This window comes from Callospermophilus lateralis, chromosome 3 (assembly GCF_048772815.1).
Source record: "Callospermophilus lateralis isolate mCalLat2 chromosome 3, mCalLat2.hap1, whole genome shotgun sequence".
Classification (NCBI taxonomy): domain Eukaryota; kingdom Metazoa; phylum Chordata; class Mammalia; order Rodentia; family Sciuridae; genus Callospermophilus; species Callospermophilus lateralis.
Window position 1 is genome coordinate 116,606,029 of NC_135307.1, and position 55,830 is coordinate 116,661,858.

Genomic DNA, 55,830 nt, shown 5'->3' on the forward strand with positions numbered 1-55,830 from the left:
TTCCTGAGTTGATGAAAAGACAGAGCACATATATTTAAAAAGTTCCTTGTTCTCTAAACCAAATTAACAAAAATAAATGAACACAGGCCAGGTGCAGTGGCATACACTTATAATCCCAGCAGCTCAGGAGCTGAGGCAGGAGGATCACAAGATGAAGTCCAGCCTGGGCAATTTAGGAAGAACTTGTCTTGAAACAAATTTTTTTAAAAGGCTGGGTAAAATGGTGTAGGCCTGTAATCCCAGCGGCTCAAGAGGCTGAAGCAGGAGGATCACAAGTTCAAAGGCAGCCTCAGCAAGTTAGCGAGGCCCTAAGCAACTTAGTGAGACTCTGTCTCAAAATAAAAAATAAAAAGGATTGGGCATGTAGCTCGAAGTAAAACGCTCCTGGATTCAATCACCAGTGCAGCCCAAATAAAAAGGAAAATGAAAAAAGAAATTAAGACCTATAAATTCCAAGCAGAATCTTTTCAATTTTAACAGTAAAGAAAAAACTCTGCCTGGCACAGTCCCAGCTGCTCGGGAGGCTGAGGCAGGAGGATCTCAAGTTCAAAGCCATGCTCACAAATTAGCAAAGCCCTAAACAACTTAGCAAGACCCTGTCTCAAAAATAAAAAATATATAAAAATGGGCTGAGGATGTGGCTCAATTATTAAACGTTGCTAGGTTAAATCCCTGGTACTACCCTGCCCCCCAAAGAAGAAATAACTCTGTAAGTATCTATGTAGAAGGAAACATAAGGGAAATATCTTCAAGAACATTCCTACAATGTCTAATTTGAAGAGAGGTCCCAGTGAATATTAAGTACTTTGCAAGTGATGGGGGGGTGGGCTTCTGTAATCAACTAACTTGAGGAAAGCCAAATTAATCAAAACAAGACAAAACCCTACACTGAAATTTTCTCAGAGTTTTTAAAGTGTTCATGCATGTTGTTAAATTGGCAATATAAAGAAGCATCATTTTCCAAATTTACTTAACTATGAACCTCTTTTCCATAGATTATGTGAAAATACTGGTGCTCAATGGAATATACTTTGGGAACCACTCTTCTATGGAATTTTGAAAAAGCACTGTTATGACTTAAAATGTTAACAATTTGCCGGGTGTATTCATGCATGAAGACAAGTGAAAAAGACTTTCCTACATGCCAGAACTTAGGATATTTGCCAGGAATGACTCTACCTTTCATGGGGAGGGGAAATGTCATCCATATCTTCTATAGATCTACTCAGAGATATACTCATAACAAGCAAGAATCCAAATAGTAAAATCAATGCAGGAAAGTCATTGTATAAAAGATCTGGAAGTAGACATTTAAAACCTGTTATTCAGGCTGGGGATGTGGCTCAAGTGGTAGCGTGCTCGCCTGGCATGCGTGCAGCCCGGGTTCGATCCTCAGCACCATATACAAATAAGGATGTTGTGTCCGCTGAAAACAAAAAATAAACAAATAAATAAATATTAAAATTTTTTTAAAAACCTGTTATGCATATGATGTGGGGTGTATCTGTCAGGGTCCAGTGAGGATCACACCATCCAGCAATAATGGGGAGGCTTATTGTCCATAGGGCTGCTCCATCAAACCCACCAGGGACTGAGTTGGGAGGGTTTCCGATAGCCAGACTCGTGGAGGTTCTGGGAAGGTGTGGGAGGGGGTCCAAGAACCATGATCTATAGCCAGGTTGGCCAGAAGTTTCCCGGGTCCCTCACTTTCAATAGGTTTAGATATGGGGGTGGTCTCGTGGGACAGAGCTCTCAACTTGTGGGATCTGATACTACTCCAGGTACATAGTGCTTGGTGAAGTTGACTGAACTGAATTAGAGCTCCTGCAGAACTGATTGTTTGGTGTGTGTTTAGGAAAACCTCACAGGGGTGTTCGGTATTGTAGGAGTTTAGTAGAAGAAACTGAGTTGTTTGCCTCTGTGTACCCTCAGAATTGTCTTTCCAGAAAAACTAACAAAATAAACACAAAATAATAAAAGTAAAGTAGTCGTTAAAAAACAACTATAGAAAAGTTAATAGCTTTCCCACTTCCTAATAACTTGTTTAAAAACATGACTTTGAAGAGGCTGTAGCCAGGTACAGTGGAACACACCTGTAATTCCTGGGACTCAGGAGGTTGAGGCAGGAGGATCCCAAGTTTATGGTCCTAAACAACTTAGCAAGACTGTGTCTCAAAATAAAAGCATAAAAAGAGGTGGGTTTAATCCTAGTACTTCCCCCACAAAAAAAAAAAAAAAAAAAAAAGCTGTATTTGTTATCTAATGCTGAGTAACAAGTTAAAATTTATTTAGACCAGCAACATCCATTATCTCACCTATTCGTGGGTCAGGGATCCTGGTATGGCACAGCTGAGTTTTTGACTCAAAGTCTGTCACAAAGCTACAAACAACCAAGTGTCAGCCAAGGTTTAACGGGAATGATTTGCTCTCAAGTCTAGTCACTTGGGTGTTGGCTGGATTCAGTTTGTCCCCACTTGAGGACTGAGGACCTCAGCTCCTCACTGGTTATTAGCAGGAGGACACCCCCCAGTCCCTTACCACATGGCCTTCCCCTAAGGCAGCTGACATTGTGACAGCTAGTTTCATCAGAGCAGTCAAGTGACAGCACCCCAGAGAGAGACTGGCTATCCTTTATAAACTAATCTCAGAAGTAACAGCCCATCACTTTGGCTATATTCTGCCCATTACAAGTCAGTCCCCAGGTGCAGGCCACAGACAAAGGGAGGGGATCACTCAAGAGGGTGACTTCTAGTAGGCAGGGCTCAGAAGCTGCCTGTTGCAGATGCCATTGCAATTCATGAGAATGAGCACCAAACAAATATATTCATCCATGAAATAAAACATCACTGAAAAACTACAATAAAGATGGCCTAAGGCAAATACTCAGTGTTGCAAAGAAGTTGATTGGCACTAAATTTAATCCAACTGTACATCCTAGAGAAATTGTTTGCTTGCCTAAATTGGCCAAGAAAAGTCCAGAATTCATCTTAAAGATTACATAGGTAACACCACAAAGGACAATTTCTAAAAATAAATAAAGGGGACTTGTGCTGTCAATTATTAGTTATTATTCAAGAGTCATAATCATTGGAACTGGGGATGTAGCTCAATGGAAGAGCACTTAACTACCATGTGTATGGCTCTGGGTAAAATCCCCAGCACCAAAAAATAACAACAGAAAGACACAATGACTAAAATAGAGTACTCAATCCTAGCGTAAGAATGACCAGAATAGCAGGCCCAGTCAAACATATAAAAATATTTGGTTATGATAAATAGCCTTTCAGATCATTGAGAAATGATGAAGTTGTTTATGATTCATAAACAACTTATGACTGTTGCTTAATTTGCTTTAAAGTTGTGTTCTTCCCTCACCACATATGAAGACAAACAAAGAATGAAGTATAAAAAATGAAACCATGAAATCATAGACAAAAATTTTACTGAAAATACACAAATTCTTAGCAAAAGCAAAGGTTATACAACAATGAAGTCTGAGACCCTGAAGGAAAGATTAACAATGTGACAGCTTAAAAATCATGTGCTCTGGTACATAAAGAAAGCATCAAAAAGTCTGATGCAAAGACAAATTACTTGCATAATATGTGATAAAGAGTGATACACGAAAAGCTGCTAAATATTCTACATCCTACAAATCAATACAAAAATGGTCAACAGTCTCAACAGAAAATAGTCAAGGTATATGAACAGGAAACTCACTATTCATCTATTTGTTCAACAATTATTTACTGAGCACCTCTTATGTCCAGACAAAAGGTTCTAGACACTTGTTCTGGGTACTTGGGACACAGCCATAAAGAAGACAAAGGTCCCTGCCTTCAGGGAGCTCACATTCTAATGGAGAGAGAAAAACAATAAACAAGTAAAACATGAGGTCTTTTAGAAGGTGATAGGTACTATTGGTTTAAAAAAAAAAAAATCAGGAGTAGGGTGGGCAGCTCATGGGTAGGGAGGTGAGTAAAATATGGAACAAGTTGAGAGCATGGACCAGACAGTCTTAGTGTTCTGGAGGGCTGGGGAGAAACTGGTTGGTTAGAGCAACTAAAACAAGGGACCAAATGTGAAGACTCTGCAGGCCATAAAGAGGACTTTCTCTTCTATTCTTTGTGAGATGGCGTACCACTGCAGGACTTTGAGCCCAAGAGTGAAATTTTGACTTATGTTTCAAAAGGAGCATTCTCTCAAGAAACTAGGCTGAAGGGAACAAAGGAGAAGCAAGAAGGCCATTGGGGAGGTCAACAAACATAAGACACAAGGTTCACTCTCATGGGTAACCAAAAAAAAAAAAAATGCAGCTAAAAACAGTTGGTTCTCCATATCTTGGGTTCCACATCTGTAAATTCAACCAACCACAGGTTGAAAAATTTTAAAAAGTTGCATCATGTACATGTACAGACATTTTTCCTTGTCACTGTTCTCTAAATAATACAGTATAACCACTATACAATGCATTTGTATTGTATAGGTATGATAAATAATCTGGAGATGATTTAAAGAACACAGGAGGAAGCAGGGCACAGTGGTGCAGGCCTGTAATCCAAGCAGCTCAGGAGGCTGAGGCAGGAGAATTGAAAGTTCAAAGCCAGCCTCAGCAACTTAGTGAGCCCCTAAGCAACTCAGTGAGACCCTGTCTCTTAAAATAAATATATAAATAAAAGAACAGTACACTATTTTATATAAGGAACTTGAGCATCTGCAAATTTTGGTATCCATGGTGGGAGGGTGGTGCTAGAACTAGTTCCTTGTGGACACCAAGGGCTAACTATTCACTTTCTGTTTAATCTAGCCAACTTTTAATGCTATTTTTTCTACATTTTTATTGGTGTGTTATAGTTGTACATAATGATAGGATTTGTTGTTACATATTCATTCATGCACACAATATAACAATATAGTTTGGCCAATATCACTTCCTAGTACTTCCCCCCTCCTTCCTACCTCCCACCCCAGGGTCCCTTTCCTCTAGTCATGTCCCTTTGATTTTCATGCCATCTGTCCCACCTTTCTTTTTCTTTTTCCTCTCTAGCTTCCACATATGAGAGAAAACACACATTTTCTTTATCCATTCATCTGTTGATGGACACTTGGTCTGGTTCCATAGTTTGGCTATTGTGCTAATGATATTTCTTTTAAAAACAAAAGCAGTCCCCTATATCGATAAAAGTAACAGCACTCTGGACAGGAAATGGGGATCATCCTTCTGGGGGAAGCTAGTTATTTTGTGCCAAAGCCTTAGAAACATTAAAATCCTCTCATCAGAAATCCAACTTTCCATAAAATAATCTACTAGACTAGCAATGGCTGGTGTTTATTAAGTGTTTAGATGTGCCAGGCTCTGTACTAAACCCACTTCATTTAAATCCTTATCATTCCCATTTCACAGAAAGAAAAAAGGCACAAATTTCATTGCTTACACACAAGGAGGGCTAGAACCAAACCCAGGCCCCCTGATGCTGATACCTAGCAGAGGTAGACGCCAAGATTTCTGTTCAAGAGTGCTCATTAGAGCATCACCTATGATAGCTAAGACGGTACAAAGAAATCAACAGACAACTTGTTCATTCAAGTATGACTTTTCCAGACAATTCAGTCATTTAAAACCTTGTCTCAGAAAACTAGTTTTGAATGTAGCCAGGTGCCGTGACAAGGAGCCAGCTGCTTGATTGTTCCATTTCTTGATATAGGCAGCAATTCCAGCAGAGTGTTCCCTTTGGGATCATTCGTCTGGCTGTACATGGAGGATTTGTATATTTTTCTGTATGTCATATGAACATTCTTTACAAGTTCCTTCAATAAATTTTTGGGTGCTTCTTCTCCTAGGGGAACATAGAAGGTCTGTGAAGCAGATCTACTGGGTTCAGGGAGCAGGTCCTGCGGATCCTTCTCAGTTACATATACTGACAGTCATCATTTGCTCCAATGGGAGTTTGCTAACAAACTTTCCTAGTCAGAGAAAGCCTGGTTCTTCTGATACTTCAGGAAAAAAACGAGCAGGAAATGGCTGGATACTTGGGCAGACAGAAATTAAGGTACCTACCCCCTCCCCACGTCCATCTCAACCAGTAGGATAAGCTTCAGCTGCTACAGACCTCAGTTCTCAGAGCAGACCTGGGGATCTGACTGTATTTTCAGGATCCAGGTCCAGTTTTGGAAAAGACAAGGTACTAACAGGGGAAGGGCTGAGGCCTCACCTGAGCCAGCCCCTCAGCTCCCAGTAGGAGGCAGGTAGTGGGGAAAGAAAGATTTGACCTCCTCTTTGGGTAGGCCAGAGCCCCTGTGATCGAGGAGAATTGGCACTTACCCTGATCCCTGAACTGTTCCTCAGTGAACATCAAAAGGCCCTTTATAGGGCATATGCCATTATTTCTTTAAAAGAGTAGGCAAAGAACCATTCAGCTTACAGAATTTTTTTTTTTAAATTCTATATTCTCAATTTCCTAGAATTAACATATTTCTTTTTTTTTTAAGAGAGAGAGAGAGAATTTTTAATATTTATTGTTTTTAGTTTTCAGCGGACACAACATCTTTGTTGGTATGTGGTGCTGAGGATCGAACCCAGCGCCACACGCATGCCAGGCGAGCTCGCTACCGCTTGAGCCACATCCCCAGCCCAACATATTTCCTTTATAATATGAAATAAAAGGTTATACAAAAAATCAGAAGGGAGAAACTGCTGATTTCTCATCTCTTTCTTCCATCACTTCCTTTCCCAGACCCCAGCTGGGCAAAATTAGACTTCAGTGAGGACTTGTGGAGTTGGGTGTGGGTGGGGATCACATACACGAAATTATAGGAAATACCACTAGTAAAAAGCCTTACTTTGTCTAATCCTGTTAGCATGCAGTAGAGCTTAACCCATACGTATGACCATCATCTTATCTCATCCGACAACTGCCTTTAAAGAAACCCTTGAAGTAGACTCCCAAGCTAACTTATGTCCTGGGGGTACAGTCCCTCACATGGGCAGGCCCATGTCCTCACTTCTCCCAATACCCACCCCACCCTCAGCCCAGACCACCTGCCCTTCTTCGGGCTCCACTGCTTCCCTCCACCACAAGTAAACTCCAGATGTCCTGCAGCAAGCAGAAAAAGTCACCTCACAAAGATGGAACAATGGTAGAGTCACCAGTGGACAGAGATGGATGGATGGATGAACGGACAGACAGACATTGAGATGGAGAATAGCAATGCCTCTCAAAGGTCAGTCAGAGAGTCAATGCAATGTTTGGCTTCTCCTCCACACAGGAGGTCACTTGTGTCACCCTGGGAGCTATTGGGAACCTGGCAGGTCTGGTGACTCTCTGTAACTCCATTGGCCAATATAAGGCCTGGCCCTCAGCAGGCAGCCAGGGAACATGCTGTCTGAGGGTATGAATGAACTAATGGACTCCAGTAAGAGGGGGAAATATCAGCACCTAGAGAAAGCAAGTGAAGGACAGGAAAGAACAGAAACTTATGGAGACAGATGAAGACTGCAAGACACAGAAAGGGAGACCGAAACAACAAATGAATGAATGAGAAGACAGGAAAGGTGTTGAACATTTTTTTCAAAATCCAGGGAGATCCAAATAAAAGTTAGAGAAGCAAAAACTAAAGTGGAGCTGGGCAGAAAGGGCTTCCCTTAGCCCTGCCACAGTTTTATCCATCAGAAACAGTGGGCTCCTGCCTTAGTTTTCTGGTTAGTTCTGCAGGCCTCTGTGGGACTGTAGCCTAAAGGGCTGGCACCCTGCTCCATTCTATTAGTTCTCTCCCTGGGGCTGTGGATGCTATTGCCTCCTTCCCCTAATTGCTTGTTGGCTGAAGTTCATCCCCAGAACTTTGTCATAGGGAGCCTTCCCACCCAGCAGGCCCCAGCCAACAACCATGCAAAAATCCCTCCACCACCCAAGGCAGATCCTCCTCACTTGCCCCTCTTCCTGCAATAATGACCCACTTCTGCCTCCAATCACCCAGGGCCCTAAGTGGGGAGTGGAGACAGGGAATGTTACCATTCAGCAAACCTCAGAGTCCAGGGAGGTCAGAGGGGAGAAACTCTGAAGGGACTGAGGGAGCCTCCTGCCCTCCTGGGGTCTGTCCTCCATGCACAGTCTGTTTTCTCAACTCTGACTTTTCCAATTTCCCCAGAACCCTAGGGGAGGGGTTCAGGAGAGCCAGGGAGGGGGAAGCAGCCAGAGCCCCAAATTCCTTTGGGACTTGGAGAAGGTAGGTTCCTCCACCCCTATCATCTGCCCCTTGAAAAATGCTCCCCCACTTCCTGACTTCTCTAGGAGCTCCAGCCCCTAAGAGAGACACTTCCAAACCAAAATGCCCTAGCCCCTTCCTCGGGCCCCCTCCACCACTGCCTTGGCTCTGGGGACCAAAGTCCCCCCTGCCTCCCCCACCATTGCACCAGATGTGGCTGCGGGGGGAGGGGTGGGCCCAGGGCCCAGCTGGCAGTGGTCACTCGGTGGTCCTCTCCCTGTGGAGTCAGCGCTTTCTGTGCCAGCTCGCCCAGCCTCCTCGCTCAGCACTTCCTCCAGCCCACTTTCCAGAGGCAGCAGCTGGGACCACACAGTCCACTGCTGGGACTGGGGCTTCATTCCCAATTCAGCACAAATCCCATCAGTGGCCTCCCTGAGTTGGTGGTGCAGGTGCCCAGACCTGCCCTCAGAAGTTAGTGACCATGGGGAAGAGGGGGAACCCAGTCAGGCCCAGTCTGGGAGCCAGAGGGCAGAGGCGACCCAGTGCCTACCCCGATCCCTTCCCTTCAACCACAGAAAATTCTGACCCACACAGTCGGCCTCACGGCCCTTTTCTACCAAGCAAAGGGGCATCCACAGTTCCTATCCCTCTCTGTTCCCACACCCCTCTGCTGATGAGGTCCGCACTTCCTTGCTTCCCCATGGATTTTTCAGGACCATCTCAGGGTCACAGGACATTGGCTGCTCCATGGGAGCCCCAGCAACACAGTTAAGCACAAAGTAGGTGCTATAAAAAGATGCGTACTACCAACAAACTCAACTTTACATCACCAGCCCTCCAAGATCCCCTGAGACTGGTTTCTAGTGCCAGGATCTGGCCTCAACCACATATCTAGGTCTTAAAAATGTGGGTGTGAATCCCAGTCTATAGGGACAGGGCTGAAAGAGAAGCTGTCCTCCCAAAGACAGCTGTCCCAGCCCAGCCCAGTGAATCTAAGCCCTCATTTGACTCATGCTCTATACCCTCCATATTCTGCCCTGGTCTCTGTTAGACCCCCCACTCTGTAGGTTTCATCCTAAGGATGCCAGGATACCTAAACTACAGATGCAAGCTCTGCCCTGCGTGTGGAGAGGCAGAGGCAGGCAGACTCCTGGGCTCCCAGAGTTGCTGGCCATGGCCCAGCTGGGCCCAGTTAGATACTGCAGGAGGCCTAGACTGGAAACAGAAGGAGGTTGGACTCTGAGAGAAGGGAGGAGGGAAGAGGATTGCACACGCTTCATCCTGGGCAAGGAAGAATAAAGACATAAAAACAAGAAAGGGACAGAGGAAATGGCATGGGGACCCCCCGCTCCAGATATAACCCCTCCCTTCTCTCACAAGTCAAGGGGAAAAGAGGAAAATAGTGGCCACATGATCTGGCAATGTGCTGGGTACTTCTCATAATCCTCTCATTCCAATCTCCCATATCTGCCCCCAAGAAAGGTATTATTTCCCCCAGGCTCAGAGGCAAGACTGAAGCTCTGAGAGCTTAACAGCTTCTCTGGGGAGTGGTCTGGCCAGGCCAGGCCCATTGCTCAAGTCATCCTGTGGACCCAAGTTCTCCTGCCTCAGCAGGGACGGCTGGCAGGGCCACAGTACTGGCCCAAGCTCTGTTCAGAGCAGAGTTTATTCAAACAGAGCCTAACAGGAAACTTGGCTCTTCTGACTCACTCTGATTCGACCTTATTAAGAAAAAAGAAAGAGGAGCTGGAGCCAGCTCCGGGTAGGGTTTCACGCCAAGAGTTGGCTCCGAGAGCAGAGCCGGCTGAGTGGGATGGTCTGTGCCCTGATCTCCCCACACCAAAGCCCTGAGGAAGCCTCTGCCCCCATCTAGCTTATGGAGAGGGGTCCTGCCTTCTCCACTTTCTGCCAACAGGCTCCCTTACCTGGCAACCATTTTCTGTCCTCCCTCAATTCCTCCTCCCTTCCCCTCCATGCCTAGGGGTACTCTGAGGCCTGTTTCCATTCCTCCTCCTCCTCTCTGCTGCCCATCTGGCTGGCGGGAGGGCCCTACAGGACCCCAGGGATTCCAAGCAGCTGAGGCCAACACTGCAGGGGGCAGGCAGGAGGGAGGGAAGGCTTAACCCTCCAGGTCCCGGCCCTAAGTGAGCCCAGGCCTCAGGATCTTGTTTGGTATCCTGGCTCCTTTCAGGAATCCCATCTGGAGTCTGAGACCAAACCACATGCTGGGGAGCTAAGTGTTGAGTGATCTCTGGCCAGGAATGGTGTTAGAAGCTCTCCACCATCCTGGCTAGATTATGGGCATTTAATGTCCCAAGTCATCTGAATCAAGCCTCAGTCCTAAAGAATAGAGCAATGGATAAAAATAAATAAATACAATAAAATAAACAAGAACAACAAAATACTGCCTGGCAAGGATAGAGGGAAGGGGGACCTTGTCCCTGAGGAGTGTCCACTCTGTCTCCTCCCAAGGTAGGTTCAGAGTTTCCAAAATAGAGGGAGAATCTGCAGGGTCTTCCCTATATTGTATATAAACACAAAGGGGCAATTTCTTCTCTCCAGTTCCAAGGAGCAAGGCTAGAGAGGGGAGCCCAGTGGGTGGGGCCCTGAGAGCAGCATTCAGAGTGTGATTTCTTGGACACCAAAGCAAGAAGTTCAAACTTCTGGGACTCCTCCTATCACTGCAATCCCTCAGTGGAAACAGAGACTCTCCCAAAGCATGTGTGTGTGTGTGTGTGTGTGTGTGTGTGTGTGTGTGTGTGTGTAAGGAGTAGGATTTATTCAAGTATGAAAAATAGAAACAGAACTCTTGTAATGGCACCCCATAGGTGCTGCCCTCCCAAAGCACTTTTAGAGACCATGTGGGCTAATCCTCCATTGGTCAGAAGCAGCAACTAGATCAGAGGGAATGGACTTACCCAAGATCTTGCAGCCACAATTCTCCTGAATCCTCCTTCTTGCTGTTCAATGCTTATAGGCTTCTTTGCCTCATCAAGACCCCATCCCATAGTAGAGACAGCCACTGGGTACACTCAGATTATTCTCAGGCCATATAGAATCAAGAGAAGCAAGACAGAGACCACTCAGAGTGTGCAAGAGTTGGTCTCTTCCATGACTTCACAAGTCCTATTGAGCACAGGGACACACCCCATCCTACAGAGTGAAAAAATAAGGCTGGAAGGTGTGTCACGAGGGCAAAGTTGAAGCTCCATCATCTTTATACCCAGGCCCAAGGAAAAAGGTGCACCTGAGGTCCAGAATTAGAGGGTGGATCCTGTTCAGCATCTCCCCCAAGGAGATCCATCAACAAGAAGGGTGTCTCCTAGCAGTGGTTCTGGAGAATAAGGGAAAAGGGAACCCAGGAATCCTGGAGAAAGGCAAAACCAATAGGTAAGGTTGAGAACATGGATGCCATGTCCAAAGCAGAGAGGAACAGGCAGGGCGGGACTGACACCCAGTCCCTTCTTGCCTGTCAGAGACCCACTTACCAGGCCTGAGTCCCCAGAGGGCGCCTGCCCGCAATCCCACTCTCTGCCTCACTCCCTTCCTCAGAGGCAGGTCTGCGGCTTGGCTCAGTGGACCGGGGGAGTACTGCAGCTGTGGGACAGGCCACATAGCTAAAACCCGGCGGGCCATAGGGCCCCGCGGAGGAGGCCCCAGCAGGCGGACCAGGCTCCCGAAACCTCCCGTCGCTCCCAGCCTGTTGCTTATTCATTCAGAGTGGGAAAGCGCCAGCCCAGCGGCCAGCCAGTGTGGGGTTGGCCATGTAAGGCCCCCAGGCGGTCCTGCTCGCCCGTGCCCTGCGGAGAGCCTCGTGCAGCCCTGGGCACCGCCCCTGCCCTGCCCTGACCTCTTGGCCTCGAAATGGTGTCATCGGAGGAGTCGTCCCGCTCGGGACAAGGCCAGGATGGACAAAGCTAGAGCTGGGGCAGGCAAGGAACCGTCCTGTCCTCGAGGCCGTGGGAAGAGAAGTACGCACAAGGGGCCACTCCTGAGAGCCTCTCTGTCTACCCGGCCTCTGCAGAGGGGCCACCATGGCTCTGGTCCGAGCCGGCTGGCAGCTGTGGGCCCTAGTGTGGGGCGCCTGCCTGTGCGTCTTGGTGCATGGGCAGCAGGCACAGCCGGGGCAGGGTTCGGACCCTGGGCGCTGGCGGCAACTGATTCAGTGGGAGAACAACGGGCAGGTGTACAGCCTGCTCAACTCGGGTTCAGAGTACATGCCTGCCGGGCCTCAGCGCGCGGAGAGTAGCTCCCGGGTGCTGCTGGCTGGCGCACCCCAGGCCCCGCAGCGGCGCAGCCAGGGGGGCCTCCGGCGTCGGCAAGCGCCCTCTCTGCCCCTGCCTGGGCGCGTGGGCTCGGACACTGTGCGCGGCCAAGCTCGGCACCCATTCGGTTTCGGACAGGTGCCCGACAACTGGCGCGAAGTGGCCGTCGGGGACAGCACCGGCATGGCCCGGGCCCGCACCTCCGTCTCCCAGCAACGGCACGGGGGCTCCGCCTCCTCGGTCTCGGCCTCGGCCTTCGCCACCACCTACCGCCAGCCGTCCTCTTATCCGCAGCAGTTCCCCTACCCGCAAGCGCCCTTCGTCAGCCAGTACGAGAACTACGACCCCGCGTCGCGGACCTACGACCAGGGCTACGTGTACTACCGCAGTGCGGGCGGTGGCATGGGTGCAGGGGCAGCAGCTGTGGCCTCGGCGGGGGTCATTTACCCCTTCCAGCCCCGAGCGCGCTACGAGGAGTACGGAGGCGGCGGCGAGGAGCAGCCGGAGTATCCGGCCCAGGGCTTCTACCCGGCTCTGGAGAGGCCCTACGCACCGCAGCCGCAACCACAGCCGCAGCCCCCCGACGGCCTGGACCGCCGATACTCGCACAGCCTGTACAACAACGAGGGCACTGCGGGCTTCGAGCAGGCCTACCCCGACCCCAGCCCCGATGCGGCGCAGAGCCCGGGCGGCGGTGGGGCCTATGGAGGAGACCCCCGTCTCGGCTGGTATCCACCCTACTCCAATGTGCCACCCGAGGCCTATGTCCCGCCGCGTGCGGTGGAGCCGCAGCCACCCTTCCGCGTACTGGAGCCGCCCTACCTGCCAGTGCGCAGCTCCGACGCGCCCCCGCCGGGTGGGGAGCGGAACGGCGCACAGCAGGGCCGCCTCAGCGTGGGCAGCGTGTACAGACCTAACCAGAACGGTCGTGGTGAGTACAGTACCCGCGCCCGCGACCTAAGGCTCCGCTGCCCGACCTCATGACGTACTGCTCCAGGTGCCCAGACCCTTCCCCATCCCTCCCCAGAGGCCTCCCCTGCGCTGCTAAGTATGAACCCCGCACCACACCTAGCCCCAGCCTGCAACCCCGTGGTGCTTCACCTCCGGACTGCCTAACAGCCAGGCATCATCAGTCAGTGTCAGGACTTAGTTAGCCAGGCAGGCCTGGGCTCCAATCGAGGCTTTGGAGATAAGGGTGGAAGCACTAGCCAGGCTTTGGGAGGAGGCCCCTTTCAGACCTAGCTTGGATCATCTGAGGACAAAGGGAAGAAGCCTTTTTTCCTGACTCTTTCTCATTCCAGTCAGGGTACCTCCTTCCATTCCTGGAGATGCCCCTGTGCCAGCTCTTCAGGGTCAGAAAGGCGTTAGTTGTGCGGTTTCCCTATCACTGGGCATGCACGAGCTTGCCACAGCTAAGCTGATCTGAGAGGAGTTTTTGCCCCAGGCAGGAATTCAGACTAGATGACTGAGAGACCCCTGGTGGGGAGTGTGTGAGATTTATGCTGGAGAGGCCACCGAGGCACTGACCTGGGCACGAAATTTAAGGAGACACCAAAAAACTTGGTAATTGAGATAAGTAATAATTCGAGGGTTTTTTTTTTTTTGTTTTGTTTTTTAAAGAAAAAAACAATGCTCCCAAATACACCATGAACAAGTGTATCCAAATTTTAAATAGAATCAATAATGGTGCCCTAGGATGCCTCAGGCAAATTCAAAAATCAACTTGGGTCCTGTCTTTATTTGTTCACAGATTTTGTGCACTGATTTTGATTTTTTGGAAAAAAAAATATATTAAATATCACTTATCTTTATTACTGAGGTTTTTTGTTTGGGTTTTTGTTTTGGTGCCCACTTAAAATTTTGTAGCCTAGGTCAGGGCCACACTAGCCTTACCCTAGTCCCAGCCCTAGGGAAAGGTCCCAGGAGGCAACTGTAAAGAGGCCACCCTGAGGCTTTGGGGGGAGAGGGAGTGAAGATGTGGCCTATTCTTGGAAAGGCCAAGCCATTTTGCTGTACACAAGGTCACAGGGGTGGAACCAGTCTTCCTGTGTCAGATGGACAGACTCCACAGTTCTCTTAGCAGGCTGGACTAGGGCCGACTGGTGGGTCTGGATAGGGCTGGATGGCCATGAGCCCATTCTCGCTGTCCTGGTATCCCCTTGCTACTTCTCTCCCTGGGTTTCAGCTCTTTGGTCCAAGTTTTCTGCTCAGTCCTTGATGCATATTCAGTCCACTCTGCCCTGCCTCTTTCAGGCTGCTGTCAGTGCCCTCTGCCTATGATTCTTTGCTCCCCATCACAGTTGCTGAACCATACATGACCCAAGGTGCTGGTGCTAGTGCTGGCCTCAGTCTCCACTCCTCAGCCCCTATCAGCATGGGGAGTGATGCCCAGTCTCCAGTCAAGATGGCCTCAGTGAAGGGCTGCTGCCAAGGGCGCTGGTGGAGCCCAAAGCTAGGGGAGAGAAGTATCTCCCAGGTTGTGCCCTTTCTCATACATCCAAGGTGCAGCACATGAGTTGGTTGCTGAATCCCACTTTGAGAACTGCGGAAGCTCAGAATAAGATGAGGGGCCCTTATGTAATGTGTTGAAGGGTACATCCACCCCTCCTGGGTATTACCAGAAACTTGAAGCATCCTGCAGCAGGTTATATTACAGCTATGCACCAACTGCTCCAAGAGCACCTTAGAGGAGGTGCACAATCTTTGTGACAACTTTTCTTAGAATTCAAGACTTCAGTGTGAGGCTCAGCCAGAATGGTCCCACCTCTGGATAGAGGGGATAATTGAGGCCTCAAATGCCACAACACAGGCACAGCCAGGTCTGGGACTAGGCATCTGGGCTTCAAGCCAATATGTTTTCTAGGGCCCCTCCTTGGCCTATGGGTTCTTAAGGAAGTCAGTTTGTTCAAAGGAGGATGGGGCAGGACAAGGCCATGTCTGGAGTGGTGGGATGGGTACTGAGCAGGGCCTCTGGCCACTACTCCTGAGCCCCACAGTTTATTTTGGGTCAAAGACATTTCTCCCCTGAAGGCAGTGTCCTAGGGGTCAAGCTGAGCAGGCCCAGATGCTTCAAATCCAGGCCCTGTCCTGGGGGAAGCATAGCAGAGAAGTGGCTCATTGCTGTGATTAGGTGAGCACCAGGAGCAAGGGACTATGGGAATCTGGAGGAGGGGCCTCCCCAGTCAGAGGCTGGGGCTCAGGGAGGACTTCTCAGAGAATGATCCCTCCCCTAATCATGGAGAAAATGAGATGGGGGGATACAAGCTAGTCTGGGCCCCGCAAAGAAGCCAGTGTAGGAACGTTAGTCTCCCCCATCATTGGTTCTTCCCTCCCCACCCTACTAGGCTGAGACCGTGGAAAATCCCAACCCAAAGAAGTCCAAGCCTTGTACTTGAGATCAGACCCCCAGGCCTGGTGTGGGAGCCCAGGGCGGATTCTCTGAGACTGACTTCATTCCTCCTGGCCACACACCCAGGGGTCTGAGGCCCGGCGCTGGCAGACTGTGTGTGTGTGTGGGCGTGGATGTGTCCTCACAACACCAAACACATGTGAGCATCGCCCACGTCCCTCCATGGGCGGGTGGGTTTCCAAGTGGCTGTCCTGCGCCTGTTTCTGCCTTGGGCGCCTGTACCCTCTTCCTTCCCACTTGGTGCTGGGGCTACCCAGGGCTTCCTACAGGACCATCATCTCCAACTCTGAAACATGTAGCTGGAAAGAATGAAAGGAGAAAACAGAGGCTCTGAGAGGGTCACATCCATAGCCAGCTCTCAGAGCGGACTGGAGGGTGGCCGACTGCTTCCCAGGCCCGCTATGTAACGTGCACGGAGCCGACTCACACGTGGCCTCGCACTCTGCTGCTGTCAGGCCCTCCTTTCCCAACATCCTCTCCTAGCTCCTGCCTCCCCCAACCTCAGTTTCTCTGAGCTGGGGGTCTTAGTGCTGAGATGAGCTCCACAAGACTACAGCTCTCCTCAAGAGCCTCCCCTTTCTACCTGGCCTCACTCACCAGCTCCAGCAATCCTGTGAAAAGAGCACAGAGCAGGGGACCTCCTGCTGCTCCAGGGGACCTCCCAGGCCATCTGTGATGGCTGTGCTGGCCTTGCCTAGCATGTGTCCTCCACCCTGTCCTCACCTGGCCAGTCAGAGGCCACGAGGGAGTCGTAGCTGCCTCCTTCCTGCTCCCCTGGTCTCAACCTCTCTCTCCTCAGACCACCCTATATATAGGGCACATAAACCCTTGTAGTGCTGACCAGTTTACTCCCCTGCTCAAGAAGATTCTGTGGCTCCCTAGGACCCTGAGGACAAGATCTCAATACCTCAGTGTAGGCATCTCCTTCCTTTCCTTTGCTGAAGAGTCTGTGGCTCCCTAGGACCCTGAGGACAAGATCTCAATACCTCAGTGTAGGCATCTCCTTCCTTTCCTTTGCTTCTCCTTCCTCTCAGAGGTCTCTGTAACCTACATGGGGACTGTACTGCTCCTGGGCTCACATGCCACATTTCCCTACCCATACCTGAGGGTGCTTTTAGATAACCCCCTTTCTCTGGCCAGTGTTCTGTGCCCAAGAGGCCGACCTGGGACCCTCTGTCCCTGAGAGCAGCCCTGGATCTCTACCCCTACTCCCACTGCTGGACCCCCTAGCTCACTTGGGCCTGCCTGCCCCTCTGGGTCACCTACCTCCTCCTCCATAAGGCTTGGAATAGATTCAGGGAAGGACAGAACAGGCCTCCACTCAAAAAATTCCTAGAGTTAGAGCACTAAGATACAAATAGTAACTAAGATACAAATAGTTTGGCCATTTGCTGAAGAGCACCTTTAAGCTTAGTGGCTTAAATGTGTGATTTCATTCATCCCCACAAACCCCTAGTGATGTGGAGATTCTAGTGCTCCTGGTAAAGAAGACTGAGGCCTAAGGAGGTGACTCAGTGGGGTGTAGCTAAGCTGGAATTCAGAGAGCCCAGGCCTACTCTCTGCATTGCACTGAGATGACCCAGGAGGACCTCAGGCTCAGCCTGCCAGGCAAGGCAGGGTGTGAGCTGGGACCCTGTCTGCACCTCAGCTCTCTCTGCATCCAGGGAGAGAATTCCGCTTCGGTTGACTTAACTTCTTATACATATCTCCTCTAATTCCCAGGTCCACACCAGGTACTGCTATTTGGCCCATTCTCTAGCTAAGGTGATGGGCTCCCTTGCCCAATTTTTTTTTAATTTAATTTAATTTTTTTTAGTTGTACTTGGACACAATACCTTTATTTTATTTATTTATTTTTTTATGTGGTGCTGAGGATCGAACTCAGTGCCTCACACGTGCTAGGCGAGCACTGTATCGCTAAGCCACAATCCCAACCCTCATTTGCTGCTTTTTAACAGAGAAAAAAGAGTTGGAGTCTGCATGACTCTCCATCTGGCTTTCTTAACCATGCACCATTTAAATTTTGTTTCTGTGTATTATTGCTTATCTGGCACACTTCGTTTATTCCCTCATTCATTTGGTCATGTATTCCTTGTCAGTAGATATTTGGCTACTATATTCTGGGCATGGTTGTAACAGGGTGAGATGGGACAGTGGACATGAAAAACTGGGGAGGCGAACAGTCCCTCCTCAGTGTGGGTTGGAGTGAGGCCTTGGCAACCTCACTCTAGGCTCCAAAATGTGTTTAGCAAACACTTCCACGGGGCTTTCCAAGCCCTCTCACTCTTCTTGGAGCTGTACAGTTGGAGTCCTTAGAACAGCCCTAGAAGACAGGTACTGCCAGCATCCCCATTTTGCAGGTGAGAAAATTGAGGCCCTAAGAGCTTAAGTGCTTTTCCCTGGAGCCAGAGTCATAGCTCGCATCCCTCCTTCCTTCCCTGAAGTGGTCTCAGTTGCTTCTTCAGAAAGAAATGTAACCTTTGGGTTGAGAAAGTTGACAAGGGAGCGGTGGAGAGAGAGGGGGGTCTGGGGGTCTGAACAAACAACAGTGTCCTGAGCAGCCTCTTTAGGAGGCCTCTAGTCAGACTTTCTGTCTCCTCTTTCATCAACCACTTATAAGGCACCTCCCCTGGCCTCAGCCTGGCCCATTCTTATGGGAGGAGACAGCTCCTACTTTAAATAATAGAAATAACAGTAGCATCTGCCATTTATGGGACAGACACTGTGCCAAGTATTTATTCTCTTGTTCTCATCTAATCCCCTCAACCACCTTGTGAAATAGCTAGTATTGTCATCCCCACTTTACAGATGAGGAACCAGGCTCAGAGAGGCTAAGGAACTCACCCAAGGTCACAAGGCTAGGAATGGTCAAGCTTGGACCTAACGACCCCGCTCTCCCTCTGCTTTGCCCCTCAAGAAAGAGTATTTTACATCTTGAGTCACCTGACTCTGTTCATCATAGTCCCTCTTATATTCAGATTTTTCCTTCGAGTTCACACACATCTCCCTCCCAGTCATGGTGGGGAGACAGTGTGGGAAGTCATTAGTGCCTTTGCTGGCACCAGGATCCTGCTGGACTTGGCTAGGGAGTTCTGGCCTTTTGTCCCCACTCCTTCCTCTCTCCTGACCCCAGGGATCCCCATCTTACACGGTCCTCTGGTCTCAGAAGGAGCACCCTCCCCCAAAGCTCCCAGCCGGAGTCCACCCTACTTCTTTTCCAAGCCAAGAACACATGGAAATCTCCCCAGGGCGATGGCTTCAGTGGGCAGGAGAGGAAGAGAACAGAGAGGAGGCGGAGGTCGGCTTAGGCAGCCCACACCTGCTTCCAATTCCTGTGCCCGGCATTCCTGTGGAGCAGCAGGGCTGGGAGGTGGGGGCTGGAAGGAGAGGCTCAGACTTGTTCCCTCCCCTGACCCTGACCTCACCACCTCCTCACCACAGGCAGCTGGACAGAGGGGCCTTCGGGTGTGCAGTCTGGATTACGGAGTGAGGGTGGAGCCTGGGTCTTTCTCCCCATTGGTGATGGGCACCCCAGAAACTGTGCATTTCACAAACACCTGGAAATGTTGGGGGAGGGGCTCAGAATGTCAGGGCAGGAAGGGATGGAGGCCTTTGCCATCAAAACTTTGGGAGACAGCCCGCCCTTCCCCCTACTGTGGGCCAACTGGAAACATGGGTTTTCCAAACCCAGACCAAATCCTTTTTCAAAAAAAAAGGACTTTGGGAATCAATTGCAGCCTCTGTCTGAGAGTGCAGCCTAACTTACATGACACCAGACCCTTTGAGGGTGCAGGCGTGTGCTTTCTGAGGACATACAGGTACCAGTCCTTGAGGGTGGTACCTGGGTGTAGGGAACTCAGAGGTGCCCCAGGCCCATCCCTGCCCTTGCCAAGGTCTGAACCCACTAGCAAGAAGAGTTCAGGCTCCTGGGATGCGGAGTGACCCAAGCCCTTCATTGTGTCCAGCTCCCAGTTCCTGCTGTGTACCTGTGGGACCAGGCTGGCAGTTGGGTATACACAAAGGGTAGTGCCACCCACCCTTACCCCTGACCTCAGGGGCTCTTGTCTGGCTGAGAGGGCATATATCAATATCAATAATCCATATATCATGTATCAATAAGCCATTCAATAAATATTTTTTAGTTCCTCCCTGTGCTCTGGGTACTGCTTTAGAGCTGGGTATTCATTAGTGAAAAAAGACAAAATTCTTGCTCTTACGGATCTGTATTTTTATGTGTAAACATAATACATAGATGAGTGATAGAAGATGATAGATGCCATGGAGGTAGGTAAGAAGATCAGAGTAGGCGGAAGGGGCAGGTTGCCCAGGTGGTCAGAGTGACATCTGAGCAAAGACTTGAAGGAGGCATATGAGTGAGCTGTGCAGCTATCTGCAGGAAGAGTACTCCAGAGATGCGAATCTCCAGTGCAGAGGCCCTGAGGCAGAAATTCTGTGGGTTTCCAAGTGTGTTTCAGTCTGCTTAGGACAGAGTGGAATAGAATTAGGGGAATAAAAGGAGACAGGTTTAAGACCATACAGGGGTTTGGGAGATTTTTGGCTTTTACTCTCTGTGCCCTAGAAAATCACTGCAGAATTTGAGCTGGGCAGTGGCATTTAAATAGGGGTCCAACTGCTGTGCTGGGAGTGGGCAGTCAGGAGTCAGGCAGAGAGATTGAGAGCAGCTACCCCAGAGGCCCATGCAGAGTGGGAACCATGGGGGTAGTGGGAGGCCAGATTTAGGATATATTTTGGAGATGGAGCTTATGGAATTTCCTAATGGATTGATGTGGGTAGTGACAGAAAGAGAAGGGCCAGGGAGAGCACAAAGGTTTATGGTCTGTGCTGCTGGAAGGATGACGGTAGTTGAGATGGAAAGACTGTAGATGGAACTGGTTTTATAAGAAAGGTAAAAATTTCAGATCACTGAGAAAAGCCTCCAGGGACAGGGAGGGAACCTGCGGGGACTGAATGAAGCATCTGGGGAAGTGAGGGACAGGAGGGCTGGAGGGCAGGGGCTGGGTCACACTGGGAAGAAATTTGAGTGAGGTGTGCAAAGAGGTGGCAGCAGGTTCCTGTCAGAGGAGGTGCTGAGCATCCAAGGCCCTCCCCTCGCTTGGCCCAGCCGGCTTCCCTGGCAGCCCTTTCAATTGAACACATACCCATCCCCTTCACTGGGTGGCCGTGCTACACACAGGGGCAGGGCCATCACTGCTGCTGATGTCTCTCCGTCAGTGGGGCGGTGGGAGACAAATAAGAAGGTGGAGGGTGGTAGACGAGGGGAGGTCAAGACTGACCAGGTGGGCTTTAGTTTTGCAGCATAAAAGAGAGTGTGAGTGCATGTGTGTGTGTGTGTGTGTGTGTGTGTGTGTGTGTGTGTGATGTGTAGCAGGGAAATCCTGGACCATGGCACAGTGCTAAGGACCAGGCTAAGGAGCTGCCTCCCAATCCTTAATGTTAAGAGTCTGGCAGGCCAGGTAGAGACCAGACCACAGCAGATCTAGCTGCCACCCTGAACCATCCAGACTTGATTCTGTAGGCAGTTGGGAGCCATTAAAGCCATCATAACCCTTGGGCCCAGGTAGGGATGCCCCTTCACGATGGAACAAAGTGGACTCTCCCAGGAAGGTGTGGCACCCCTGGGCTGATGTGGACAACTCACTGTTTCGATTATTGGATGATCATTTCCGAGGTTTCAGGGCTGCCAGCTCTGCCCTGCAGGCCCTCTTCCGGCTCATCTTTATTCAGTGCTGTACTCAGTAGAGCTTGCTGCTTTCCCCCACCTAGGGGCTCCTCTGGAGTCTGGCGGCGCTAGCCAAAACATCCCGCTCAGCACATATTTCACAACCGACTGACTGATGGGTTCCTGCTGGACTTTGTTTATCCTCCAGCCCTGGGCTCAAGAGATTAGGGCTCCTTTGCATTCCCCCTCCCTGTGATCTGCTCCTGGGGAGCAGGAGGCCTAGTGAAGACAGATTTCAGAGAGGAGGTTGATTGGACCCACAGAAAAGGGGAAGTCAAGAGGGAAGCAGGTGAGGCGTGGGCAGTGACAGGCTTGTAGCCACAGGGCCCTCCCCTCCAAGCAGGAGGGAACAGATTTCTAATGAAGCAGGAAGGATTTAGGTCAGACAGTGGGAGAATTTCCTGACTGGTGAAGTATGGGCTGTGGAGGTCATGAGAGGTCCCGGGCTCTTGCCCAAGGCTAGGGAATGGACTGAATAGCTCTGAAAAAGTATTTTAATCACCAAGTGTTTATGGATCCATCCAACCTGTGCTCAAAGGCCAGTTAGTCCAATCTCCCCGTCATCCAGATAGGGAAACTGAGCCTAAGAGTGAGAGAATTTGGCAACAGAAAGATTGGACATAGGCAGGACAAGGGAGTGAACTTGCCTCTGGAGTCTTGGGCCCCTACTGGAACCTGCCAGGGAAGACACTGATAGAAGCTGCCCTTAGGCTCACAGGGCTGTCACAGGAGACGTCCAGCAGTGCCAGGCCCAGCCTGGGCAGAAGGGCAGGGTGGGCTTGTCCTGTACACATTGGCCCTAAGAGTCACTATGGTGTGTCCTCCCACTGGACCCTGGGTGGCCTGCAGAGGAAGTTCCAGGGTCAGAGTTGGAATGCAGAGTGCTGGGCCTTTTCCCTTGGCTAGGAGTCTTCACCGCCTGTGCCCACCAGGGTCAGATGACGTCCCCCACACCAGTGGCTCTCTGCCTGCAGAATGGCCTTGGGACCCAATTGTCTCATATCCTGCCTGTCCCCAGCAGAGCAACCTGGCTTTGGCTATCCCAAGCAGCTTTGCTGCCCTCTGACCCAGTGTCCCCACCATTCTGGCCCAGGCTGTGGGCAGCATGAATTCCTATGGCCAACACATTCCTTCTGGGAAAGAGTGCCCAGGAGACGCCAGCGCAAGGCTCCAGGCTACAAATGGGGGAGGGGGCAACCAGAAGTGGATAAAATGCAGGTGCGCAGAAGTGAGGCCTAGAAAGGGACCTGTCAGTCCAGGGTCACATGGAAAGTCTACAACAGAGGAAGGTAAGAGCCAGGCTCAATCTCCCTCCTGGGTGATGGTAACCAGGGCCTCCCTGGGGAGCTTGAGCTAGGCCATCTCCCAGCCTTTGGACAATCTGACCCTGCCCCACCAGTGGTTCTGGGAGCTTGGAAGGAAGCTGAGCAAGGCTGATGGTGACCCAGGGTTTGGAAGAGAGTGATATCTGTCCTCTCCAGCCCAGGAGGCACATGCCAAGCCGCTTGCTGCTTCAACCTGAGTGCAGAACAGGGGGTCAGAGGCCACCTGGGTGTCCCTCCAGGACACTGACGAGATGGAATATGGAGAGGCACCCTGTGGACTCCTGTTTAGCAATGACAGGCCACAAACCTTCTTGAAAGGCCTTGAAAGTTTACATTGACTGCAAAATCAAGAAAGCATGAGCTCTGTGAGACTCATTTATAGACTTTAAAAATGCATGCCCGTCTGAGCTGGGCATGGTGGTGTACACCTATAATCCCAATGGCTTGGGAGGCTGAGGCAGGAGGATCAAGATTTCAAAGACAGTCTCAGCAAAAGCAAGATGCTAAGCAATCCAGTGAGACCCTGTCTCTAAATAAAATGCAAAAAAAGGACTGGGGATGTGGCTCAGTAGTTGAGTGCCCCTGAGTTCAATTCCCAGGAGCCCCTCTCCAAAAAAAAAAAAAAGCATGCACCACAGATCCGTATGTAGCCACCAGTGTTCGGGGGCATGTCTGAGAGTCAGGGTGAGGGTCAAGGGTAAAATCAGTAAGATGAGAGGGAAGCCTTACATGAGTGGACCATGGATACTGCTTAGTTTGCTCTGAACTGAGAACTATGACTAACTCAGTTCTCTACATTTATAAATACAGGAGTCTCAGGGAAAAGATCTCCCCAGAACCCACAGTTCTGCAGTCTCCTGTTCCAGGCCAGAGGGTTGGATGACTCTGTGTATGCTGGAAAAGTCATCCCAGCTCCTCCTCAAAATTACACCGTGATGACTGATGATCCTCCACTGTTTGGAGCAAGCAAAGCCCCCCAGTTCCACAGGATTTTTCTTTAAAATATGCATTTCTTGGAATGAGGGTTGATCACACAGTCTGATTACAACTTCATATTGACCATCCTGCTTGGAGGGCGTCGTTGTCCCCACAAGCCAGCAACAGCAGACTGCTCCCCCCAGCCCTATGCCTACCAGCGCCACTCAAGCCTTCCCCCATCCCCTTCCAACATCAACCCCACCCCCCCACCTCACGCCCAAGCCCAAGCCTGCAGGCCTGGCTGCTCACGAATGTCCCTTGGGAGAATGCAGGGAGAAGGAGGCATTGTTCCCTCCTGGAAAAACATACCAGCAGAGGGAGGGAGCCTGTTGTTCCCTGGGACCTCAGCAGGGGATCAGAGGGTGAGGTGGGGGCACTCAGCCTGAATTCCCAGGACAAAGAGGGTATGACAGGGGTGATGTGGGGACTTAGGGGAGGGCATCACAGTAGGACCTGGTGGTGGCTAGAAAGAAAATGATCAGATAATGGTTAGAGTAATTTTGTTTAGATACTAGAAAAATATATGGTCATTAGAAAGCAGATCAATGATGGCCTTGGATGGCAGAGAGGGAGGGTTTTCCTGAAAAAGAACAATAGAGATGGTGGTGGCAATCCCTAGCTTTATAGGGATAGTGGGTGCACAGCATAAACATCTGCTAGAACTTACCAACTGTGCTCCTAAAACCTGTGTATTTGACTGTGTATATATAGCTTATACCTTTAAAGATGTTCATTTTTATAGAGAGAATAATTGGAGTCCTGGAAGAGAGTCAGGACCTAGGATCTCCTCCTGGGGCTGCCCTGACTGACTGTGTGACTGTGGGCAAATTCATTGCCCTCTCTGAGCCTGTTTCCTCTACATTTCCAAAAGCATCATGTACCCTGGTATCTTGAGGTTACAGGTGGAGCACACTTATGGATGCCTAGATCAGTTACATAGGGAGCCTAATCACTAAAGAAGCTTGCCTGACAGCCAAGGGGGCTTGGGTCACTCAGTAATACCCAAAGCCAGAGTTCCTGAGCACTGTGAATTGTCACTGAGGCCCTGCCCGCAGGAAGCCCTCAGTCTGGAGGGGAGGGGACGCAGGTGACTATGATGACATCTAATTATAGATCAATACCATGGGTAGTGAGAGGACAAATGTGTATGGCCTGGACTGTCACTGCCAATCAGGGAAGACTTCCTGGAGCAGGAGGCCTCTGCTTGAGCCTGTGTTTGCCCAACAGTGGGAGGAAGAAGATGACTGTCTATGGCCAGGGTTAGGGCTCAGACTGTGGCCAGCATCCCTGAGCTGTGTGTCCTTGGCCTCTCCACCAAATCCCCACATGTAGTACTGTACAAGCGCCCCTCCCCCACAGCTGTGGCCCCTACAACAAACCCACCCACTCTGGTTTAATAAGAAAGGACAGTTGATGTTAAGGCAAATTCCTTTTTAAGGTTTTTGTTTTGTTTTTTCATTTTCTTTCTTCTTCTTTTTTAAAAATACAGAGCATTAGCCCAGGATCCGTGGACAGAGATGGGGGATAGTAAGACTGACGTTCAGAGTTGTTGGTAGATGCCAGGTCTCAGTGTGTGTCCAGAGTTAAGGGCCAGTTGTATCTCCAGGGTCAGGCCTTGGTGTGGGACCAGGGGCAGGGCTCCCTGTGTGGCCACAGTCAGGGTTTAGCCTATGACCATGGTCAGGGCTCCATCAGAAACTGATATCACAGGCCCCAAGTACCCCTGGTGGCCTCACACTGTGTCTCTCCCAACATCCTCAGATTGCAGAGCCAGCTTATGAAACGGCCTGGGGAGGAAGGGTCAGGCCAGAAAAGCTTTGCAGAGCCATCTGTGCAGTATTTATTGAAACCGGGCCTGGGGTGGGGGCGGCAGACTGTCTGGTGCTGAACGCTGGGTCCCATGAGGCTCCAGCACAAGTTGCCCCACCCCTGTCTATTGCTGAGGCACTGGACAATAGAAAAGGGGACCGTCCCTCTCCCTCTCACCCTTCCTCCAGAAGCTTCCAGGAACCGGAGGGTAAGAACCAGCTCCCAGCTGGTTTGAGAGCCTGAGGAGGATCCCTTGGGAAATGACTGCAAACATTCCAGGGGGCTCGAGTAATAGGACCTAGACTAGCCAAGAGGTCCCCCAATAGCCAGGAGCCACCTCATCCTCACCCACCCTGTACTCCAAGTTTCCTCTCCATTCCAAGTAGGTGAGATCACCCTGGCTGCTTAGCTCGGGCTCCCCCAGGAGGCCCAGGCTCCAGGGAGAGCAGGGCTAGGGTCTGGGAGCCCAGGGTTTGTGTACACGCAGGTAAACACCTCTGTCAAAGGCTTAGAGGACTTCCCTTCCTTGGCCTTAATGTCTGAGCCTAAGAGCTGATGGGAGGGTTTTGACAGCAAGAAGGAGGACTGAGAGCCCCCCACATGCTAAAATCCCCTTTCTTGTCTCTCCTTCCATTTCAAGCCCAAGAACAGAGAGCTCAAAGAAACCAAGAAGGACTTACAGCCTCTTGTCATCACTAGTCCGACAGAGTCCCTGAGGCCTGAGAAAAGGGGCTTGGAAGTACCAAGATCATTCCCTTTTAAGCCAGTGGCCAAACTAGAATAGAGTACATGGCTCTGGGAGTAACCCACTGACCACCTGCCCCCACCCCGACCCCATCCCTCCCAGCATTAAGATTGTTTTATCATCAGGCACGATGGTGTACGCCTGTAATCCCAGCAGCTCAGGATGCTGAGGCAGGAGGATTGTGAGCTCAAAGCCAGCCTCAGCAACTTAGTGAGGCTCTAAGCAACTTAGCAAGACCCTGTCTCTAAATAAAATATAAGAAGGGCTGAGAATGTGGTTCAATGGTTGAGTGCCCCTGAGTTCAATCCCCAGTACCAAAAACAAATCAAAAGATCATTTTTTCTATCTGGGCACAGTGGTGCCCACCTGTGATCCCAGCAACTCAGGAGACTGAGGCAAGAGAATTTCAAAGCCAGCCTGAACAATTGAGTGAGACCCTGTCTCAAAATAAAAATTTTATAAGGACTGGGATGTAACTTAGTGGTAGAGCCCTTTCCCAGCATTTGCAGGGCTCTGGATTAACCCCAGGACAGGAAAAAAAAAAAAGAGAGAGAGACCATTCTGTATTCCACTGCCAGATGGGGTCTGGACACCTGAGTTTGGTTTCTACTTGTTCCTAATAATAACTGGATTAACTGGGAATAATCCATGCACAGCAGGGGAGGTGGAGGGGGCCAGGGCAGGAAGCACAGACCCTTGGCTCTGGCACAGCCTGAGGAAGGAGTGGTCACAAGGGCTGGAACAGGGAGGGAGCTGGGGCCTCCTTCAGTTGGAAGCCAGATGTTGCAGACAGGGGAGGGTGTGGGCAGGTCTTGGGGGCTGATGGCCAGGAGTAGTAGCAGGTGAGGGGAGACAGGAACAGGGGCCATGCCAGGAGGGAAGCATCTTGGAGTGGCTCAGAATCCCGCCTGGTCAGCAGCTTGCTCTGGGGAACTGTTTTCCTTCCCACCCGTCCCTTCCTGCCCACCACCTGCTGCCAGCCAACATCCACCTGGCTCTGGCCCTAAGCCTTCTGTGGCTCACTCTGGGCCAGAAGCCCAGGGCTCTTGTGGTGGTTCATAAAGGAAGCTGGCTGCAAAGGTGAGAGAAGCAGAGGGCATTTGGGGGCTGGTGTCTGAGGCCTGGGGAATAAGGACATGGAAGGAGTGCTTCTGTCAGGAAATTACTTGGTTGATTCAGTCCTGCCTCCAGGCCTTTGCTCATGCCAGGCCATTGTCCCTGCCAAGAACACCTTTTTTCCCTTTCTAATGCTCCAAATTCCACCCTGCCTCCCAGTTCTTGTCTGTGTCCCAGTTCTTCCAGGAGATCTCAGTGGCTCTCACAACACAGACCTCTAGGGGAGACCTCCTGCTGCCCATATTCTCAGACCCACCTCCTAGACCCAGGATTCTCTGCCCAGGGAGAATGGCAACAGGTGGTTGGGGTGGGGTAGGTCCCTGGGCATTAGCAGTGGACAGCCTGACCTTCTCAATGCCTCCCTCCTCCCTCTCTCCCACTGCCTACTCCAGGTCTCCCTGACTTGGTTCCGGACCCCAACTATGTGCAGGCATCCACTTACGTGCAGAGAGCCCACCTCTACTCCCTGCGCTGTGCTGCAGAAGAGAAGTGTCTGGCCAGGTAAGGCGACAAAGAGGAAGTGTCGAGCCTCGGGACAGTCCCTGGGCATCACCCAGAACCAGTACTCACACGAGGCTGCCTCAAGACTCATGACCCTGACCAAATGCCCTAGCCTCTAGTGACCTTGCCATCTTCATTTTTGAGCCTTACCTGCTGCAAGAATTCAGGCAGGGAAGGGTATGAGCAGACAGCCAACCTGCCTGTGCATCACTATACAAAGAACTTTGCTTTTGCTGGGTGTGTTGACCCATGTGGAAAATGAGGTACAAAGAAAGCAACTAAACCATTCAGATCTGAGCTGCCCAATGGGAAGGCTCCTTAAGGACAGCCAAGTTTCTGTGCTCACACAGGATCAGGAAAGTCCTGTAGGGTGGACAGGCCTGCAAGGAGGAATGCAGGATTATGGAGCATGTCCACAGAGGACACTTGTGTCCTATGGTTGGCCCAGGCTGTCTCTGCTTGGTCACAGCAGGGGCAAAGGACAGAGGCCTGTTATGTGTTGTACTAAGAGAAGGAAAGGAATCCAGTTCACACGAGCCCAGGCAGTGAGCTTGGCCCACTCTGCTTTATTCAAGGGTGATTCTGCCTCCTGCAAAACTTGCGTCTACATTAATGGTTCATGTTCTGCTCAACCGTGTGTTTGGGGGCATCTCCTCTGCTAAAAACTAAAGATTGTTTTTGTTGACATCCATGTTGAAAGCACCTGCTTTCCTTGAATTACTCACTTTGACATTTGAACTCTCCCTTTGCTTTTTACTATCTAGGAAATCCTTCGGAATCTCAACATTATCTCATTTCTAGAACTTCTAGTTCACTGACGCTCAGAGTGGCTGATCACAAACTGTTACCCATCTGTGACAGGATAAAGAGCTTGCCCCAGAACATAACTCAGTTTATTGCTTTCTTCATTGAGAAAGACTTGCATAAAAAAGGAAAAGAAAAGTGTCAGATGAACTAACCAGAGTGATTAGTGGTGTGGTTGATTTACATTCTGGTGAAAGTTTCTTATCACAGACTCACATCAAACTGGCCGTGGTCCCAGGACCACACAGTCAGCCTGCCCATTCAGGTCTTGTCTTTCTCATTCAGTTGTCCTAGGGAAGAGGGCATAATGTTCCTGCTGTCAGTCCCCTCAGTGATGAGGAACTCATGGCCTCCGTGGCAGCTCCTGCAGTTCAGAAGGGTTTTAGTCAAAGCCAACCTTCAGGGAGCACCCCAGGTGCCCAGACCTGAGCTCCCAGACAGGAAGGAAGAGGTAGCCTGCCTTCTGTCCTGAGGGACCTCCTGGTCTAGCTGGAGAGTGTGTCCCCTTGCCTATGCCCCTGTGGCAGCAGGAGCAGGGTGAGAGCTGGAACACATGGTTCCCAGACTGGGGCTGGCAAGGTCAGAGCAAGGAGGTTTTGCAGGGAGGCTGGGAGCAGGGTTACAGACCCAGAAAATACTGCAGAGATGGAGCCCTGAAGCAGACAGGCCTTCCAAGATCGTCTGCGGTGTAGGCTGTAGACTTGGGCCAGGTCGTACTGCAGGCCGGACCCAGAGCAGGAGAGGGATGTGCTCCAAGTCTCGCTGTGAGCTTGCAGCCAAGCTGGGCCTAGAACCTAGATCCTGATGGTTTCCCACGATGTGCTGAGCTGAACAGAAGGGCAAGATTTAACCGAACACAGAGAAGGAGGATGTTTTATTTCAACCCAGACGCAGATGGATTCCAAGCCTCCCCCAGACAAGGCCGAGGGCCTTACGTCCTGGCAGACGGAGTCTGAGCTGCCTGCTGTCCAGACATACTCTCAGAGAGAGCTAATCCCTACAACTGGCCACCTCTCGCCTCTGGCCTTACAACCCAGACTTTAGTGATTGCCAGGGAAGCGCCCCTGAGGCCAGCTAGGACAGCTGTCAGCAGTCAGCTGCAGGGAGGGGAGCTGGCCGCCCACCTTCTTGTTTCTACTGCCCCTATGTGCACGTGTGTGCGCGTGCGTGTGGATGTGTGCATGCATGTGTGCGTCTCCTCTCACTGCTGCCCTCTGTCCTCTTCCTACAAAGCCTCCATTGGGAATTTGGAGTAGCAAGTGAATTGTGAGCAGGCAGTATGTGCCAGACCCAGGCTCCCTGAAGGGAAAAGGGCAGGTTGCTGGCCGTGAAGCCATGCCATCAAGGAGAGGTAACCTGGTTACCCCTAAACCAGCACAGCATGCATGTGGCATGAGGGTGTGCTGCAGGTGGGACCTCAGGGGCGGTCCAGATTCCTCTAAGTGTGGCAATCATGGCAGACTTCTGGGAGCATGGGACTTGAGGTGGGCCTAGGGGGCTGGGTGTGCATTGTAGTTCTAGGCCGAATGACGAGCATGGGCAAAGGGTGAACTGGAGAAAGAGGGAGCTGGGTGTGTGGGAGTAGGACAACACACGGAAGTGGCAAAGTGCAAAGAATTTGATCCGAGGAGCTCAAGCCTGATTTTTAGGCTCATACTGGAGACAGCACATTCTTGGGTCACGGGTTAGGGCTCTGTCCAGAGGAGGGAAGACTTTATAAGAATCTCCTGGGTAGGGTTGCTTATTTCTAAATGGCCCCAGGGGCTGTCCCCAGCTGAGTCACCTACAAGCATGAGGAACCCTCAGAGGCTCATTGCCAGGCCAATGTCACTTTAGTAAGACCCCATGGGCAGCTTCCAGCCACACAGCGGAGGCCAGACAGGAGGAGAGAGCCAGGCCTTTGTGGAGTTGGGAGAAAGGAAGAGGCCAGGGCCTCTCTATAGTTCAGGATCAGATGCTAGGATCTTCAGAGGCTGGAGGTCGGTCTGGAGGACTAGTGGCCAAGGGCTGGGGGCAGGGCCTGATGCAGCCATTCTGGGTTTTGGTGTCCCTATGCCCCAGGCCCACTCCTGTCTCTCCACTTGTTCCCACAGCACAGCCTATGCCCCTGAGGCCACCGACTATGACCTGCGGGTGCTGCTGCGCTTCCCCCAGCGCGTGAAGAACCAGGGCACAGCAGACTTCCTCCCCAACCGGCCACGGCATACCTGGGAGTGGCACAGCTGCCACCAGTGAGTGAGCAGGATTTACCAGCCTCTCCCACCTCCTCTGGGCCAGGGCTCTAGGTGCCTGAGCTCCATGCAGGTGCCCACTGGAGGTACACCCCCTCACCATGGTGTTTCCTGCCAAGAATCGATCACTGGGCGAGTTTCTCAGAGGAGCCTTAGCCAGACTAGGCTGGAAGATGGCCATAGAATGATTGGTCTTGGTAAGGGATGGAAATATCTTGAATACAGGGCCTTGCCCAGTGGAAATCAATACAGGAAGGAGCCTAAAAAGGAAGTGAGGAATCTTGAGGCAGCATCATATGAGGGTGACCTGGCTAGGTGGAGAGCACCAGAGTGGGATTCAGGGGCACAGAAGAGCCCAGACTAGTCAGGAGACTGCATCACAACATGTCATCTGACCCATCTCCTGAGGGGACGGGATGGGAGATCCAGGAAGACTAGACCTCTTTCCTCTCCTCCTTTCCCCTGCCCCCAGACACTACCACAGCATGGACGAATTCAGCCACTATGACCTGCTGGACGCAGCCACAGGCAAGAAGGTGGCTGAGGGCCACAAGGCCAGCTTCTGCCTGGAGGACAGCACCTGTGACTTCGGCAACCTCAAGCGCTATGCGTGCACCTCTCACACACAGGTTGGGCTAGGGCAGCTGGGTGGTGGCATGGGAACACAGGGATCGGGCTGTCTTTCTAACCGTCCATCCAGTGGCCACAGAATGTCTGTTGTGTCTGTCTTTTCATCCATTCCTCCACCCATCCCTGCCAAGCATCCTCCCCACTCCATTTCATTCCTTTCTGTGTCTGTTGTAGCTCTGTCTTCTCTGTGTCCATCCATCCAGTGGCCTCAGGTTAAAGGGCAGACCTACCATGGACCAGGGTCCGGGGAGAAGCCAGAGGAAGGAGGCTTCTGACTGTTGCATGTGGGTATGCGGTGGCTCAGAGGGACGAGTACCACAGCCTCTCCTCTGGTCCCTTTTTCCAGGGCCTGAGCCCAGGCTGCTATGATACCTATAATGCAGACATCGACTGCCAATGGATTGACATAACCGATGTGCAGCCTGGGAACTACATCCTCAAGGTGAGCCTTGTGGTCTCCTACATTCCCTCCAACCTGATGGCCATGCCCAGTGCCCAGCTTCAACTCCCGGACATGTTCCCTCTTCCCCAGCTGCCAAGCAGTCACCATCTGGGCCACCACCTGAGGTTTTATACTTCCCATCTGAGGGTTTAGGTCTCAGGCAGACACCTAAAGCATTGCTTTCTCTGAAGACCCCAAGGAACCTTCAGCCCAGCTTCAGTGATGCTAGGAAAATGATGACACCATCCCCTCAGAGTGATAAAGTGCCAACGATATATCCCCCTGTCTGCTGGCTAGGCAGGCTTTATTCAACCTGGGCGAGAGATGAGAGGGCTCCTGTGACCAAGAGGCCCTTCCAGAGGCAGCCCCTCCAGCTCCAGAGAAGGATGTCACTCACTCCATCACCCCTTCCCTTAGGGGACAAGTAGAAAAGCATGCTCAGGACACACAGCCCAACTTGGTACATCCATAAAGGCTGTGCAGGGCCACTCCGTCAAGGCCTCACCTGGGGAAGCCCCATCTCAGCTTACTCTGTGCAGATACTAAGCAAGGCTGGGGATCACTCTGCCAGTTCTCTTGGACCCACTCCATGCAGAAGTTCAGTGCAGGGAGGCAGTGGAGTTCAGGCTTGCAGGAAGTGTCTTTCCCTGCAGAAAGACAGACTGGGAGAGAGGCTTCATCCAGAAAGCAAGAGCCAGAAGCAACTAACTGCAGCCCCATCTGAACTCCTCATAGTGGGCTCCACATGCATGACCCTTCCAGGCCTCTCCCTGGGCTGGGAATGTCAGGATACTCTTCTCCATCCTTCCTTCAGCTTCTCATCAAACATGAGTGAAGACCTGAGTTCATTCTTATGCTGGGCATACAGACCCCATAGCAATACTCAGTTCCTGCCCATAAGGAGCATGCTAGGGTTTATTTTAAAATAACACTACTGTATGTTCTTCATTGTTCTGCAAATAATGCAGGTCCCTACCCCAATTAGTCCAAACTGTCAGTGTTATGTCCCAGTAGCTCTTTTCCAGACAAAAATTACAAGTCATGCCCAGACCATCATCTCAATGAATATCAGGTTACTTGAGCTCCAAGGCAAGAGATGCCACCTGGCATCAGACTGCCCCCACCATGGGTTATCTGGATAAGGATGCGCAGTGATTGACTGTGAGACTTGGAGACACTGACTGTTCAGCCCCTCGTTACTGCATTCTCTGAGGTAGGCCCTGGCCTCTCTGACCCCAAAGGCCCTGTGCAGGGTACACCTGGTCCAGGTTCTGGCTCTGGAGAAGCTTCCCATCTTCTGATAAGAAAGGAGATTGGATAATGTTTTCTTGGACTTCTAGCTGCCTCTTTCCTCTCCATGGCATTCTAGGTACCTCCTTCTCCCCGTCTCTTGGTCTCTCATCTTTCTTTCTTCATCTCCCTGTCTCCCTCTGTCACCTCCGTGTCTATCTGTCTGCCTGCCTCTCCACCATTTTCCCTGGTGACCAGGTGAAGGGCAGCCTCCTTGACTAAGTTTCTTTCTCCTCTCCAGGTGCACGTGAACCCAAAGTACATTGTTTTGGAGTCTGACTTCACCAACAATGTGGTGAGATGTAACATCCACTACACAGGGCGCTATGTTTCTACAACAAACTGCAAAATTGTCCAGTACGTGCTTACCCAGCACCCTTCCTACCCCAGCCACTTTCCTGCCTGGGGAACAGGGAGAGCCACCTGAAATTCCTAAGACACCTGCACTTGGGGGGGGGGGCGGTGGTGGTCACTGAACACAGCTACAGCTGGGCCCAGCAGGAAGAGCCTAGACCATGCCAGTCTCAAGCTAAGTGTTTATGGTGGGGCTCCATCTATGGTGTGCTGATCTAGGGCCCAGTGATGTGGCTCCCTAAGATTTTTCAAGTGGAAACCAGCAGAAGGAAGAGTGGTTCAGTGCAAGGGCATGACTATGTGATCTCATGCAGAGAATTCTGTGACTTCTCCTCTCTGTGATATTGGATCATTCACCTTTCCCCTCTGAGCTACTTTTCTTAAGGATAAACAGATACCTCTGGCATAAGCTTGGGATGATGACTTACAGGCCTGACATCTGCATGTTCAGGAGCCCAGCACATTGTAGCACTCGATTAATGGCAGCTGTGACCATCACACAGGCCCAGATTAGAAGTAATTCTGGTTAGAATGGACCATTGTCTGTCCCTAAGGCCCATTGTGAAGGAAGTTAATAAAATCTGGGCCTAGGCTTTGTCACCTGACTGCGGAGCAGGGTCCTCAGTGTCTCTCCTCACAGGAAGCACTTGGCAGAGGGACCCCCTGCTTACAAGCTCACAAAGAACCCCACCCCTTCCATGGGAATTTAATTTATCAGATCAAAGCAGTTTGTCCATTGAAAAAAAAAAAAAAGTAGCCCTGGAAATTTGAGCTTTAGTCCATCAAATAGGGACAGGTGATGGAGATTCCAAGGCCCAGAGAAACATTTTGCCCCCAAAGTGTAAGCTCATTAATGGAAGGTAGGTATGAAAGGTTAAGCCTGTGGGTTGTCTGTGACCAGGGTCAAGGCTCAGTGTGTGACTAGGGTCAGAAATCAGCATGTGACTAGGATCAGGGTTTAATCTGTGACCAGGGTCAAGGCTCAGTATGTCACCAGGGTCAGGGTTCAGTCTGTGGCCTAGGTCAGAGTTCATTTAGAAACAGCTCTTTCACCCTTGGCTGCTACCTCTAACCTGTTTACGACCTCCCACCTCCACCCCATTGCCACACACACACACCACACCATGAATATTAAAAACAGAAACAGCAGCCGCTAATTCAATAAGGAGATTGGGTTCCTCATGAATAGGATCAGGTCACAATTACCCAGGGCACAGAGGGTGTTTGAAATCACTGACACCTGCTTCAGCTCTAGCAGTTGGGTTTTTTTTTTTTGTTTTTTTTTTTTTTGTTTGTTTTTGTTTTTTGTAGACCTGAGTTTCCAGCACCTTCCTGCTCCCCAGGCCTACCTCAATCAGCCATTCAGCCTTTGGGGCAACCTGTGGTAGAGGGTTTCTGGGAAGTAACTCTAGGGAACTTGGAAGGAAGGAAGGCTGTTGAGGGCTAAGGTGGACAGGGAGCCTGCCTCTCCCTCTAGGGGCTTTGGGGCAGTGTCCCATGTCCCAGAAGTACCTTGAGCACCCAGAAGGCCCTCAGAAGGCAGACCGAGAAGCAGCCGGGCCTCCCTTCTGTTCCTAGGGGAGCTTGCGGGCTGAAGAAGCCGAGGCCCTTCCTTCCGAAGCCTCTTTACATAAGTGCTTGGAAAGGCCCAGGTCTTATTAGAGCGTCCCCGTGACCCTGACCACAGGCGGCTGCTGGGCCAGCCTGCACAGGAAGCCGGATGGAGCATTCCCAGAAAGGCCAAGGGACTGACGCCTGTGGGTTTCCATCATGTTTCTGAAGAGGAAAAAGAAGGCTTTTTTTTTTTTTTTTTTTAAGGGCTAAGTTAGAAAAAACAAGTCAAAAAGTATTTCCAGACAGCAGCAGCTCTACTGACACAGCCTAGAAAACAATCTGGACTTGGGGTGAGGGCGGGGGGCATACTGACCCTGAGCCCTGGGTGGGTGGGAATCCACGAAACCTCTTCTTTTGGACCTGGGCTGAGGACTTAGCCCCTTTCCCCTGAACCCAAATTCCTGGGGGAGCCTGCGCCTGCTCTACCTCAAGGGGTCTGGAGTGTGGAAGGAAAGCCCCAGCTGGGGAGGCCTGGGGGCTCCACGTTGCAGCCACCATTGACCTGCTCTCTTTCTTCCTCTAGATCCTGATCTCCGAGAGGGACAGACAGACAACCTCTCCCCTTCCAAAGCAGACCCTGCTCCCCAGGCAGCCTCTCACGGAGGAGGAGCCCAGTCCCCCAACCAACAGGCGGGGCAGCTAGACGCCAGGGGCATCCCTCCCTGCCAGCCTCAGGGAGCAAACGTGGACCAAACCACAGGGATTCTGGATGCCAGGCCCCATTTTGTACCTAACTCTTCTCTACAGCATTGTTTTGCCAGTTGTTGGTTTTTATTTTTTATATCTTGGCCATACCACAGAGCAAGATTGCCCAGGTCGGGGCTGAATAAAACAAGGTTTTTCTACTCTGGGGCTCTGCATGTGGCTTGCTGGTCAGGATGGCCACCACTGGGTTGGCTCCGGGGCTCTCCTCAGGCTTCATCCTTCCCCTTGCAAAATGTGGAAAGACCAGCCACCAACCTGTCAGGTGCCCAGAGTCTGAGGGTGTCAAGCCATGGTGGAGACCCTGTGAGTTTAGCCCAAGGCCAACCCCACTTCCCTGGAAAAGGACCCCATCCCACTGGTGAGGGCCCCAGCAGGTTTTGGGTGGTTGCAACCCCTGGGCCCTGCTGTGATGCCCACCCCTTCATCTGCACGTCCAGGCAGCCTGCAGCCTCCTTCCCATGAGCGCCCTCTTATGGTCACTCTTCCCACCAGCTACTTGCTCCCTTGTATTTGCCCAGCTGCTGAATGTCAGGCTCGGTGCTGGGGCACACACAGGAGAATCACAGTTCCTGCCCCCAGGGTACTCACACAACCACATAGGGACTGGGTATATGCCACACCTATAGAGATGGTACCTGAGAGGCCTTTGGGAGCCATCACATGAAAGGAGGCCTCCTCCTAGAAAGGAGGCAGAGGGTGTAGCATTGAACAAAGGCAATAAGGACGTCCTAGAGTCAAGGAAGGTGGGATTGGGAGATGGAGAGAGTTGAAGCAAGCTCTCTTGCCTTAGCAACATCCCAGAAGTCCTAAACACTGGGCTGGGTCTAGAAGAAGCAAAAGGAGGGTTCAGCCCCTCTTCCTTCTTTTCCCACCATCCCTCAGAACTTCTCTGCACCCCCTTCCTTCTGCCAGGTCTCTTTCTTCCCACCAGAGGAATGCTAGTGAGAAAGGGAGAGACTTGGGCCAAGAACCAGGTCTCTGGAATCCAGACTAATTCTGGTTATGACTTTGGCCAGGCATGCTATTTACCTCTGGACCTCAGTTTCCCCATCAATAAAATGGAAATGCTCTCCTGCCTGGCTCACATGCTGCCATGGAGAGCCAATGGCTGCTGCTGTAGGGAAGCCCTGTAGGGTGAGCTCCAGGTGCTGGCCCTCGACCCTCAGACTAGCCTCTTTGGACTTAGATCTCCTAAGGAGAGTCTGTTCCGGGCTCTGACACTACCCTTGCCTCAGGGGTCCTGGCAGTAGGTCCTCTGATGGGGAGAGAGGCATGGCTACACCCCGCTTTTCCCCCAACCAAGTCTTGCTAGGATTAGACTCTCCTGGCACAGGTTGGTTGCCACAGCCTGCCACTTTTCCTCTGAGACTGGCCCAGGAGACCATGGGAGCTGGGACACAGCAGTGGTCCATGAGTGCCTCTGAGTGACTGTCCTGTTGCTGCCCTGCCCCCTTGCCTTTCTAGGTGCCCCCAGGAGTAAGCAGGAAGGGGTCAGACAAAGCCACCCAATTCCAGACTTTGAGAAGGCCCCTATGAGGTAGATTCAAATGTCCTCAATTCCTAGGTCAGAAAACAGGCTCAAGATGGGAACCTGTGTAGGGCCATAGGCAAGTTTAGGGCAGTCACGGTGCCAGAACCCATGCCTCTGAGCCTGGGCCAGGGCCAAATGCCAGGCATGTGCGCTTTTCTAGAGGGGGGGTATCAGGCGCAGAAAACAGGGCTGAGTGGAAGGGGAGCAGAGTGGGGGCTTTTCCTTAAAGAAGCACTTTACATACAAACCATGGGAAGTGGGGGACACTCAAACATGGAGATTTCCTGACACATTGTCCCCATGTGTATACAAACCTCTACCTGAAGTTCAGACCCTTAGGGGTGGGGACACCTGGGCCAGTCTCCACATGCCAGCAGAACCTCCTGAGACAGATCTCTGGGGTCGGGGCTGAAAAGGAAAGAGGGCTCCCCAGAGAAAAGGAATACAGCCATGATGACGAGGACCCTGGGTGGCCCTTGTCCCCCTCACAGCACTGCCTCAGGGCAGGGCTCAGGAGGTATTCTGCCTCCCTACAGGATGGAGTGTCTGTGTCTGGGGGAGGGGAGAGAAGGTTGTAAAGATGGCAGTGGGCTTGGCAGGCGCGGGGCAGTCAGGAGGCCTTCAACTGAGTGGGAGCCAGGTCTCTCCCTGCCTCTGCCACCACAGGGAGAACAGCGTCCTCTGCTCTGGCCCTGCTGTCACCTGGTTTTGGCTCCTCTCTTATGCTCATCTGGGAAGAAGTGGATCACCTTGACCCCTCCCCAACCCAGGTGCAGGGAGAGATATCCCGTGGGAGGCCAGGCCACAGGAAGCAGGCTCACCTGCCCCCCTTAGTCTCCCATCTGTCCTTCAAGGACCAGTTAAAACCCCAATTCCTAGAAGCCTTCCTTAGCCTTTCCTTCTCCCCACATAAACTGGGGTACCCTATGTAGCTCACCCAGGGCTTTCACACCCCTTCCCCTGCCGTGGACATATATGGAGTGGGAGAAGGTTTCCAGGCTTCCCCAGGCCAGGAAGTGCGAGTACGTATGGTCTCCATTCCTGAGGCAGCACCTCCCTCTGACTAAGAGGGTCTCCATCAGCACTTCTGGGCACTGGTGTGCTGTACTCAACCTGGGCTATAAAGGCCCTCAAGGTCACGTGCCCAGAATCCTTCCCTGTTCTTTCCTCATTCTGCCCCAGTGTTGAGGGGCTCACCATCACTCCTGGTACTGCCTATGGGAACCCCATGAGGTGCAGCGGGCCTCCTATGGCTTTCCCTTGGTGTGAACCACAGAATCCCTTAAGGGATAACCATTGACACGCATGGAGATTGGAAAGGACAGAGCCGAGGAAAATGCCAGTGGCCCTAGCTCTCCCCTCCAATGGGCCTCAGTGTCCCTACCTGCATCTTGAAGGGGCCAAGCTCCTTGAACCCCAATGCTCATCCTAGTCTGGCAGGGAAGGGGACAGGGAAGAATAAGAGAAGAGAGGGGAGAGAAGGAAAGGGAGGGAGAAAAGGAGAACAAGAGGGAAGGTCCATCCTGGGGCAGGAGGCAGGCTGAGGGGCCACTGATGGACTTGGGAGCCAGCCAGGCTGAGTTTGCTAAGGCTGAGGCCTAGTTCTCGCTGGGGCATCACCCAGCTTGTGGGATGCCAATATTGGGGTCTGAAGCAGGGACATCAGACCCCAAACTAGGAGCTGAGCCTGGCACCTTCAGAAAAGCTCACCGGAGGAGACAGAGTGCCTGGCTGCCTTGGGCAAAGTAGGTGGTCTGCAAAAACAGCATGATGGGACACCTTCGAACCAGATGTCCATCCAGGCCACTGCTTTACCTTCTCTGCTCTCCCAGCCCCAGACACAGCTCCAGGCGTGTCCTCTCTACTCAGGGCAGAGGCACTCCTCCTCTAGGGCCCGTCCTGTCTCTTCTTGAGCCACACGTAACCCCCTGTTATGAGACGCTGTAATTGGGGCAGTGTTACGAAGACATTCCATAATTCAGGTGTGAATGGCAGGGAAGGCCCTATGTGCCATCTGACTGCTAGACCAAGAGTCTGATAATCCTCAAAGTGACTTTGAGGAGGGACTTCAATAGGCTGCTTGGTTAGGGGCAAGGGATCTACAAAGGATGTTCACAGACTCCATGAAAAAAGAGACTTCAAAGTTTGACTCTGGAGAAAGAGGACCCATCAGCTCCTTAGTCTGAGGCCCCCCTCACACTGGAGATCTCAGCATGATTTCATGACGTCCTGTGCCGGCCCACATGTGTGGCTCACTCTGACACCCAGCCCCTGGACCAGCCAGTGTTAGTTGTGATTCCCTTGGCATTTCCTAAGGGGTCTTGGGAACACCCCTCCAGCCTTGGGTAGGGGACTACTTCCCAGCTCTGCCAGTAATCTCCTGCCCTTTGGGATCAAGGCAAGAGAGATCAAGGTCCTCTTAGACTCCCACATGCCACTTCTGAGCTGGTCACTCGCAGGGATGGGCCCTACACAGTGGCTCTCCACCACGGCTGTATCCAGTGTGCCACAGCCACAGAGTGTGTTGGAAAGTTGCCGCACACCTTGCAACTCCCAGGCTGAGTCAAGCAGGCAGTGCTGTGGGCAGGCCTGGTCAGGGTTGGCACCAGCTGGCAGAGACAATGGGAGGCATTGATTGAATCCCAGGAGCCTCACCGAAGCCTGCGCATGAGGCTCAGGAGAGCAGCCAACTCCAGGACACAAGGGTGCACATGACACATGTCACCCTGAAAGTTGCAGCTGACTCTGAGAAGAATGAGAAAGTCCTGGAAGAGCAGTAAGAATAAACGGCGCACGTGGAAAGCAGAGAAGCAGAGATGGATTTGGGTTCCCCCCTGACCCTGGTTATATGACATAGCTTTTCTTACAAAATTTTTTTCAAAATCAGATTTAATCTGTTTGGAGCCCCCTGGATACCAAGTGGGACATTTAATGTCCTGAGTCATTTTATTCCTACCCTTGAGGCCATATTACCAGAAGGTGGCCCTGTGGCCTGGCACATCAGAAGGGGGCCCTGTGGTCCGCAGTTCCCCATCACTGTGCACAGACTGGCTGACTGAACCTCTAAGGGCTGTGTCCTGTGACTCTGCTTCCTGCAAAGCTTGGGAACAAGGATATCACACAGCCCTGTCCCTCGAGGTTCACACCTCCCCAGGGCACTGCCAGGAGCTGGACACTGTCCTTGCCGCTGGCAGAACCATGAAGCCACCGCCCAAGTCTGGGGAAGCTTTCCAGCCCCTTTCCTGGGCTTCCTCCGCCCCTCCCTAACTACTCCCTCCTTTCCCCTTCCCTTCTGGGTCACTGTTCCATGTTCCAGTGTCCCACCCTGTGCCTTCGATTACAGAAGCCAGTTTGGATTCCGGCCCTTGAGGTGGGGAAGCACAAGGGGCTCCTGTGGATGGGGAAGAGAAAAAGACGCAACAGAGGAACACCAGGAATAATAACGACGATGACAGCTAAACTACCCCTACACTTGGCATGTGCCAGGCTCTGCTCTAAATGCTATAAACAAAGGTTAAACCGTGTAATTCTCACAGCGACTCCATAAGGGAAGCACTATTTTCCCCCCATCAGATGGGGAACCTAAGGAACAGAGAGGTTATGTGACTTCTCCTGGTTCCTTCAGGATGGGAGTCAGGATTTAAACACAGGCACATTTCTGGAGACAAGAGCCTGGTTTCCCCGGATCCTCAAAGGAATCTTGGGGTCAGAAAAAAGGCAGATATCCGTACTTGGGAACAGCCAGACCACGGTCCAAATTCTCATCCCCTTCCTCTCAGAAACAGCCGCTCAAAAAGAGAATGGACAGCTGAGTGCAGTGGTACACGCCTATAATCCCAGCAGCTTGGAAGGCTGAGGCAGGAGAATTGAAAGTTCAATTCAGCAACTCAGCAAGGCCCTAAGCAACTTATCAAGACCCTATCTGAAAATAAAAAATAAAGAAGGGCTGGGGATGTGGTTAAGCACCCTGGGTTTAATCCTTGGTACAAAAAATAAAAAAAGAGGATGGGTAAGAAGAAGCATAATTCCTTCCGGAAGTAGTATAATTCAGAATTAGACTGTTCTTAGTGAAAGGAGGAAAGGCAAATTAAAGTAAACCATCAACTGGTCATAAATGTAGTAATAATATAAAAAGTAGGATTCCAACAGAATGTAGTACAGCCATGAGATGACTTCTGAAATGCAAGAGAACTCATGCCTGCTTATAAATTGGAGTGTTTCAACATTAAATAATTTTTTCTAGGAATATATAAATTGCCAAGTTTAACTTGAGGAGTAAACAACACTAAAAGACCAATTAAAGAGAAAAAAATTAAAAGTTGTCATCTCTAAAAAAGACATCAGACCTAGACAGGTTTAGCATGAGTTCTTTCAAACTGGAAGAAGAGGTAATTTCTCTGCTGTTTAAACTCTTCCAGAGTATATAGGGAAAATATAGAATTGAGTTTTACATGTCTCCATTGATTTTATGAAGCTAACATAATCCTGACACCAAATCTGGTGAAGATAATCCATCTTAGCCCACCCACCTTCACATTGACGACCATAGACCAATCTTACTTCTGGCCATGGATATGAAAGTGCTGGATTAAAGGTTGGCAACCTGAACCCACACCACTCCATTGCCTGGTCCAGCTGGCATTTGGGTCTCCTGTAACCTGGATCTGTGCTAGGGCAACTGGGAGCTGAGATCTGGGTCCTGGTAATTTGGACATAACATCTACTTTGTATGGTCCTAAGTGCCCCTCTCAAGAAGCAGAGAGAGTAAGAAGAAGCCAATCTGCAAGGCTAGCAAAAATACTGTATGCGATGGCTACCAGGTGGATGGCTGCTGCTTGCTCGCAACTGTAGCTAGCTGGAATATCCTGTGAGCATGATAATTTGACATTTCTCTTATTTTGGAGAAGTACTTAAGTGGGGATTTTGCTTATTTGCTTATTTGTTTTTCTTTTTAATAGTTTGTGCTCTTCCTTGCGCAGGGCTGGATAACATCTGATTTTAAAAATTAAGTTCTTGGGCTGGAGATGTGGTTCAGTTGTAGAGCATGCACAAAGTCCTTGATCCCCCCCCAAAAATAATTTTTTTTTTGAAAAATCAAGTCCATTTAGCCAGACATGGAGGTGCCTGTAGTTCCAGCTACTCAGGAAGGCTGAAGCAGCGAGACCCTGTCCTCACTGCCCCATCTCTGCAAAATAAAATCCTAATAGAAGCCACTCTTTGCTGTATCAGTAGTCATACTCCCCCAAAACTTGGCGACAGAGCCTGAAGTGCCCTGGGCAACCAAATCCTGAGCCCAGAGGACCTGATCCAGCTGTCAGGGCACCCATGCCAGCAGCCAGGGAGCTTCTCAGCCTGAAGCAAACTGTTGCTGCTCCCGGAAGGCCATCAGGGGGAGCAGGTCTCTGGTTCCCCTGGACTATTTCAGGGATACATGATTATTTCCAGGCTATGTAACTTCAGAGGCCGTCTCATCTCTGATTCACAGCCATTGTCTCTTTCATTTTTTCAATACAATTTAGGTATACAAAGGAAGAATTTCCATATAGCAAAATTCACCCTTGTAGGTATACAGTGTGATATTTTGAAAAATATATGCAAAGCTAGAAATACACAAATCGCCCCACAATCAAGATATAGAGGAAAATCCCATCACCCTTAGAAGACCCCTCATGCTTCTTCATAGTCAAATTCCTACCCACTACCCCTGGCTCTTAGCAACCACAAAGCTGCTTATTATCCCTGTAGTTTTGCCTTTTCCATAATTTCATATAAATGAAATTACAGAGAGTGTAGTCTCTTGTATCTCTCTTCTTTCACTGAACACAATGCTTTTTTTTCTAATTTAAACTTTTAATTTTTAAATTGGAAATTGACAAATTATAGTTTTGTCAATTTCTCTCTCTATATATATATATATATATTTATGGGGTACAAAGTGACATTATGATATATGGGTATAATGTGAAATAATTAAATCAAGCTAATTAACATAACCTTCACCTCAAATTTTTTTGTGTGTGTGTGGTAAGCACTTTTGAAATTTACTATCTTGGAATTTTGAAACATACCATACATTATTTATTCTATTTGCTATGCTGTGCTACCTCAAAGAAAAAAGCTTAGGACACAATGTGTTGTGGTTTAGTCCCTCCAAACTCCTGTGTGTTAATGCAAGAATATTCAGAGGTGAAACAACTGGATTGTGAGAGCCGTAACCTAATCAGTCCAACCTAGTTTGAAAGGACTGTTTGGGTGATAACTAAAGCAGGTAAGGTGTGACTAGAGGAGATGGGTCATTGATGGCATGCCTTTGGGGTTTATATTTTATCCCTGACATTGCTCTCTGCTTCTCTGCTGCCATGTGCTGAGCAGCCTTCCTGCACCATGCCCTCACGCCATGATGTTCTGCCTCACCTGGGGCCTAGAGCAATGGAACTTGCCCATCATGGGCTGAATCTCAGATACTGTGATTCAAAATAAGCTTTTCCTCCTCAAAGTTGTTGTCAGGTATTTTGGTCACAGCAACACAAAGCTTTTGTACATATCTCCTGTCTGATATAATGCATTCAAGATTCGTTCATGTTGCCATATCAGTACTTTGTCCCTTTATCCCACTGCTTTGGACATACCACAGTTTGTTTTCCCATTTACCAGTAGATGAATATGTGGGTTGTTCCCAGTTTGAGGCCATCATAGAAAACAACAACAACACTCTAAACATTCACACTCAGGTCTCTGGGTGGTGGACATATGTTTTTATTTTTCTTGGCTAAATAGCCAGAAATGAGGTCACTGAGTCGCACAATATGCATATGTTTAACTGCATAAGAAACTGCCAAAATACTATGACTGTGCTCTCCAGCATCACTGTCTCATCTTTTCTAAGTTTCTAGTAGGTGTGTAGTAGTATTTCATTGTGGTTTTAATTTTCATTTCCTTAGTGAATAATAAGATTGAGCATCTGTTTATGGGCTTATGGCTATCACATCTGTTCTCCAACAAGGTTTCTGTTAAAATCCTTTGCCTAGTTTTAATTGGCTTGTTTATCTTATTATTGAGTTGAAAGAGTTCTTTATCTATTCTGTATACAAGTTCTTTATCAGTTATGTATTTTGCAAATAGTTTCTCCCAATCTGTGGTTTGTCTTTTCATTTTCTTACTAGCCCTTTTTGAGCAGAAGTTTTTAATTTTGGTGAGAGCTGATATATCAGTTTTTGCTTTTTATGGCTTATGCTTTTCAGCTCATCTAAAAAATCCTTACCTAAACAATATCACAAGATTTTCTGTAAGCACTGCTTTAAATTGTGTCTCACCAATTTTGATGCTCTGTTTTTTATTTTCATTTCATTAAAATATCTCTTATTATCCTCCTGGTTTCTTTTCTGAAAACCATAAATTATTTAAAAGTGTGTTGTTTGGTTTCTAAATACTTGAAGATTTTTTCAGGTATCTTTCTGTTACTGATTTATTATTTAATTTCATTGGGATGATAGAATGTACTTTGTATGATTTCAATTATTTTTAATTTGTTAAGATTTGATTTGTGGAGCAGAATGTGATCTATCTTGGTAAAGTTCCTCATGTACTTGAAAAGAATGTAAATTTTGCTGTTGTTGGGTGGAGCATCCTATAAATGTCAATAGGATCATGTTGGCTAATGGTATTGTACAAGTGACCCACATAAGGCCTGATTTTTTTTTCTTTTTCTCTTCCCCCCACATCCTGTCCCCCACTCCTGGGTCCTGGGGATAGAACCCCAGGCCAAATGCATGCTAGCAAGCACTCTACTACTTACTTATACCTGCAACCTCCTGATGCATTTTATGTGCTTGTTCTGTGTGATTTTGAGAAGTGGATTTGTCCATTTCTTTCCCTTGTTCTATCAGTCTGAATCCTGAACTCTGTTCTCCAGAGCACACCCATTGAGAATTGTTAAATCTCCTTGATGAACTGACCCCTTTATGTATAGTCCTTTACTCCCGGGAATATTCTGAGCTCTGAAGTCTACTTCGGCTGAAATTAATATAGGCATTCAAGGTTTGTTTTCTTTTTTGGGGGGGTGGGAGTGGGGTACCAGGGATTAAACCCAGGGGCACTAAACCAATGAGCTACATCCCCAGCCCTTTTAAAAATATTTTATTAGAGACAGGGTCTCAATGAGTTGTGTAGGGCCTCACTAAGTTGCTGAGGCTGGCTTTGAACTGGTGATCCTCCTCCTGCCTCAGCCTCCCAAGTCAAATTGGGATTACAGGCATGCCCTGCCGTGCCCAGCTTCGAGCTTTCTTTTGATTAGTGTTTGCATGACATGTTCCTCCCACCCCCTTTCCTTTTCTTTTAGCCTGCCTAGATCTTTGAATTTAAGGTGAGTTTGTCATAGGCTGGGTTACAGCTGCATCCTGTTTTCAACGCCCAGACTGCCTCTTCTGTGGCGGGACATTCTCTACGCTTTTACTCGCCCCCTAGTGGTAAGTGATGTTGCTGTTACTCCCTGTTAAGTGGGAGATGGAGGCAGTTTGCATCGCGTGTGGGTCGTATTTGGGTTGGTGGGGTGTTGCGTGGTTCTCCTAGTCCCAGTTCTGCGGAGTGTATGTTCTGGGTCTCGGAAGTTGGAGTATTCATAGCTTGCCTACCCCTGTTGCTGGTGCCCTCCACCTCTGATAGATCTGAAAAGAATTTTCCTGCCACTTCCACAGGGTGGTGTATAGTGTCATCTCCACCCCGTGGGTCTTTGTTTCTGCCTCTCTTCCTGCAGCCCTGGGGCCAGCCAGTGTGCTGTGGCTTTGCTTGAGAGTGCACTGCTAGGGAAGCTGGTGGGGTGTGGAGCCTGTCCTCCTGCCCTGCAGCACTTCTTACCTCTTCTTCCCACCACCACAGGGGCTTGCCTGTCTCCCAGGCTTTCTCCTTTACATTCAGTGAAAACCTATGGAAGAGAGTCCACTGGGGAGGCACACTCCTGCCCTCACATGCCCACCATGGCAAAACAGCAGGTCCTGTCAGTCATTCCTGGAAGGGGCTTGTCCCTCTGGAATTGAGTTCTCTAGTTGTCTGGATCTCAGCTCTCTGTCAGCTTTAAGAAATTATGGTTTTTGCAAATTATCCTATTGTTAAAATGGGAGTGACATTCTCCTGTGGCTTTCTATATCCTTAGAGGAAGCCAATGCGTGCCTTTTACTTTTAACATATGCAAATAATCAAAGGAGTTTCCATACACTAGGTGTCCTTTGAGTGACCCCTAACACCCTTCAGGGCAATGTCCATAGCTTACAGTGTCTTATTGGCTTTTCTCATTCCTCCATGTTGAGTCACATTTGCTTCTTCTGGTGTGGCTGGTGCTCACCAAGTCCTTACCAGGCTCCAGCATGGTTCCAAGTATGTTTGCTCATCTACAGTTGGAATCTACCCCCAATACAAACACACACTTCTTTTTTTTTTTTTTCACCCACATCCAATCTAGCAGCTGATCATGTTAGACTCTATCTTCAACAGAACCAGTTCATTTCAAAACAAAAAATGAACTTACCATAGGACCCAGAAATTGCACTGTTGCACCGAGAAATGAACACTATTTTCCTGCAATTTATGAAACACTTATTTTCAGAGCAACTTTATTTGTAACAGCCCCAAATCAGAAAACACTTAGATGCCCTTCAAAAAAGTGAATGGTTAAACAAACTGTTGTGCATACCATAGACTGCTTCTTAGCAATGAAAACAAATGAACTGTTGATCCAAGTAATGAACATGCTGTATCCACAAAACCAATTTCAAAGGGATGCATGCTGTATGATTCCATTTGTGTATCAATTGTGAGATGATGTAATTGTAGACAGAACAGGTAAGTGATTTTTCAGGGGCAAAGGATGGGAGGGGAGGGGATGGTTTAAAGGGGTAGTGCCAGGGAGTTTTGTGGTCATGGTTCAAACGAACAACTGGATTGTTGTGGAGGCAACTCGAGGCTGCACAAAAGTGACCAAACTTGTACAGAGCTACTCTGTGCTCTTTGCCTGACACCAAGCAAGTAGTATCATTTCCAACTCCAATCGATTTCCTGCTTCTCAGACACCAACTGAATGTTCGATGATTTATCTCTATTCTGATACTACCTAGAGTTCATGTATGCCCCCCAAGACTGCCCCCATTTCAGAAGTCAGTCACAAGTAGTACCATGCAACAGATCACCTCTGCTTCTTCCTGGCCAACTACAAATTTGGAGGTTCCCATGATCCCTGTTCCTCAGATTTGATTATTGACCAGAATTGTTCACAGAATTCAAGAAAACATTTAACTTGTTATCACTGGCTTGTTATAACGGGTACCACTCAGAAGTAGCCAATGTAAGGGATGTAAAGGGCAAGGAGGGGCTTCCTTGCCTACTCCAGCCATGACCCTTTCCAGCATCTCCATGTGGTCACCAATCCAGAAACACTCCAAAACCCATTGTTAGGGTATTTACGGAAATTCCTTTATGTAGGCTTGATTAATTAAAGCATTGGTCATTGGCTATTGAACTCATTTCCACCTCCTATCCCTCCAGGAGGCTGTAGAACTGGGCTGAAAGCTCTAGCTCTAACCATTATGACTTAGTCTTCCGGTGACCTGCCTGTCTCCTGGTGCTATCTAGGGTTCTGCAATACCCACCATTGGCATAAACTCAGAGGGTTTGAGAGGGGTTTGTGAAGAACTAAAGATATTTCTCTATCACTCAGGAAATTTTAGGAGGGGTTTTTGGAACTCTCTGCCAGGAACCAGGATAAAGACAAAATATAATCAGACATTTCTCTACTAACAAAGGGGGTTTCATCCTAATAAACTTACTATAAATAAAAAAGTTATTAAATTGAAAATGTGTGTATTATCCTACCTATTGAATATCCTTGCCTAGCCATAGAGTGCTCCATAGAGGATCAATCTTGTCCTCTCAGGATCCGGTAGCTGACTGAGCTGTGGTTTGCTGCCATTGTCCAGCATCATAAGACTATCAGGCTGCAGATCAATAGCTCAGGAAAAGATCAAAATTCAAAATCTAAAGTATGGTTTATATTCCATGCTTATAACTTTTGCACTACCAGTTGAAAAATCATAAGTCCAACCATCTTGGGGACCATCTGTATTTCCCATTATACATACAACTTTAAATTTCCTGCAGCTACACCCAAACAACACACACAAATCAGTGCATATACAACTGATGAATCTGAATAAACTCTGTGGATTATGCCAATGTTGATTCCGTGGTTTTGCTGTTGTACTGTGGTGGTAGGCATGTTGGCATGAGCCAGCGAGTGGGACTTCTCTGTACATTCCTTTGCAAACTTTCATGAAGCTATAATTACTTCAAAGTAAGAAATTTAAAACATGTTTAATGAGGCAGGCACAGTGGCACATAATCCCAGCCAATTTGGAGGCTATGGCAGAAGGATGGCAAATTCAAGGACAGCCTCAGCAATTCAATGAGGCCCTAAGCAACTTAGTGAGACTCTCACACATGTAAAAAAAGTGTAACCAGAATACAACGCCTGTCCTGTTACAAGCCTGTCCCTTGCCTCTTGTCTCTTTTCTAAACTATTGCAACAGATTCTCAGTGGGTCTGTTTTTACAGTCTATTCTCAAGAGAGCAGATTTTAGAAATGTAAGACAGAGTTTTTCATTTGCAGAAATAACTAAAAACCAATCAAATGAGAAACACAAAACCTATTTATTCAGAAATTGGCATAATAAGGGACTTGACCACCAGAGCTTGCATTTTGACAGCGACTGGAAGACAGACAGAAGGGTGGGAAATCTTACAGTGGAAAAACAGGAGGGTTTCAGGTGTGAAGGCTATTGGCATCGGGAAGCTGAAGAGGGTAATTATGAGTGGTACCTTATGGGATTGGGGGTGCACATTTGGCTTTCTCTGGTTCATCCTAACTTGGAATTAGGGACAAACATTAGGGAAGCTGCCAGTTATTAATAAAGTTCTTACTATTTGGGACTATATGCTACAGAAGTTTTTTTGCTCCCTAGATTATTGCTAGAGACAGCATCTGGCTTCCTCTGTGAGTCTGACTTACAGCACCCTGGATTCCTGGACTATTTATTGTAGATGAAGGGTTTGGTTTCCTAGGCAGGTGGTGGCAGGTTGTGCGTTCTATTTTATATATTTTCCCTTCATATGTTCAACCTCTCACATTCCTCTGCTCAGGACCCTCCAGTGACTCCTCATTGGACAGAGTCTTTATAATAGCCTACAAGGCCTCACATGAAGAGGTCCCCATCCCCTCCAACCCCAACCCCGGCCTCACCTGCCACTCTCCACCTTTTGCAGCTCTAACCACACTGGACTCCTGGCTGTTCTGGAACATGCCAGGCCCTCTCCCAAGGCTCTTATGGCCTCCTAACATACTGTGTGAGCTTTCTTATTTTTAATGTTTATTGTTTATGTCTAGTTCTCCCAACTAGAATGTAAAGTCCCCAGAATAATTGTTTAGATTGAGTGTGTTCACTGCTATAGAACTACTACCTAGATCATTGCCTTGTCTGGCACAGAGTGAGTACCTAACCCCTAACCCTTCTTTTTTTGTTTTGTTTTGTTTTTCAGTGCTGGGGATTGAACCCAGGACTTTGCACATGCTAGGCAAGTGCTCTGCTACTGAGTTACAGCCCCAGCCCAATAATTTTTTGGGTTGGACTATTTACTGTAGATGAAGGGTTTGGGTGGGGTATACCAGGGATTAAACCCAGGGCACTTGACCACTGAGCCACATCTCCAGCCCTTTTTTGTGTTTTATTTAGAGAAAGGGTCTCACTGAGTTGCTTAGCACCTTGCTTTTGCTTAGGCTGGCTTTGAACTCACCATCCTCCTGCCTCAGGCTCCTGAGCTGCTGGGATTACAGGTGTGCACCACCATACCTGGCCCAATAAATTTTTTAAACAAATAAATGAATGAATATGTGAGTATATGTGCTAAAATATGTTTAATAACATCACTATATTTTAATTGGATGCTTAGAGTTTGCCAAGCAATGTGCTAAGTTCTTTTTATCTAGTATCCCACTTTAAATCTTTATAGCTCTCTGGGCTGTGCCATTAGGATCACTTATTTTTCAGAAGCAATAACTCCCCAAGAGACTTGAGCTTTTCAGAGGCCTAAATGTTAAAAATCTGGAAAACATTGGCTCCAAAGTTTAAAAACTACAGGATAATTAAAATTAATAAATGTTTAATTGAATTTATATAAAGTATAAAACATCTATAAATTATCTATTGCTAATGTATGTCATTAATTCTATGTCACCTTCTTTAATTATTAAGTGTAGTGTTCATAACAATTTCATCATACTTGAAAAGAATTTGTAGATTAGATAGTTTTTAATTCTTGTCAGCACATCAAGAATGCCAATAAGGAGGGGCTGTGGTTGTGACTCAGTGGTAGAGCACTTGCCTGGCACATGAGGCACTGGGTTCAATCCTCAGCACCACATATAAATAAAATAAAGGTCCATCAACAACACACACACACACACACACACACACACACACACATATATATATATATATATATTTTTTTTTTTTTTTTAAGAATTCAGGGCTGGGGTTGTGGCTCAGTGGTAGCACAAGGCACTGGGTTTGATCCTCAGCACCACATAAATGTAAAATGAAGATATTGCATCCATCTAAAACTAAGAAATAAATATTTTAAAAAAGAATGCAAACAAATGGTCATGGAGAGCTGAGAAATGGTGGATAATTGTACTGTAAGTGAATTACAATCGGTCAAATAATTCCCAAGGAAAACTTACAAAATCACTTTGTATTATTTTATAAACTGAGTTATATTTAATATAGATATGCTGTGCATTTTAATGTTTGAGAAGCTGTGGGAAGGAACTTCCAAAAGTAATAGTACCTCATCCTAGGAAAGTCTTAAAGTGCTCTTTGATGTAATTAGCTTTATCGTAATGATTAAGGAAGGATCTGCAGTTTCCAGGTCATGCTAGTTCACAGACCCCCAATTTCTCCTAGTTAAAACCCCAACTTCCTTCCCTATTCTCCGCCCCCCAAGCCTACCTGGGCCCAGGTACAACAGGGATGTTTGTGTTTGTGTGGTCAGGCAAAGTGAACATTCCCTAGCTCCCCTCTTCCTTTTCACTCCACTGGCCCTCAGGACCCGTCCTGACCCTTGAAAACTCCATCTAGAAAGGAAACCGGCTATGCATCACACAACCACAAGATGGCACCACAACCTCAGGCTGGGCCTTGGTGAGTTCTAACAGGAGACAGACCCAGGAGCTTAAGGCTGCCCTGGGAGGCCTTTGGGTGCCCCTCCCCAGGCTTCTTCTTTTCAGGGGTGACTCTGGCTGCTCCAGGGTGACTTTCAAGGTTTGTTTTACTGCTGTGGCAGGCCTCACAGTTTGGATGCCCATGGGGTCCAGAAGTCAGCGGGGAGTCTCAGGCCTCCTTTGGGGCAGGTTTCTCTCATACTAAGCTCTAAGGTCAAAGTTGGGAAGGAGTATGAATGGGACCAGAGTCCTATGGCCCCCCAACAACTCAAGAGCACCTTGCCATCTTTCCCCACTCACCGGCCCTGCCTTCCTCTCCAGCTCCAGCTCTGTTACAACTTTCTCCTGAGGTTCTGCTTCTCTCTTGCTCTGTGTCTGTCTGCTCTCACTCTGTCTCTGCCTCTCTTCTGTCTCCTACTCCCTGGCTCTGCCCTGGCTCCCTGTCATTTTGTCTTTTCTCATTTACTCCCCCATTTACTCTCTCTCTCCTTTCTCCCTTCTCTCCCTTTTTCCCTCTCTCCTTCCTTCTTTCTGTCCCTCCCTCTTTCTGTCTTTTGCAAATATCCAAGACTTCTTCATCATAATCAGCAAGTTAATTTTAAAAACTAGTTGATGGTGCCCATTAAATTGCAGATGGAAATCCAGCAAAAGCAGCTGGAGTCCCAGCTCCCTGTAGAGGCATCAGGCACTGGTGGGCAAGCCTTCAGGGCTTGGAAGAGTGTCATCTTCAACCTCCCTCTCTCCTCTCTCTCTTTCATCCACCTCTTTCTTGAGTGGGGTAGGATTTGGGGCTGCATGACTAGGGCCCCACCCAGCCCCATAGGGTGGAGTCAGACTTGGCAGAGCAATTGGAAGCCCCAGGATCTTGAGACACTTTTTATTCTAAGCCAATCCGGCCTCCCCATGGCCCTTCCTAGGAGCCATAAGACAGCTCAGGAACCAGCTACAAATCCCTCCTGGAAGAGTGTCTCTGGGCTTGCTGGGCCTCCATCTTCTGATTTGTGACGTGAGCTAGTAGACTGATACTCTCCTGCTCCTTTCCTGTTCTGTTCCCTCAAGTTCTCCCAGACTATCACCCATCTCTGCCTCATGGCCTCAATTAACACCAACTGCCTCCTCACCAGTCTTGATGATATTGGCCTTTGATCATTACTAAAAGATTTGCTGTCCTGGCTGGGCTTCTCTTGGCACAGGATAAGAATCAAGAACCACCCAGAAAGAGCCAGACATTGGCTCCTCCCAGCCTCCACCCTCCAATAAATAAATTTCCTCAGTCCCCTCATCCTTCTCACTTTGTGGATTTTGGCTGGGAGGATCTACAGAGGGGCTGACCCAGGTTGGGCCCTGTCAGCAACCCAACAACTAAGATTTTGCCATTAGCATTTTGTCCCCTTGGAACTGTTCTGATTAATAAACATCCCAGAGCCTGGGGAATATGACTGAACTACAAAGATTTTCCATCTGCACTCAGATATTACCCACCCCCATATTTTCTCCCTTCTTTCTCCAAGACAGGGTGTCACTCCTTTGTCCCTTCCCCAGGGCTCAGAACCCAGTTCCTTCTCTTCCTCTAGAAAGTCACTGTCTTCTCTTTTCTTTCCCCCCGCTCCTCTCCCAAGGGGCTAGCTCTTTCCTCTCACTCAGTAATGCCCCACACTCCATCCACCTGACAATGCCTCCCCCCACACTTGCCAATGTCATGAGAAAAGACAAGGCATGTTAAAGATCAAAAAGAAGGGCTGGGGATATAGCTTAGTTGGTAGAGTGCTTCCCTCACATATACATGGCCCTGGGTTCAAGCCCCAGCACCACAAAAAGAAAAAACAAACAAACAAAAAAATCAGGAAGAACAGGCAAAGTTTCCGCCATTTATAGATACTATGACTACACACCAAAGATGAAATACTAGAAATAAAATTTTAAAATTGTAAGTTATGGGGCTGGGGCTCTAGCTCAGTGGTAAAGTGCTTGCCTTCCATGTGTGAGGCACTGGGTTACATCCTTAGCACCACATAAAAATAAATAAAGATACTGTGTGTTCATCTACAGGTAATAAATATTTAAAAAATAGTAAGTTACTAAGATACAAAATTACTTTGGAGTAATCAATTGCATTTTGATCAGATAATACACTGGAAGAAAAGACCTAATAGATAGCTGCATCAGAAAAGATAAAGCATCTAGGAATAAACTTAATAAGCAATGTTCAAAACCAATAAAAACAGCATTTTAAAATTTCCAAAGGACACAAAAGAAGAAATAAAACCACATCATGTTCATGAATAGGAAAACTTAATGTCATAAAAATTGCAATTTTCTGAGTTATTCTACAATTTCATGTGATCACAATAAACATGTCAACATTTTTTTTTTTTTTTTTTAACTAGACTAGGGCACTGGGGTTGTAGCTCGGTGGTAAAGCACTTGCCTGGTAAGGCACTGGGTTCGATCCTTAGCACCACATAAAAATAAATAACTAAAAATAAAGATGTTGCATCTATCTACAATCCAAAAAAAAAAAAATCTAGCCTAAGCAGTTCTGAATTTCATTTAAAAGGCAGGAAGACCTTAAATGCATTAAAAATAATTAATCCTACAAAAAGTAGTCCTAAAACATGGATAAACAGGGCTGGGGTTGTGGCTCAGTGGTACAGCACTCACCTAGCACATGTGGGGCCCTGGGTTGGATCCTCAGCACCACATATAAATAATGGTATTGTGTCCAACTACAACTAAAAAAATTTTTTTAAATAAAAAAAGAGAACATGGATAAACATTAGCCTAATGGAACAGACAGAAACCCTAGCCATAGTAGTCCCATAAACAGAATTACATGGTGCTAAAAAAAAGAAAATGAATTTCCAGCAGGTTTTGGTGGCACACACCTGTAATCCCAGCAGCTTGGGAAGCTGACGCAGGAGGATCAAAAGTTCAAAGCCAGCCTCAACAACTTAGCAAGGTTCTAAGCAACTCAGCAAGACCCTGTTGCTTAATAAAATACAAAAAAGGACTAGGGATGTGACTCAGTGGTTAAGTGCCCCAAATTCAATCCCCAGTACCAAAAAAAAAAAAAAAATGTAGGCCCATATTTTATACTTTGTGTTCATTTAAGTTCTAAATGGGTCAAAAAAGAGAAAGAATGAAAATACACATAATTTGGGCTGGGATTGTGGCTCCGCGGTCAAGTGCTTGCCTAGCACGGGCAGAACCCGGGTTTGATCCTCAGCACCACATAAAAAAAATAAAGGCATTGTGTTGTGTCCATCTACACCTAAAAATAAATAATTTTTTTTTAAAAAATAAAGTACACATAATTCTTTAATGGTCTCAAAATGGAATTGCTGCCGGGTGCAGTGGCACATGCCTATAATCCCAGAGGTTAGGGAGGCTGATGCAGGAGGATCATAAAGCCAGCCTCAGCAAGACACTAAGCATCTCAGTGAGACCATGTCTTTAAATAAAATACAAAATAGGGCTGGGGATGTGGCTCAGTGATTGAGTGCCCCTGAGTTCAATCCCTGGTTACCCCCACTCCCCAAATAGAATGACTTTTCTTCCTTCCTTTTTTTTTTTTTTTTTTTTTTGCAGGGCTTTCAGATTGCTAGGCAAGTGTCCTACCACTGAGCTATATCTTCAGGTGGGTCTTTTTCTTATGTCTTAATCGAGAGCCATTTTAATTTAAGTTTAAATTGGCCATTTAATTTCATGGAAATATACCATAAGCAAAGTCAAAATACAAACCAAAAATTGATTTAAAAAATTTACAATTTATATCAAAAGCCACTTTTTTCAAGACTGGAGATATAGTTTACTGGTAAGAGGGCTTGTTCAGCATGTAAGAGGCCCTGGGTTTGTGCTACAAAAAAGAGAAAAGAACCC

The 55,830-nt window shown here is 48.8% G+C and overlaps 1 protein-coding gene across 1 annotated transcript; it reads left to right on the forward strand.

The window, feature by feature from the left end:
- The first annotated feature begins 11,925 nt into the window (after positions 1-11,925).
- Loxl1 (lysyl oxidase like 1) lies at positions 11,926-36,300 on the forward strand. Its single transcript, XM_076848690.2, has 7 exons — positions 11,926-13,398; positions 27,982-28,090; positions 30,988-31,125; positions 31,598-31,754; positions 32,102-32,197; positions 33,729-33,844; positions 35,979-36,300. Exons 1-7 carry the CDS (start codon positions 12,237-12,239, stop codon positions 35,983-35,985), a joined length of 1,785 nt encoding a protein of 594 aa, XP_076704805.2. The 5' UTR covers positions 11,926-12,236; the 3' UTR covers positions 35,986-36,300.
- The last annotated feature ends 19,530 nt before the right edge of the window (positions 36,301-55,830 follow it).

Bases quoted from the DNA above. Each gene is read 5' to 3' on its own strand.
- Loxl1 (XM_076848690.2), top strand. From the start codon at position 12,237: ATGGCTCTGGTCCGAGCCGGCTGGCAGCTGTGGGCCCTAGTGTGGGGC. The intron at 13,399-27,981 runs GTGAGTACAGTA...TGCCTACTCCAG, and splicing joins ACCTAACCAGAACGGTCGTG to GTCTCCCTGACTTGGTTCCG. The intron at 31,126-31,597 runs GTGAGTGAGCAG...CCCTGCCCCCAG, and splicing joins GAGTGGCACAGCTGCCACCA to ACACTACCACAGCATGGACG.